General features: G+C 38.3%; 1 protein-coding gene across 1 annotated transcript; it reads right to left on the bottom strand.

The window, feature by feature from the left end:
* Window positions 1-28,938: 28,938 nt before the first annotated feature.
* LOC149801943 (uncharacterized) lies at window positions 28,939-50,690 on the bottom strand. Its single transcript, XM_089956335.1, has 2 exons — window positions 50,428-50,690; window positions 28,939-33,507 (listed from the first exon to the last, which is right to left on the bottom strand). Exon 2 carries the CDS (start codon window positions 33,399-33,401, stop codon window positions 29,565-29,567), a length of 3,837 nt encoding a protein of 1,278 aa, XP_089812461.1. The 5' UTR covers window positions 33,402-33,507; window positions 50,428-50,690; the 3' UTR covers window positions 28,939-29,564.
* Between the last annotated feature and the right edge of the window lie 21,399 nt (window positions 50,691-72,089).

The following is a 72,089-nucleotide window of genomic DNA, read 5'->3' as shown; positions in this document are numbered from 1 at the left end:
CCGGTACTCATTGGGTATCATACGCGATTGATCCGCGTGGAATTGTTTATTTTGACTCGTACGGGTTAGCTCCACCTGTTGAATTTATCAAGTATGTCGCACCACTCCACGCAACAACTAGCGGTTATAAAGTTTGGTATTCAACGCTACCCACACAAACAATGACAGATCCGCCAATATGCGGCCGTGAAGTAATTAATGTACTCGACGCAATATCAAAATCATCCAAGCCGCCACATAAAGTCGTGCACGATTATACAAGCAACCGATATGTTGCGCGTAAAGCATTTTAAACAACGGATCTTATTATAATGGTTGACATTTACGGAAGATCTTCTACTGGTAAGAAAATAAAATCCGACGTTGATCTGTCAAAGTATGCGACTAAAGATGACCTCGCTGATATTATGAACCTTGCTGGAGTTGACCCAGATGAAGTTGTTATTTTTCAAGATCGATATGGTAAACTAAAAACCAGCAATATCAGATGGAATGATATAGTCCGGCGAGTACTCGGTGCAGTTACGGATAATATTCCCGTGTTTACTGACGGTGGTAGAATCAGAGATTCAAGTATATCGTTTGCAACAATTAGAGATGAAATTGCAAAAAGTGTTGCTAATCGCGTGAGAAACACCGGTGACACGATGACAGGTGAACTTAGCATGAACGGGAACAAAATAGTAGCTGTAACAGCTCCAAAATCTGACAATGACGTCGCAAACAAACAATACGTCGACGACGTGGATGGAAAACTATCCACGCTACGGGCCGAGTATGACGTTCACACGGGCGCGTTTACAAGGCTTCGAAGAAATTTTCAAAAAACCGATGATGCCATAAATAAGTTCTTTGGAAATCCTTCCGTCATTGACATGAAACTTTCTGATATCAAAAGTAACCTAGACACGATCAAACGAACACAGCTAGACATCGTAGCGGGAATTCCTGAGATTATCAATAAAACCAATCTGATTAAAATTCCAGCTGAAATAACTCCCGGGCATATCACAAACATCGTATGCACGGTATCATCGGGATTTGCAACATGGTCAAAACAAAATAATACCATCAAATATACCGCAACAGTCACTGGCGTGTACAGGCTGTCTGTGTTTAGTGCTGCAAAATTTTACATATTTACAACGTTTCCATGGCGTCATTCCACCGACAGGTTTCCCGGGTTTGTATCTGTTGTATTAAATAGCGGAACCGAAGAAGTATTTATGCTGGAAGCAACTGATAAGGAATTAACCGCAACATCTTACTGGTGGTGTTTGGAATTTGTAGCTGAAACACCTCAATTGTTTACTGCATAAAAATATATATGGACGGTGCACAATACAGATACAATCAAGCGCGTGAATGGCAGGCTGCGCTAAAAGATCAAGTCGATCAATATACAGTAAAAGTAAAAAAATATCGACGACGATTGGTTATCGTTGATGTGATTGTTTATTCAGTATCCGCTGTTGTTGCTGGAACCGGTGTAATATTATCAGCGTTGACAACGATGGCACCAGTAGCTGTAACTGTTTGTATTTCAGCAGCAACAACTATTGCAGGTGTGCTTGGTATCATCACAAAAAAAATATGTACTTGTACGAACGAAAAGTTATCCGATTACAAAATAAAATTACATACAGCGACGGTAGCATACTCGAAATTATCCTCGTTGTTATCAGCGAGTCTCAGTGATGGAATTATATCTGATTTCGAATTTTCAATGATGACCAAAATATACGATGAAGGTATTAAAGATACAAGTATTAATAATGACAGAATTACTCCAGCAGATCGTGACCAACACAACTCCGCCAAAGATAACGATGATCTCGGTAAGTTCAACTAATCCTGAATTTAGTGTTAATTTTCCTACTGCAATTCCAGTAAAGGAAATAGCACTAGCACAATTACGAGTATATTACAGCTGGCCAAATATCAGATCAAAATCGTTTCATGGTACACCAGCAAATAATTCGCTCGTATTTACTAACAAGAACAAATCCGATGGAACACCTGACTGGGTTGTTGTTGGAATACCAACTGGCAGTTATGAGATCGAACAAATCAGTGAGGAATTTGCGCGTAGAATAAAATCAATAACAGGAAAGGAATCAAAAATATCAATTAATGTTCATGAGCCGACGTTGTCCTCGACGATTGAAATAAACTCGCCTGATTATGCCGTTGATATTTATCGATCTTCAATCAGATCAGTGCTAGGATGGCCTGAAATATCACCACCGATAACACCGATACCACCAGAACCGAAAAAGTCTGATTATGTCACGGATAGACAATCATATCATGAAATTAATCAAACATACGGGGAAAAACTACGTGATTTTAAAAATAAATTAATATTTAGCCATTTTATCTTTCATACCCCCATGGAGGCATGGACTTTTCTAAGTCGGGAGGGGGAAACAGGAGATGTTTTGGCTTTTGATCGGAGTGATATTATTATATATTTTCAGGAAATCAATCAAAAATGTAAAAAACAACTAGATCAACTGAATCAATATTTTAACGAACATATGTTTGACATATCAGCGTCATCGCGTGAAAAAATCATCACGCGTGTGGAAATATTAAATCAGCTTATATCAGATATGGAATATTTTAATAACCGAATAGTTCAAGCGATGGTTAGTTTAGGGCCATCATTTAAAAAATTTGAAGCATATAAATGGTTAGAAAAATATAGATTAACAGAAGCCGATGTACCGAATTATAAATTCCCCGGGTATAGTGTAACCGAGTTAAGAAAATCTGTCAGTGATGTCATTGATGAGTTTTTTTCCTAAAATACTCGATGCGTGGAAAAAACTGCCACCACCTTCAACTGTTCTCAGATATGATAATGATCCACACGGCGGCGGAAGACACGTATCTCCGCGGATCGTTAATATAACACCGACGGTCGCGGTCAATCTGGTTTGTGACGTAATCGATGGCAGCTATCAAATAGATCTCGGAAGATCAAATCAAGCTCAACAAGGATACATCCTATACACGTTCACACCACAAGTTCCCCCTGGAAATTTAATCGTGCAAGAACCAACTAATCCCGTGTATTTGCGGTGTCACAATAATATGTTAACACGAATCAATTTTAAACTCACAGACCACCTTAATCGCTTGATTGACATACGTGGAGAAGAACTTGTGATAAATCTGTATGTAAAGTCGTAAAGACTTTATCGTAGATCTTCATGTGGAGGAGGGTTTTACACGCGAGGATTTCTTAACAGTTAGAAGAACATTTGTAACATAGATCAGACTCAAATTCGATCAACTTAAAAAAATTAAAAAAATAATATTTATTAATTTTCCTGATTGTACAAATTACTTGATTTTGACTACCAACTACCCCGTCAGAAACATAAAAATGCACGAACTACTTGATTTTGACTACCAACTACCCCGTCAGAAACATAAAAATGCACGAACTACTTGATTTTGACTACCAACTACCCCGTCAGAAACATAAAAATGCACGAACTACTTGATTTTGACTACCAACTACCCCATCAAAATCAAGAAAGTTCTAACCTTGTCAAATTGTTCCTAACAAATTTTATTTATTATAAATTAATTTTATTTATTTATTTACTGAGATTTTTATTTTTTTTTTTACTAAAATACAACGAAATTGCTCAATTTTCCTGATTTTGACTACCAACTACCCCGTCAGAAATCAAGTAGTTCGTGCATTTTTCTTTGATTTTGACTACCAACTACCCCGTCAGAATCAAGTAATTTGTGCATTTTTCTTGATTTTAGTAAAAAAAAAAAATCCTCAGTAAATAAATAAATAAAATTTATAATAAATAAAATTTATTAGGAACAAATTTGACAAGGTTAGAACTACTTGATTTTGACTACCAATACACGTGGTCAGCGTTGACATGGACCCCAGTTACCAAAACTTTCATTTTCATTATCATCAGTAACGAAGTTACCTTGGATCGTTTCATCAGTAACGAAGTTACCTTGGATCGTTTCATCAGTAACGAAGTTACCTTGGATCGTTTCATCAGTAACGAGGTTACTCTGGATCGTTTCACCAGTAACGAGGTTACTCTGGATCGTTTCATCAGTAACGAAGTTACCTTGGATCGTTTCACCAGTAACGAGGTTACTCTGGATCGTTTCACGATCTAACATAATTTTTCTTAATAGTCTTATACGGGTACTAATCGTTTTCTTTGCCTCATACTCGTGGGATAATAACGACTTAATTCTTTCTACGGCGGTAGAAAGAGGAACGAACTCCTTCACATGATCATCTTCTACGGTAGCTAGTGACTGAAACATTGCCGATTGAATCCGTTTCATGAGACTGTATTCAGATGATAGTGTGTGTGTCCCCATGGTTTTACGTTCTTGTAAAATCTCAAAGTCAGAAACTATTTTTTCAGGATTAAGTTCATCAGATATATTAATTCCATCTTTTTTTAATTTTTTAATAGCGACAATTACATCATTGATATTTTCATGGTTCATTATATAATATATAAATCTTTAAAATAAAAAAAATATCCCTAGAACACCTATCGAGTGTATTAGCGAGTTCGTCGGGATGTTTCAGGGACAGCACAACCAAGAACTTGTAGCTTGCCACCGCAATCTACCAAGTTCATTAGGCAAATATTCCCTCTACGAGAGCCCCTAACCCGCCAAACAACGGTCTAGAGGCCCAAGAGGGAGGACAGCACAATCCTCATTAAACTCGTAGCTTGCCACCGCAATCTACAAAGTTTAGAGGTGTACACATAACATATAACTAACTAAGGACAGCACAGTCCTCATTAAACTTGTAGCTTGCCACCGCAATCTACCAAGTTTATCGGACATACATATAACATATATACAATGAATGAAGAGCCCCTATCGAGTGTATTAGCGAGCTCAGATTATGAATACGGCACTAACTAAGGACAGCACAGTCCTCATTAAACTCGTAGCTTGCCACCGCAATCTACCAAGTTTATCGGACATACATACAATGAAATGGTTATATACAATGAAATGGTTATATACAATGAATGAAAAGCCCCTATCGAGTGTATTAGCGAGCTCAGATTATGAATGAAGTACAAACATATAACTTAACTAAGGACAATACAAACATATACGCTCAGCAAAATCACACCCACAATAATTAATCCAGTGGGTGATACGAAAATATGTATCAACCACAAGTCAATATTGTGGTTGTGAATTTGCTGAGCGGAGGGGTTCTTGCGGTTCCCCCCACTATTATAAAAATCGCAATTATGCGCACCACCGACAAATTGTCAGCCATGGGGATTCGATCCTGGACCGCGAGCGCCACAGTCCAATACCATACTGATCGAGCTATCAAACATTGTTACGAACATATGCTTCGGAAGTTAATATATAGCTAAGGAACCAATATTTACACTAAACAGCGGTTTCTGAATAATAACAGTTTCTGTATTTGTAGCGGTTTCTGTATTTAACAGTTTCTGTATTTATAACAGTTTCTGTATTTGTAGCGGTTTCTGAATAATAACAGTTTCTGTATTTATAACAGTTTCTGAATAATAGTTTCTGTATTTATAACAGTTTCTGTATTTATAACAGTTTCTGTATTTATAACAGTTTCTGAATAATAGTTTCTGTATTTGTAGCAGACCGAAAATCAATAATAACAGTAGCATTAATGCACCAGTCAAAGAACTTTCCAGAATGTAAGTTCAGTGAACACACAACTGCAGGTCAATTACAATAAGTAACGGTTTCTGTTTACACACAGCTTCCTACGGATCATGTGTTGTATGATGGGAAAATATTTAAAAAACATAAATAATACTTCTACGAGTAATTAGTTACGATGTAATTAGTTACGATGTAATTAGTTAAACTGACTAATTACGATCATAAAAAACCAACCATCTACGAAGAAAACTATATATTACAAAGTAATCTCCCCTTAAATCAAAAATTCAGTAGTGTATGGAGGACCTACTGTGACATAAATTAAAAAAATTAATTCAATGTGGTGATGATAGTTAATAATGTGGTGATGATAGTTAATAATGTGGTGATGATAGTTAATAATGTGGTGATGATAGTTATTGATACTGAAATGTAATTTTCTGTTTATATTTTTTCGAGAAAGTAGATCTGGTTATATTATCTGCGACGTATTTTACCACACGCGAGTCAATATCAAAATATGTCGCAGCAGCGTTCATAGACTGAAACATAATTTCTTCACCGGTTTCTATGTTTGTAGAAATTACCGCCCTCTTTCCGATTGTCTTACATCTTCCTGTATTACCACATGCAGAGTTCACGCTTCGAGTGACAACACGAAGGTTGGATAAATTATTGTTTTGAGTGTCTCCGTCAATATGATCAATAACAAGACCGTCTTTGATCAAACCCTTGTGACACTCGTATGTGAAACGATGACAATGATAATTTTTCTTTCCAACTACAAATCTAAGATAGCCAGTATTAGAAACATAACCAACTGGTTTTTTTAACTTGCAGTGTCTGATGACACCATTAATATTTGATTCACAGTTTGTTATGACAGGATGTGGGACAAATATATTTTGCTCCATTATAATAATATTATATGTTTAAATCATTGTTTGTCTGAAATCTTGATATATAATCCTTCACGGATTTTATAGCGTTTTCACCGCTATTATTTTTTTTGTCATAATATCTTTTGAGCTCTCTGAACCGTTTCCCGCCGCACTTTCCACATAATTCTGTCTTTCCACGTACTCCAATACCACACCGTAGACATGGTATTGGTCCTAGACTTCCTCGTCGTATGTTTTGTGAGTGCATCCAACAAAATTCCTTTCTACAGGATTTGTTGCATCGATTTACTGAGCCGATCATCAACCATCTACATTGGGACATTGTATATATAATTTTCTTTATTTAAATATTTGTTTTAATTATATGAACGAGTTTGAGAGATTATCCCAAACTAGGCCTGTTAAGTATAAATTCAACCTTGACAGATTATCTTCTGACTTGCCAGTACGAGATCTGGTTGATCCGAAAAATAAAAGTTTGATCTCGAAAATTCATGACGCTAAGAAAGAATTTTACACGGATGGTGCATCTCATACATGGTCAACGTTCAAGATTATACGCCTTGACTCTGTCAAGGACTCCGTCAAGGACGCCACAATGAACGACAAGCGAGCGGCAACTATCATTAACTACATCGCTGAATACGAGGGCAATCAAAAATATTTCTTCAGAGTAAAATTTATTGTATTAACAGAAACAGGTAGTTGGATTATCCGTGACAAATATGATCCTGTCCTTGGTAATAATAAAACTATCATATTAAGTAAAAATTCCAGACCGGGTCTATTGACTGGTATTGATAAACCGTATTATGAGCGAGCGTATCCTGTAACAGCAGTTATTTATGGAATTTATGAGATAAATAAAAAACCCAACGTTGATAAACTAGCGCCGATGAAATTATCATCCTTGACCTTGTCAAGGCTAAATTGTGTAGCTGAACGAGTAATAGAACACTTTACAAACGCGATGCGTGGAAATGGATTAACTGATTTAAGGCGTGAAAAAATAAAGTCGTGGGCTGATTCAGTTAAGGATAAAGGTGCTACAATAAAAGATGTTGCTGAGTTAGGAAAAATATTAAAATTTCCAATAACCGTAGCAACAATAACAGGAGAAGTACTGTACCAGTCGAAATATAAATCGAAGGGAGCTACAATAAATATTATCGATCATAACGCGCACGCATGGACTAACGCAGTAACAATATTTCCACGTGATCGAACTGTTAGATTTTACCCCACAGAATTATCTGTGGCAGATAGTATGTTTGATTTTATCAACGAAATAAGTAAAACCGATCCTGTATCGGTATGGTTATTCAAAAGTAATGAGGAGGGTGAATTTGATCAGTTTGTCAAACCGAACGGTGAAATATATCGCACAGAATCCCTCCATGACGAGATGAAAAATCTTGCGACGTTTTTACAGTGCAAGCACGCGGAAAATACTGACAAATTACTAACTAATTGTTTTACCGTTCCATCTGTTGCGGCTCATTTCGCCAGAGAACGAAATTCATGGAAACCAACACGATTTGATTTACTCGAGGACGTACGTGCAAGTTGCGTCGAATATGGACATGGCGGATTATGGAATACCAAATACAATTACAATGATGTTATTTCGGTTGATATGGTTGCATGTTATCCAGGAAGTTTTCTGGGATACGGAGATTGTTCTACGTACTTTGAAAGATTTGGTCACCCTACAAACGAGATGACGCGAGTGGCAATTAATGGACCATTACCTGATTTTGATCTGACTGGATTCGCCTGTATTGAGTCGTTCGAGTTTAACGAAAATCTTCACAAGATTTGTTATGTTTGGTTTGGTAGACATTTTTGTGAAAAACGTTGGGCACCTATAGTTTTGTTGCGATATATGCTAGATTGTATGATACTGACATCGTTGGTGGTCAGTGAGGCAATTATATCATATCATGCACAGACCAAAGTTTGGTTGCCCATGTCAGATTCTGAAGTTATTAGCGAGTTTAAGGATGATATTCCTAATAAACTCAAAACCGCAAAAGATCTCGGTAGAAAAATTATAGGTAAATTTACTCAAGGTGGTGCATATGATTATAAAAGACATCACGCACGATTAATTCTAGATGATGCCGAGTACGATTTTATAATCGCTGATACAACGGCGAAAAATACATTTGTAAATCGAGAGAGTGTTTATTTATCCGACGGAACAAAATTAGGTACGATCGTTAGTTACATAAATGACGTATCCCCGCAATATACTCATCTAAGATCTTCCATGTTGGCTTATGTTTCTATAAATTTATTATCGATGATTAATAGATTTCCTGAGACCGCAGTCAGAGTCGCAACAGATTCGTTTTATATTTCAAGCAAATATTTAGAACCTGTTATGAAATTTACAAGTAATGATGAACGATGGGGTTCGTGGAGAATAAAAAAGGAACTATTACACAATTACACAGAATCAGCAGATGTTCCAGTGAGAGATGTTTATCGTGAGGGTAATAAAATATCAGAAATGTCGAAGGCACCATCGTTGAGTGATCCAATAACCAGATATAAGACAGTATATCTCAATGGACCTGGTGGATGCGGCAAAACAACTCGAACGATTAATGTTTTTAGAAATTCAGATATAATCGTGCTGACACCCACACATAGACTTGCACGTGAGATGAAACAGCGGCAAGTACAATCGTGCACGTATCATAGTTTCTTTCGGTGGCGCGGGGATACATGGACTCCTCAACGGATGGGGGAAAAATATATACCTAAAATAATTATTTGGGATGAGATATGCACGGTGTCATTAGATACATTAAAAATGTTTCTTGATTGGTTGTTGACGAAAAATACCGCTATAATAATGTGTGGCGATCATGGTCAACCGCCGCCCTTTGTTGGACCATCTCCACATGATTGGTTAAAAAATTTCGTTGATTATTACGAAGAAATAGATGATGATCATAGAGCTCTTGATGCAAATTTGAAAGAGTTTAAAAAATTAATCAGATTACAATCAAACAAAATTCAGTGCGAAATATTACGTGGAGTGATCTCAGAGACATCAATGAGTGATTTTTTGAACTCATGGAGACCCACCGATTTGATCGTAGCAAGTAGAAAAATAATCAGAGACGCTTTACAACAGCAGTTATTTCAACTACATAAAGAACAATATTCAGAACTACCCGTACCGTTGTGTTATAGACCATCAGATACACGAAAACAGAATATTAATGTTGATATTCCAGGACAGACAGAGTCAAGGAAACAAAATCTCGTATTAAATGATATTGTCGCCGTCGATATCAGTGTGGTCGAAGATGCATTACACGCTGACAAATCTCCATGGGTGTTGGGATACGCTATGACGATCCACTCGTCACAGGGATTAACTATTTCTGATACACGAGTCTGGATTGTAGACGATCACATCGAGTGGTCAAATTTAGTTTATTTAGCGGTATCGAGGGTCAGAAATATATCTCAATTACGTAGAATCATAATTCCTGAAATCGTTGATAAATTTAACATCATCGATGATGATATAATAAGAAAAAAATTAATCGGATACAAACAATCTGACAAAAAAAACTTTGACTTTGATCTTCATGTTGAATTTATTATTGAGTTAAAACAGCAGCAGAACAATCATTGCGCAAGTTGTAATTGTATAATGTTATGGCGGTATTCGAGTAATGATTCAAGACAATTTACCGTAGATAGAAAAGATAATAGTCGCGGTCATACACGAGACAATACCATGTTAACCTGTCTTGAGTGTAATCGACGTAGAGGCGCTAGTTAAGTGATCGAAATCACCGGAGTGATCGCGGTGGTAGTTGTGTATCCTCGGGAATTATTTGTAGTTGTTCACGTGTAAATCCACGTTGAGGAGCAGCAGAATCTAATCTGTAGATTGCAGGTCTGGAAACGCCTACATTTCTTCCAGTGGATCTTGTCACGGTAGATATTTTGTGTGTGGTAACACTCCAAATAGGATCAGTTGCTCTCGCGCTACCACCTTCAAGTTCACCAGGCTCATATAAATATCTGACTGTAACATCACCTAATATTTTTTGTTTTCCAGCATCTTTTCGTTGTGTTGGTATATTTTTTTTTGTGACCGCGCTAATGGGTTTCATGTTGGTTGTTCGTGTGATCTCATTATTTAATGCAGCTATCACGATTGGTAATCTTGCAACCCATTCGCGAGATCTTTTATCCTGAATAAATTCCCTCGCGTATTGATATCCAAATAACCGTTCAGCAAGTGTTCGATTAAATCGCTCAACAATTGCTTGATCACGGTGAATTGCAGTATGACCTCGTCGTATTTTGGTATTATGTTGTTTCATCAACGATGATACTGGACCAAGAAATTCCTTACCAGGATCAACCTGTAGTAGCTGTGGCCATCGCAGACCACCTTGTGGTCCAAGTCCTCGTTGATAAATTCGTTCAAACGAATCAGCTACTTCAGATGATGTTTTCGCCGATAGCGGCTCTGCTTCTTTATATCTACTTGCAACATCAACTACGGTTAGCGCGTACTTGTACGTTTTTCCACGTACAGTATCATGCGGTAAAAACAGAATATCAGCTTGATGAACTTCATTAGGAACACTGACATCGAAATACGAGTAATGAATTTGTTTAGGACGTGGTAGATAAATTTGCCATATTGCTTGTTTGGATAACCACGTTTTAGCAGTAGAATGTTTAACCGATGCTGCATCAGCGAGTTTACCAATTGCTGCTTTGCCTCTCCAGTATCCTCTCGGTGAATAATAAATTGATTCCATTATTAATTACCAGCCCCAATCGCTAATTTACCTTTCATCGAGGATCTTACTAACCAATTAGCTAATGATTCTCTAATATTTTTATTTTTTATAGAATTTAATGAATGAATTAATTTTACATCTGCAATATGCCTATCTTGTAGATTTTGACTTTTATAAGCTACATCATGAGCATGACAAGCTCGATCAATAGCATTTATTGGTTCCTCGCCTGGTTTTGGTTGATCTTGATTATCGAGCCTGATATCAAGTCTGGTACCAGGACCGCAATAATTATATCCTGGTAGATGTTTTTCTCCGCTGTATTTAGCCCATGGAGCACCTGGAAACTTTGACATCAAATTAGCAATATCACCACCGCGCTTATTAGGTAAAAACGAAAATTTCTTTCTACAGCATACAGAACATTTTCCACCGTACGCTATTTTTTATTTTTTGTTGTAACCGTAGCTAAATCAATAGTTGGAGTTTTAACTTTACAGCGTAAACAATATAAATTCATGTTATAATATATATGGATATAATTGATTTCTCAGCGACAAGAAAACGAGAACCTGTTAAGCATCATCCTGCGCTACCGAATTCCATCAGAATGATTATCATAGGACCATCTGGATCGGGTAAGACGCAATTATTACTTAATCTGATAATGAGATGGTTGAAATGGGATAAGTTGTATTTAGTAGCACCATCCGTTGATGATCAACGATGTTATGATGTACTTAAAGATTTCAATGAAAACGCGCGATTACTGGATGAGGATAATGATGTTATAGAGTTTATAACCGATATTGATGAAGCACCATCCGTAGATTCCATAGACGGATTTATTAATAATTTAGTTGTATACGACGATGTGATGCTAGATAAACAATCAAATCCAGCCAGAATATTTTCCCGAGGTAGACATAAAAATACAGACGTGATCTATGTTACTCAACGATATACACAAATTCCGAAGGTGATCAGAGACAACTGCAACATTTTAGTTGTGTTTAATGGCGTAGACACACACACGTTGCGAAATATTCATCAAACCTGGTGTGGTGGTGACATGGATATAATTAAATTCAAAAATTTCTTCTCACGAGCGCAAGCTACCCCGCATGGATTTATAACAATAAATTTACATGATCCAAGAACAAGATATCGTGTGGGTATTGATAAAATATTTGGGTAACAGGGGGAGCAGCAGAGAGGGTACCTACCAACGTTGGTCGTCAAAAAAATAAACAAGAAATAAATAAACACGTAGAGTACTTTATTTTTTCAGCTTCTATTTCGAACTGAGGTTTTATTAGCACAATCGGTCATTGCAAAAATAAACATCTCAAGGAAAGTTCATTTGTAAAATCTGGACCTTTCTACGAGATGATTTATTTGTTTGTTTTATTTGTTTTGTCGGAATTCTATGGTCTGTTCACCCTCTCTGCTGCTCTCTCTCTCTCTCTATCTCTCTCTCTCTCTCTCTCTCTCTCTCTCTCTCTCTCTCTCTCATACACACACACACATAAACACACGCATTTCACGCATTTATTCAGCAAAATTGTTGAAAATTAAAACAACCGCAACAGCTGTCTTCTTAAACTTTACGAAAGGGAATATTTAAAACAAGGTAAGTAAATTTGATATTTTTGCGACTCTATGGTCTTGGTGTGTGTGTGTGAGCGTGTGTGTGTGTGATTTGGATTTTTAACGTAGCTTTAACACTTTTTCAGTCATATGTCTACGATGTCTGCATTGCGGCAGCTTAAAGTAATGTCTAGCACTGGGGCATCATGCCGCATACATGTAGCATGATGTTTCACCCAGTCACATTATCCTGACACCAGGCCGACCAGTCCTAACACTAACCTCTAATGCTGAGCGCCAAGCGAGGTAGCTGTTAGTACCATTTTGGTAAGTCTTTAGCATGACTCAACCGGGGATCGAACCCACGACCTTCCGCATCCGAGACGGATGCTCTAACCACAAGGCCACTGGAGCGGTCTATGGTCTTGGTAAAATTAAAAAATAATCTATTTTCATTGAACATAATATAAAAATTTAAAAGGAGCTTGCAGCATTACAGATTATATCCAAAATAATCGTACAAGTAATATTACAAGTTCAAATGTATAGAGCGTTCTAAATGAAGTCCAGTGGTGTTCCGAATTAATTCCATTCTGGAAATGTGCTGATGTACCAATATTTTTGATGTATTACAGTAGAAAAATCCTGAACGTTTTTGAGTAAATTGTCAATTATCCCAGAGTAATTTTTAGTTCAAAATGTTAATGGGCATTTTGTAATTCCAATGAATACTTTAAAGAAACAATTCCTCAAATTGAAGCGGAACACAACTAAAAGCGATTCTACAAAGACGGGCATGAAATTGGGAAGTACAACATTGTCTACTTGGTTTTCTTTCTTTGATTTACTTAAATTTTAGTAAACAACCCGATACAAAATAAGGCAGACCATGGTGGTTTTTCAAGTGAAAAGCCAATGTCATGAATTCAAATCAAAAGTAAGCACATTGTTTGCTAATGATCATTATCTTAAAGTATAATCTCTATGTCTCTATCTCTTTCTTTGTCTCTGTCACTCCATCCATCCAAGCAAATCGTCTTTGACACGTAGCTCCTGTATGAGTTCGAACGTAATAAACTTCTCACCTCTTAGATAAGCGCGAAATTGATTAAGAATTGTGTTATAGGTCGCTAGTACTATTTTAAAAGAAGTAATTTGTTTTTTTGTATTTTGGCTCCATCTTTATTATTTATTGCTGATAATACAACACCTGCCCCATACAATATAAGGAGCAATGGATTTGATGTTTCACCCGTTGACACAACTCCAGTTATAGTTAGTATGACTGGAATGCAATTCAGTACGCCTATTATTTTAATATAATATTTTCTGGCCGGTCTGAAGCAGTAACGTTATTTTAATGATAATATATTTAGTATTTGATCGTCCCTGCCGTTGTCTGAGAGACCTGTTGAAATATGAATGAAGTCAATAATTTCTTGTTTGTCGTTATGAAACCGTTTCAGTAATTGTTTGAATTTACTAGTTATTGCATGAAAATTGTATATGATGTTGCTGAACTTAAAAGACAACGAATATCTGCTTGTGCTATATTTATGTCATTGACGGGTATTCTTAGGTATCCGCCAATCAACTCTTTGATATTGTTATAATTTATTTCTTTTAGGAACTTTCCAGCTTCTTTGTTATAGTTTTTAACGCAATTTGTTTAGAACTTTGATGCGCACCATAATCTTCATCATTACTAGGTTCTACAGTTGTAATATTGTCAAGTTCCTGATAAAATATGTCTCTTTCAATATCATCATATGACTCAATCATATGCTCAATTTCTGATACTGCGTTTAGTGTATCATTAATGTGATATACGTCATACTTTTTTATCACTGGTGAGAGAGTCTATTAGAACAAGATATGATGTTGTTAGCAGGTTAACGTTAGCATTATTATCTAGCCATTTCCAACAAAGTCTTTTTGTCATAGTAGTCCATGCCTAGCACACGAAATTGTTGTTGTTGAGTTTAATTATAGTGGCGTGCGCACAATTGTGCATGTGCCACTTGTTGCTGACTGCACCGCAGCCTGCTAGTTGTTCCTGGTGAAGGGGATGGTGCCACCTCCCCCAGGCTTTTATGGATTCAAGGAACCCTGATAGTTTGGCCTCAATCTGTGGGTCCATAAAGGTCCCTACAGTTGAATGGTTGGCTGTCATTAGTGAGAAGGAGAGCTCGTGAACGGTCCTGCTTGCTTTACATCGCTGGTTTCTTGTTGCATTTGCCTGGTGTTTCTTGCGAGTGTTTTTTTTGTTATTTTTTTTTTTGTTATTTTTTTCCCTTCAAAATGTTCTAAAAGGAGGGGGGATGTTCTATGCTGTTTATAGAGGTTCTTAGTAGAAATCATGTATGAAGAGAGATTTTCAAGGTTATTTGGAATTACTAGTCGAGGTATTTAGGGTGTGCTTCCTACGTTATGTTATTTATAAGTTTTTAGATATTACCTCTTTAAGTTATTTATTAATTAATGTTTTTAGAGATTGGATGTTATTTATACTTTATTTAGCAAGAGACCGGAGTCCTAGCCGATTACACGGTTCGTTAAGGACATCTAGGACATCCGATTTTGCGGTTTCCTTAGTTTTTTTTATAGGTGCTTCGTAAGTGAATTATTTATTAATACTTTTATAAAATTGAATGATATGTTATGGGTTTTTATGTGGTGGCTTCTAAATTTATTTAGCTAGTTACTGGGTCTTTTAGTTTTGTGGGGATAGTAATTATATTTTGTTCCTAAGTCCTGCTGAGTGTATGAATTGATTTATATTTTTATATGCTGATTGTTTATTTTTTTATTAAAGTCCATAAGTAACTCTTGGTATGTGTGTGGTGATCCAATCTCTTTTTGGTTTTTGATAAATATTTTCCGAGCGGGTTGATATTTTGGGCATATATTGAATACGTGGTGTAGATCTTCGGTGGTGTGGCAGTTAAAGCAGTTAATGGTTGATAGTTTGGGTCCTATAAACCTTCCAAAACTGCTTGCTAGTTTAGTTTTTCCAGTTATTATCCTGTTTATGGTTTTCTGTTCTAAATAGGTACCCTTAGGTAGCTGTATGTTCCTATCTACGTTTTTTGGGGGGGGTGGGTGGGTTCATGGTGCTTTTTACCTTTTGTGGAGGAGTTCCAAACATCTTGCCATGTTTGGTCTATATATGTTTGTGCGAAGCTTATTGCTTCTGTAGAGCTATAGTTAAGCTTGATAGAGTTTTGACCTCCTAGTTTGGTTTGTGCAACTTTGCCTGCTGTTTCGTTGCCAGAGATTCCAATGTGCGATGGTATCCACATGAGCTCGACTAATTGATGTGCTGTGGTGATATCGTCGATTAATTGGCATGCTCTGTCGAGGAATTGTTCCCTACAGTGTGTATTGTGATTTTGGATCGATTTGATAACGCTTAGGGAATCGCTTATAATGACTGCTTTAGGTATTTGGTTGTCTTTGATCCATTGTAGTGATTCAAGTATAGCCCAGAATTCAGTGGTGTAAATGGAGCAGTAGTCAGGTAACCTGGATCCCGTTTGTATATTGAATTCAGGGATGACTATTGCTGCTGCTGTTCTTGGTGGGTTGTTTGTTTTTGATCCATCGATATATATTTTAACATAGTCCGGGTATTTTTGGTTGATTTCGTTTACCAGTACAGATTTTAGTAAGTTTTCTTGTCCTTCTTTATTACCTAATTTGGTAGCTTCAATGTTAATCCTTGGTGGTTTTTGTAACCATGGTGATTTGTTCTGGTCTGTATTGTTTGTTACCTGCTTTTTTAGTAGAGGTATCTTTTCTCTTAGTTCAAGGATTACTTTGACACCTGGTGTGATGGGTATGATTTTGGGTTTGAAGACAACTTTGCACTTATTTATAGCTATTTTGGTGGGATGGTTGTCTGGGTGGGTATTTAATCGAATGGAGTATCGGAGGAGCAGTTCTTGCCTACGTAATTTTAAGGGTAGTTCTCCTGTTAGTGTTTGTAGTCCTTCTAATGATCTTGAGGGGAGTGTTCCTGTGCATAATAGTAAGGCTTTTCTCTGGATAGTGTCAATTTTTTGTAGTACAGGCTGCTTAGCCGAGTTATATGCTTAGCAACCGTAATCCAGTTTTGATCTAATTAGGGTTTTATATATCGTGAGGAGGGTTTCCTGGTTGGATCCCCAGTCAGTCCCTGTGATGTTCCTGAATAAATTGAGATCTTTGTTACAATTCTGGGTGAGTTGTTCAATGTGCTGTTTCCATGTTAGGTGGTTGTCAAAGAACATTCCTAGGAATTTTATTACTGTTACGTATTTGATTAATTGATTTTGTATATAAAAGTTTGGATAGACTATGTTGTTATTTCGTTTGGGGGTGAATATGATTGCCACAGTTTTTTCATGAGATATTTTGAAATCCCATTTGTCCGCCCATCTCCCTATGTAGTCTAGGCTCTGCTGGATTTCTTTAACTACTGTGTTATTGGCAGGATTTCCATTCCTCCATATGCCACTATCATCTGCAAATTGTGACAAGTTTATTTTTGTGGAGGCTGCATTGAGGTCAAGGTCGTTTTGGAGGCTGCATTGAGGTCAAGGTCGTTTACCATTAGGTCAAATAGTAAGGGACTTATTACACTGCCTTGCGGTGTTCTATTTTCAAGTGAAAATTCTTCCGAATGGGTGTTGCCTATTCTTGTGGTAATTTTCCGGCCTATGAGGAAATCGCCAATCCACTTGAACAAGCGTCCAGTTATTCCAAACTGGTTTAATTTGGCCATTAGTCTATTGGTCCATACTAGGTCGAACGCTTTTTCTAGGTCTAAAAAAACCGCTATGAGGTTGCGATCAGTTTTCCTATGTGCGTTAAATGCGAGTTTGATGTCTGTTTCCAATCTGAGAAGTTGGTCAGTGGTGGACCGTTTGTTCCGAAAGCCACATTGATTTATGGAGAGTAGGTTATTGGTTTCTAGGTGGTGTTTTAACCTATTTGCGATTATTGTCTCCATTATTTTGCAAATATGGTTTGTTAGAGAGATGGGTCGGTACGAATTTATGTTGTTGGGATCTTTACCTAGTTTGGGGATTGGTATTACTATGGCCTGTTTCCATTTGGTGGGTAGTTGGCTTTTATCCCATATCCTATTAAAGAGTTTGATTATGGCTATTGTTATATTGATAGGTAGTTTTTTGTAGATAATGTAACCTAACTGATCCTTACCAGGAGATGTTTCGTTTTTGGATCGTAGGGCTATGTTCCATTCATGTACTGTGATGTCGCTATTTAGGTGAGATTCTTTTGTTCCTTGGTCTTGAAACATTTGAGGTTGGGTTCCCTCCATTAGTTGTTTTGTGTTCTTGAAAGTTTCTGGTGTGATTATTGTTGCTGCTCATGTTCGACAAATGCTTCGCTAGGAGGTCTGCCTTATCTTTATTTGTTATGGTATTTTTAATTTTCGGGGCTGAGTTAGTTGCTTTCCCTTTGATGGCTTTTATCTTGTACCATATTTGTTTTGAGTTTGATTTTAGACTCAGTTTAGAGCAAAAGGTTTGCCATAGATTAATTTTAGCAGTTTTTATAGTTTGTTTTAGTGCTTTTTCTTTATCTTTGTATTGCTAGAAGTAGATAGAATTTTGGTGCGTTTATATTTATTTAAGGCCCTTTTTTTTCTTTATGTGCTATAGTACACTGTTTAGTCCACCATGGTACAGTGTTTTTATTTTGGATATTAGTTGTCTTTGATATGCATCGGTTAGCTGCTTCTATAATTGTGTCTGTTATGTTATCATAATACATGTCAATCCTTGGGCTTTCTAAGTTATCTGGATTTACTCTAGCTAGTAATAATTGGAATTGGTCCCAGTCTGCCTGTTGGTACCTCCATTTAGGTGGGGTTTCGTTTGGAATGTGTTGAGTTTTTGTTTGAATATTGATTGTTATGGGAAAATGGTCACTACCTAACGTATCTTCCTGGTCCACCCACCAATTTGTGATTTGAGCCAATTTTGGGGTAGTGATGGTTAGGTCTATGGCTGAGAGAGTGCCATCCTCAGGGTTTAATCTAGTGTTCGACCCGTCATTTAAGATGACCAGATTATTCTCAGTTATCCATTTTTCAACCATTTTCCCTCTTTGATCTTTCTTTTTACCTCCCCATAATTCACTGTGTGCGTTGAAGTTGCCACAGATCATTAGATTGTTGTTGTTGCTATTAGTGATTGCCTTTAGTGAGATTAAGTTGGTAGGGCAGAAGGTACCCCTGGATCGTATGCATTTATTATTTGAATGTTTGTGGTTCATATATTTATCATTATTGACATTATTTCGATGCTCTTATTGATGTTTAGGTTAGGGGGTACTTCTATTACTTCATAGTAGATTAGTGTATCTACTAAAAAAATTGCTAGTCCACTCCCTTTCTGCCCCATGGGTCTGTTTTTAAAGATTCCCTGGGTATAGCCTTGTAATTTGGGCAGGCATTTGTGTTCTTGTGTTATGAGGGTTTCCTGTAGGCAGATTACGTCTGGTTTTACGGCCGTATTATTCAGTTTGTTCTGCAGTTCTGATAGGTCTTTAAAGATTCCTCTGCAGTTCCATTGCCACTTTGTAAAAATTCGTTTAACCTTGTTTCAGCAAGTTTGTCAAAACCATCATGAATTTTTTTAGTCGCTATTGCTCTGGTCGCTTACCACCATGACATTTTGTTTTTACAAGGTTAGATTTTTCGATCGTCAAATTTTTCTTTGTTTAGCTCAATCAACGTTATTATCAACAACGTTTCAACCTTTAATCTCCGTTCCTCAAATTCACTTACAATCACATTAAATCGTCAAATGTATATATCTGAAACAACGTCAAACCTGGGTAAGGAACTTCTGCGCCGTTGACATATATTTGAAAATACGAGTACTTGTTTGTGGTTGATCTAGGGTCGAGTATAAATTGCTGAGAAGTAGTAATATAAAAAATGATGCCGTATACATTCTAGTCTATACTATATCATCGTCAGATCCTTCTATTTGCAATAATAATTTCGTCCGACATTAGCATTTAGTCGACCTCGTAGCTGAAAGTTCCATGTTGCTACGGCCTCTGGACACTGTATTTTTAGCCAAAGCCACTTATTTCTCCGTGTGTGGTCTAATCTAACCGCCATATATAGGGCTGTTAAATGCAAACGCATCATTTGGCATATTCTCCGAATAATAAATTGACGCACTTACAACATAACCCGAACGATTATTAATATCATCAGCGAGATGTGGAATATCACCGACACTATTTTTAACTTGTTTTGTACTACCAACAATCACAAGCGATTGGGCAACACTGTTCAAGTACTGCTTATTCACAAGATCTGATTTAGAAACAAGCATATACTTAGAAGTTATCTTGTTGGCATCCATATCGATCGCACCTGTAATTGCGCCTCATGGTTTGTTTAACATAGGCGGCATCTGCAGCAGTAATTCTACTTGCTGATGCTGCACTTATTTCAGATTCAACATAAGATTTATTTGTTAGATCAAATGGGACGACTTGATTATAAGTTGTTGTTTTTGTTAGCGCCCATGTTTAACGTACCTGTCATCGTATCACAGGATTTTATCACAAAATTATCTTTGACAAGCTTTACATTAGTTACAAAATCGTTGCTGGTCAATGTTGTATTATCGAGTTGAGTATTAAATATATTAAGTTACTGCCGATATCTATAGTTCTAGCCATTGTTCCACCAGTTATTGACAACTTGTTATTATCGACCGCGCTAAGTTAACTTACTGCCTGTGTGTTATTTATCATAGCAGGAGGATATACAGTTTCCAGATTTACTATATTTTTCCTGTCATATTGATATTTCTATGTCTCTACGATAACTTACTATTTTCGATCGTGGTTAGATTGGCAAAATGTATAGCTTGTGTGTTATCCACATTGACAAGAGGATACGTTGTTTCAAGGTCTAGCACTCGTTGACCTGACACACTTAAATTACATGTCATTGTATCTCCAGATGTTTTGAGATAATTTGTTATGTTTGTGGCAGTTGTAGTTGTTGTTATTTCTTCTGGTGAGCTTCCAATGAGATTACCAAATTTTGTGTAATAGCTTATTCTTATAATTACTGCGCGATAAAATTTAATTTTGACCGCCTGATAAAATTTTGTGAATACCCTGGAATTAAACGATCATAATTAACTTTGACACGGAGTGATTAATAAAACATCAACACAACCACACCTTTCCAGATCGCCATTATCTGATAGTAGGACGAACTGGATCAGGCACAACAAACCTGCTGATGAATCTATTACTTAACGACATCTTCAGCTACGATAGAGTTGATATCTGCACTATAAATCCAGAGCAGGATAAATATAAGCCAATTTGTACGTATAACGAAAAACTAAGAAATGAACTACGCGTTGATGATGATAAATTTACCATAAAACAACCCCAAGATCTAATTTCAGTTGTCGAGCTAGATTCAGACGAGCATAACATAATTGTCTTTGATGACATAAAGCTTAGTAACGCCGAGATGAATAAGATAAAAAATCTTATTTTTCACTGTCGCATAACAGAAAATATAATGCAGTTTAACTCGCACATAGTTACTATAATGTCGATCGATTTATCGATTTATCAGGCGAAATACAGGTTGCTTTACACTATTTGCTGGACTCGACAACAATGAAGTACAAAATATAGCACGATAGTAGTACGGAGTTGTATTAAAAAATAAATTTGCTGAACTTTGTCACAAGCTACTGGTAGGACGCCAGCGTCGAAGCAGCCTGTTACTCAATGAACTAACAATTTCTTTTTCTTTGATAAGCTAGCACGTTTTGATGTGGAATAGAGAAATTTCTGGAATGTGAGAATTTATCGCACAGATACATATAAAAATGGACGCCAAACGATTAGAGGTTCTAAAGAAATTTGTTGCAACGAGAGGTGCTTTTAAAAATAAAGTTGAACAGGAACGTCGGGTTCTACAGCACACAGCAGAAGAAACTACTAGACGTTTTAGACCAGTGACTGAAGCTGTATTTGGCAAACAGCCAGATATTTCTGCAGTATCACCAGAGGATATTGAAAAGCTTAAAGAAAAAGGTTTAAAAGGCTTTCTCGAGGAGGGACAAAAGAACGTTGCCGAAGATATTATTGAAAAAACTTCACCTAAACATATAAAAGTTATAAAATAAAACAGCACAAAACTAGTTGATGGAGCGAGCTAGCTGACCACGAAGAAATTATTAGAAAATTAGTAATTAAAACACGACCTCGAACTGCGGAGCTGTTAGCTGATATTGCGGTTGTTTAGTGAACAATTACAAATAAAAAATGTCTATCAAAAATTACCTTGACGTGACTGAGGAAATAACTGCAGATGACTCAACAACATAATTTGAGTATGTTGTGTATCTCGACGAAAATTCAAACGCACTTAACAAAATGGGCAGAGGAACCTTTCACAAACGCGATGAAGATGCGTTTCTGCTGCTGCATAAGGCTGTACATGAAATTCGAGGTAGAATCCGAGCAGCTCCACCTGGTGGAGCATCACCTGGTAATATTACTACTGGCACACACATAAATCTCGTGAATAAAGGTTTGAGCTTGTTTAAAAGCGCAAAGATATCAACTAGCTAATCAAACAGTAGAATATATTTCTATGCATTTGCCAGTAGCAAGTACAATTATTATCATCGATGACTATTCACGATCTGTTGCAACAAATATGCTGTGGTTAAAAGATACTGAAACTGGAGCAGCTGTTTCAAGCAAGTTTCCGTATTTTAATGCATTAGGTCCTGGAGCTGATGCTGCTGAGAAAGTAAATATAGTAAGAGATTTTCCTATTGGAATTAGTATTGATGCATCAGTTGCAGCTGAAAACGAAGATGCAGTAAGGGATTCGCTCATAGCAGCTTGTAATTTTCTTAAAATTACTGTACCAGCTGCTGATGCTGATGGAACTGCAATGTTAGCAGTAGCAAATCGTATTATAAATAATACCGTTATTAGAAATCGATCATATATAGCTCGGGTCACAAAACAATGATGCTACCATGGATTTGATTTATACGCTGTTCTGTGAGGAGATTCCAGCGGGGAAGAGAGTTCATCGTGCGAATGATCAGGTAGCTAATAATAATATCGCCAACTTATCATAGCAAGACGAGATATATTAAAAAAGAAAAGTTATTGGAAGTATCATTAATAGTGGATATTTACTGGTAATAGTACGAGGTACACAAACTAAACAAATTATGTATCTCTCACATCGTCTTGTTTATGAAGTATTTCATGGGCCTATCAAAGTGGTTTAGCCATCGATCACAGTAACATAATTAAGATTGATAATAGACTCGAGAACATTGATCTTGTCCATTGGAAAGAAAACAGCAGGCGAGGTAATTCTGGAAATGATGGCAGCTTTACAAATCTTAGACCTGTTATAGCAACTAACTCTATTACAGGTGAAGAAATATAGTTTTCATCAATCTCAGCAGCAGCGAAACGTTTTGACATTTGTTCAGCATCAGTAAAATATGTTGCTGGTGGTATTATAAAATCTTCTCTATCAAAAACAAGCGGAACTAGACTCTTCTTTTGTTACGAACCACCTGCTGTTTATAATATTTGCTACCTCGATATTGTCTTCGCTTTGTTGTTGGTGGGGAGATTCTTTCCTTATGAGTATCTCGATGATTGGAGCAGATGTGACGAAACAAGTTTACCTGACAAAGATAAGTTTTATTCTCAGTTGAATCTTGAAAGTGTTAGTGATGATGATACTGCTTATGTTAAATCGATATGGGATTCGATCGGCTGTAAAGAACGTCGGTGATTATCATGACTTGTATCTGATCTTAGATGTGCTGTTGCTCGCAGCTATATTCGAAAATTTCAGAGAAGTCAGCGCTGACATCTACGGGTTTGACCCAGGTTGGTACTATACTGCACCGGGACAAAGCTGGGATGCATTACTGAAACATAACAAATTAAAACTAGAACTGTAGCAGACCAATCTATGTTCTGTTACATCGAGCGGGGAATCCGAAGCGGAATAAGTGTCATAGCAAATGAATATGCAAAGGCAAATAATAGATATCTGCCCGACTATGATAACACGGCGCCATCAAGTTGTATAATCTATCTCGATGCCAACAATCTTTATGAGTATGCGATGTCCGATTCTATGCCGTGTGGTGGTTTCAGATGAGTCAGTGAAAAACAGTGTTTTGATGAAACAGATAAAATCATCACAGCCGAATGCGAGCATCCTGACATTAGTTATTTAGCTGAAGTTGATCTTGAATATCCTGTTGAGCTTCATGATGCACATGATGATTATCCATTTCGTCCAGAATCAATGCTGATCGACTATAGTTTGTTTTATCTGATGAACAAAGAAATTATTCGCACGGTAAATCTATCTCAAACAATTATGTTGTTCGAAAACTAGTTCCTAATCTGCTTGACAAACGTAGATACATTTTACATTATAAAAATCTGAGACAGGCACTTGATTATGGTCTTATACTAAATAAAAGTTTATCGAGTTCTAAAATTTAATCAATCATGTTGGATGAAAGATTATATCAACGTTAATACTAGCCGACGAGCCGACGAGCAGTTGTTGCATAAACGGAATAAGAAACAAAAAGTTTTTAAAAATAATGAACAACGGCGTCTTTGGTAAGACCATGGAAAATATCAGAAAGCGAGTCGATATAGAGATTGTCAATAAAATGGAACGTCGTAATAAACTTAATGCATCTGATGATTTTGTTAGTATGAAACTATTTAATGACAATCTGGTAGTCGTTCATAAAAGAAAGACAAAGTTGAAGTTGAAGAAACCAGTTTATATTGGTGTGGCAGTGCTTGAGATATCAAAGACGTTAATGCACTGGATCCACTACGATTCTGTTACGGTTAAATAGTCTGGTGCTGAGCTGTTATTTACAGACACTGACTCGCTAATGTACAAGATAGAATCTGGTGATATTTATCAAGAATTTTACGATAGCCGAGAACTATTTGATTTTTCAGATGATCAACAAAACAAACCCAGCGGATTTCACAGTGACAGGTTTGTCGGATTACAGAGTAAAATGTATTATTTTAAATTAGCTGATAATAAAGTTAAAAAACGAACAAAGTCATCAAAAGAAATGTAAGAGATAAGGTGATAGGATTCGATATTTATAAGGCTGGGCTAGACTGATTTTCTGATTATGTTGAAAAGATGGCAATATGACCAGGTCATCATAAAATTGAGACTGACGTAATCATAAAATCTGGTCTGCGTAATTTGGATGACAAAATATACTGCTCTGATTTAATAATTACATTTGTGTTAGGGTAAAAAACGTCTGATGTTGACTATAGCAAGGTGGAGTTCTTTTAGATTATTTATTACAGAAAATTTTCTGTGAATGTCAAAAATAGGGATAGTAAAATTTTGTGTAAATAGTAAAAACAATTGCTTGCGATTTCATGTAAAAACCGCAAGAGACTTAATTAAGGGGGTTGTTTCTGAGCCGACCCAATTCTATTCGACGACGATGATTTCCAGTTTTTGTATTTGCTTAAACATTATGCTGACGTCCTAATACAAAATAAAGTTTGGCTCAGAAACCCCATTTACGAAGACTACTTAGCAACGTATTCCAGTTTTATCAGTGCACATATTTGACAGCAAACCTCTGCCAGCGTATAATTATCTCTTTCTTTTTACTTGTTTCCAACAATGTCTTGTAGTGTTGGATTAGTATCTTCTGGTAATAGTTTGGATATTATGGAAGGATGTACATTCGCCAGTGCTATATATTCCTTTGAACCTTGGGATAATTCTATTGCGATGGTACTGGAACACATGAAATACTTTGCTGCCTACAACCGAAGAAAGTGTATTGTGAAAGTAATGAGTTTTCAAAAGCATATTCTTCCCAGGCAGGAAATATTTTCGAATCAATATGAATGACATGGAGCAAACGTTTGTAGATATTTTAACAGTACATTCTATCGTGGTCAGCGCGACGCGTAACCATTAAGATTGGCTAAGCGCGCCATAAATTTGCAGCTTTCGATGGTTAACCTCTATTGCTTGGAAGCGTGATTGGATTTCAATTATGACCCGCTAGGACAACTGTCCAGCATATATGTTAACGTAGGGTCAAGTAGAGTAAATGACAAAATGGAGACAAGCCAGAGATAAATTTTGGGAAATCTTGGGCAATTTGAAAGAGGTGGCGTGAAATGATATTTTACAGAATAGTTACTAATAAAGGTGGACGAGAGAAAATTAGTCTAACTTCGATTGGAGTGTTAACAGTTTGGCGGTTGGAACAAAGTCAATCCTGGTTAGATAATCTAATCGAGGGGGAGAGAGTGTTGCCTAGATGAAGCTGGCTTCTAGATCAGAAGAAAGTACTTTGCTCGCTAAAATTGTCCAAATAACATTGAGGGACACGGATATGATATTCGGCTTCATGAAAAAGGAGCGAGTCTCGAGAAAGCACAATAAAGAATAGCTCCATACCTGTGGATCACGAAGTAGGAAACGATAGCAGACAGCCAAGTTACAGCTGAGGACTTGAAGAGGCAGAGAGAGAGAGAGAGAGAGAGAGAGAGAGAGAGAAAGAGAGAGAAGGAAAAGAGAGGGAAAGAGAAGGAAAAGAAATATGGAAACACTGAACTTTCACAGCAATATGGAAAGGACCGGCTGCAACCAGGTTATGCTGACATGCTGACAATTTGGGTTCGATCTGTCACTCCTTTCTATGATGAAATTTGTTTTAACTGTATAACAGAACGGCTAATTGCATTTCGCACAATTTTTTCATTATATTTCTAAAAGAAAGTGTATTATTCAAACGTCACGTTCAATTTCATTTTGTTAAGTAATTGATTAAAGTGTTATATGTTACATATGTTTTATATATTTGCCCAGATCTCTGTCATTCCAGCCATTAATTTCATATATTATTTTATTGTTGCTCGATACAGGATATACACATAACCAGCGCACCATGGGTATGAGGGATCATGTCACATATAATTCACATCCTACCAAATACCCCGTGATATATTTGATATTAAAGGTTAAATTAATTACCTATATATTCACCTCTTTATTATATACAGTAACGCGTGTAATATGCACCAGGCAACGAACTTTCCAAATTGAATAACCGAAGTAGCTCAGGATTGATAGCCTCGATAATCTTACTTAATGGAGCTTCCGAGCAGAAAAAGATCCGCCTACTTAATTATGTACATATCATTGCATAGACCAGTTTAAGTCTTTAACATGGCTAACAGTTCCATTGAAAGAAAAAACATTCTCAGTATATACAGACACAAGGACGAAAATGGGAAGTTATGACTATTTTAATGTGATATAATGACAGTAATGAAGGTGTCAGAGCTACTTCAACAAAACAGGATGTATGCCTGCCCCAGGCAGTTAGATAAACACACACACACACACACACACACACACACACCATCGCGCAGCGGTCAATAGTTAGTAGCAATCTGTTAAAGGGACTGTTTATGAACATTACGAATTTTGACAGTACTTTCGATGCAAAACACGTTAGCTTTAAATAGGAATGTTGTTTTAATTATACAATTATACCGTGCATCATGACAAAGCTGCGTTGAAATTTATTACAACATTTACTTATTCCTAACCAAAAAGGTAACCTATATTTGTTTCCACGAATATAATATAGATAAATGCCTCTTGCTCCAGGGGGACTCAGAAAAAAAAAATGAAGATGACCAATAAGCAGCCTTTGCAACCCTGAGAAAAACTGGGTTAAGCACTTACCTTTATAGTCGAGAAGTATGTTGCCTGGACTTCAAGTTAGAGAAATGTACATGATGATTATGTTTTGTATACCTGTGGCACAATACTAACAAAAATTTCTCTCTGTAGGTAACTGTTCCTGTGTCTCATTATAGATAAATGTTAACAGAGTTTGTTTTCACGGATACACGAGCTGGGCAACAAACGCACACTAAGATGTAAATTCGGCATTCGGAACAAATATAGTAGAGAATGTGCGTATCATCTAAGTATTAGAACATCGCTACATTGCGGTTTACACGTTTGTAATTAGCACAAAGATCATAACTTTATACGGTACACGTAATGATAGATCCATTTCAATCTAGTTTTCAATAAAGAAATTCAATAGCATAAGTAACGTTTGACCGACGTACGGACTCGTCGATCTATCAATAACATACGTAACGTTTGACTGAGGTACGGACTAGTCGATCCATTAATAACATATGTAAGGTTTGAGTGAGGTACGGACTAGATCCATCAATAGCATAAGTAACGATTGACTGAGGTACAGACTAGTCGATCTATCAATAACATACGTAAAGTTTGACTGAGGTACGGACTAGTCGATCCATTAATAACATATGTAAAGTTTGAGTGAGGTACGGACTAGATCCATCAATAGCATAAGTAACGATTGACTGAGGTACGGACTCGTCGATCTATCAATAACATACGTAAAGTTTGACTGAGGTACGGACTAGTGGATCCATTAATAACATGTGTAAGGTTTGACTGAGGTACGGACTAGATCCATCAATAGCATAAGTAACGATTGACTGAGGTACGGACTCGTCGATCTATCAATAACATACGTAAAGTTTGACTGAGGTACGGACTAGTGGATCCATTAATAACATGTGTAAGGTTTGACTGAGGTACGGACTAGATCCATCAATAGCATAAGTAACGATTGACTGAGGTACGGACTCGTCGATCTATCAATAACATGCGTAACGTTTTGCTGAGGTACAGACTAGTCGATCTATCAATAACGAATAAGAAAGAGGAGGGCTCTTAGGTGAGGGCTTAGGCAAAGAATTGCATAACGGTGCAATATATAGGTCACTTTGTAGGATCTAGTCCAACACACGTGACTAAAATGTCGGAAATACATAGTAATTTATTTGAAACTTTTGACAATACAATTACATTGATACTGGAAAACACAGAAACCAATATGTTATAAGTTTGGAAAGTTAATACCATTATAAACACAAAAAATGATTTACAATTGGTGCACTGAAATTGAATAATAAAAGATAATTAGAAAAATTCAACTCAGTTGTTTCATTAGAGTAACAGAGGTAATTACAAGGAGGATAGAATATATTGTATTCACACCAATTCTGAAAATCTACATACATCATAATGAAGATATGTCCTACTTCAAACGAGCTAAGAAAAAGAATGAATCCATCATCAATCTACTTTTCTACCAACCTATCTGTCTATCCGATGTGCAATCTACCCCATCACACAGAAATGCTTTGTAGCCATCCTATACAAGCGGGACACAAGCGGGACAAAATATGAATCTTATCCCTTCGACCTATCAATGTTAGGATGGCTTTCAATCTATGTTGCCTGAATATTCTTAAGGGCAAGGACTGATACAAGACTTAAGCTAAGTGAATCATTTCATATTGCGCCTTCCCCCGCTTTAGTGTTTGTCTAACTTACCATGTCAATTGCTGGCAAGTATGACGAACAGCTAAATGTTTATAGTTATTTTTAGTTTTTCAATTCTATTTCAATCTTGCACAATTTTCCATCCGTAGCATTCAGCTTGACAATGTCACCAGTCTTGAACAGTTTTGTTGCATAGGACATGCACACAACGCATGGAAGTCCATATTCACGAGCAACCACTGCACCATGAGATAGAAGTCCGCCGATCTCAGTAACAAGACCCGACAGAAGAGGAAAGTATGGAGTCCAACCTACATCCGTGAACAAACAGATAAGGATGTCTCCTTTTTGTATTAGTCCCACCTCACTGATATCCTTTATCACGCATGCTCTTCCGGTCACGATCCCTCTGCTTACAGGCATGCCTTGTCCTTCGACTGTCGGAGATCCAGATATTTCTACATCTATAGGCAGAGGAACTGGTGCGCCATAATTGACTTTCTTGAAGCTATATAATAGCAGAGTTTGAGATATGTTCCTTCTTTTTCTGCTCTTTCTAACCAGCTCTGGTGACCTTGTCTCAATCAAGGTCTTGATTTCTCTGTGTGTCAAATAGAAAAGCAAATCCTGCTCAGGCAATCGACTTTCCTGCACCATCAAATCTGCTAGTTTCCAGTAGGCTTGCTTTAGGACATCTCCCATTTTGATTGCAAGAGATTTTCCCCACTCACGCTTTGCTACACCTTGTCTGGCACGAGAAACCAGAAAGCTTCTTAATAATAACTTCTGAAAGGAAGTAAGAGGACTGCGCAAGTTTTCTACTATTTCTTTCATGTGTTGTGGTTCTGTTCGGATATTGACTAGACCACGGGAGATGAGAGCCTTGAGACACTGAATAAGTTTTGTCGGATCCATGGCCCAAGACAATTCCGAAAAATCGGCTTCACGCACACATCGGTGACCGTGTCGGTCCAGGAATGATCGATATTTTTCTCCAAATATCTCTGATGAAATCAAAAAAGCATGACTTTCTTCATCAGGAAGATCAATAAAATAGTCCTTCTGATTTGACTCATCGATTATCTTTGCAAGATCTGCAAGCGCCGTTGGAACATCAGCGCTGTATACATTCTTGCAATTGGACAGGAGACTGGCAAGATCGGCACTCACATCCGCAGTTATTTTATTTACCTTTCCACACAGAAGAGACATTAAAATCGCAGATGCCATAGCCGACTGGGCATTATGGTACATGGCAGCACCCCAAACTTTAAAATAATGTTCATGATTCGACTCTATTTCTTCCATTAGGTCGTTCAGATCGGTTGAGTGATGAATCATCGTGGATTCTTGTAGCATTTTGTCGTAAGATCGTAGTATCTTTTCAGCTCTCCATGTTTCAAACCGTACTTTTAAAAACCCAGTCAATCGAGAAAGAAGTGACGGTTTCCTCCCACGAAAGGATACTAAGTTTTGCATGGAATTTTCCGGTAGAGTTTCTCCCATGACAAACATCTCCACTTTGCTCTTGTCCGATACCAGACTGCTAATAGACCCTGAGCAAATAAACGAAAGATTAATAAACATTCGGTAGTAAAATGTGCATACAAGCATGGATGCATATGTAGAGTATCCAAGGGCAAAATTACATCCATCCATTATTTTCGCAGCTAGGTCCACTGCGCGTCCAAATAAATCAATTGTAAGAGGCGTTGCAATACCTGGCAACATTTCTCCAATATTACCAGTTGTTAAGCATTCTTTCCAGTCAGTAACTGGAGTATCAAACTCGTGCATTAATTCCTTGTCTGTTTCTCCAAAAACACTGACAATAGGCCTGGCTTGGAGGATATGGACGCATCCCTCGGCAACAGCCCATTCTATATCCACATGACCACCGAACTGAACTTCAATCAATATAGCTGCATGACAGATCTTTAACGCCATTTCGTCCGGCAGGCATATATCCTGCTGAGATGTACATTTCTCACTATCTTGTTTCTTTTCGGCCGAAATACGTTGTCTGATATCCAGGTGTAGACCTAGGGTTCGCGTTATGAATATTGTATCAACATTTGATTTCCCTGATACTACGACTTCTCCAAGACCAGGAAAAGCATTTATAACTATAGTGCTCCCTTTGTTAGTCAAAGGATCTGCTGTGAAAAGAACACCGGACACCTCTGATTTAATCATCTTCTGTACCACAACGGCCATAGGTTCCATCAGCCTCTGTCCATACTGTCGTCTATACTCCACAATATTGAAACTCAAAGATGATGCCCAGCATTTTAGAATGGCTTCAATTATAGAGTCATAACCTTTCACATTCAGAATGGTTTCCATTTGTCCAGCGCTAGATGACTCGTGTCCATCTTCTCCGACGGCAGACGATCGGACGGCCAGACATTCATTTTCATACTCACTGCCGAAGTGGGCGTGTAATTGTCCAATCAAGACCGCTCGGGTAACATCAGACATTCTTGTTCGCTCCATGGTCAGTGTGGCATTCTCGCAGCATTTAAGTAGTTGATCTATTTGTTTGTTTTTAACACAATAATGTATACTTTCAATACTGCATGCTAATTCCTTGTTTTCTCGTATGTGTTCTAAATATGCTTTAGTGGTAACACAGAACCCCGTCGGAATGATAACACCTAAGTCATCTTCCATATCCAGCAGTTTAGACAAAGAGGCTCCTTTTCCTCCGACAAGATCACTACGTTTACTCAAGGAGTCTTTCAAAGATATCGCTAGTGGAAAGTTACAAACCTCGTCGTCATAAACATATTTATGTATTGGCGAGGTTTCTATGTTCATTTTGAATACGGTGTGCTTGGTTTCTTCAGTCACTTGACAACCAAAGGCAGCTTCATCGTTTACATGGTATCTTTTAAATGTTTCACCAGCAAATATTTTCTCATCATATTTAGCATCTAGCTGACTCGATATCTTTAGAGCTTTGCAGTCTCCGTCTTGGGTAAATGCCGTTTCTTCCAGGAAAGATTCATAAACTGTTGTGTCTGAAGCGGCATCTTTCCATGTCAAGGGCCATATCTCACCGTTCGGATAGGCTATATATCCAGATAGAGTTTTGAAGTCATATAAACAGTCCTTCATTAGCATCAACATCCAGCACTTGTCCTTCATCTTAATGTAGTGTATTGTTCGAGTTGTTCCGTCTCTTTCACTGAACCTTGAGAAAGATCTGCTCCTCGGAGAAGTTAACTGAAAAAAGTTTTCTCCTGACTGGTTAATATCCAGAGTTCCACAAAGTCCTCCCCATTGATCAAAGCGGAAAGTCTCTCCATTAATTATTTTCTTCAGCTCGTTGTAAGCCATAAGGCGTTCTGCAGAGAATTTCGCAAAAGACCACAATGTGCTATTTTGCACACATTCATATGGATCCGAGGAACACTGCCAGAGAAGAGAAATGTTGGCATAAATTGACTTTTCTCTTCCACTGACTGATTTCAGAAAGCCCTGGAAACTAATTCTCCATTTCCTCAAGGGTTCCAATACTGTAAGATTCATATTTCCTGTAAACACCTTATTGATAGTTTTTTGTTCAATTACGTCGTCCTCCCACACGAAGACCTCTTCACTGGAATTCTGAAAGGTGAGTCTGTTTTTCTTAAAGTTGGCTACCTTCAGCTGAGAAAACGTAATCATAGTCCCATCCTCGTGAAACCCGCAGAAGCCAATTCTGTCCATTAACGTTTTATCTAGGTTGTCGACGAGATCGATTTCTTCTGGCACGGTGCAAAATCCTCTTGTGGTTGAATGTGGTTTGCCTTTAAGGAGAAACTTGATGAAATTGTTCCGCCATTTTGATCTATGCATCCATATTAATATAAAGTAAACATATCTAGTCAGCCATGATGGATACATAAGAAAGATAATGCAAATACTAATAACTGCCAGCAGTATTTGGATCATTTTTGATGAAAAGTCACTGAACTAGTTTCAAAGATGAGTACTCCCTCTTCCTTGCCAGTATTTGAGCTCAAATTCTTCTCATTTTCAGATCTTGCTGGGAGTACTTCTGCAGTGAGAAAAGACTTAAGATAATATATTATAAAGAACAAAATGTCAATCAGTCAATATATTTGTTTCACATCCGTCAATCCGCTCAAAATTTAGTTCATTTTATGAACATATCATGTGATTAAACATTCGTTTTACTATTTACTGGTGTCTTTTCATGCAAAATTGTCTGAAGTATTAATGTTTGCTACCAAGCACTTGTCACTGAAATAAAATACTTATTATTAATTAGGTTTAATGGTATCTGTGCCCTATTTCGTTACGGTACAATACTAATACCTACATGTTAAACCTCTTTTGTTCATTACTAACTAATGTTTTGTGCATACTGTTTTAAATCTGCACGCCTGATGATGAAGATATCAAACATTAACTTAAAACTCTAGTTTCAAAATTCGGAAAAAAATACTAAGTGTTTGCAGAATCTTTGTCTAGAAAGACGTAAATTTCATAATTCGCTGTTGTTGATGTTATAACTGCATTGATGGTGATGATGACAACGACGACGATGGTGATGTTGCTGCTGATCTTTAATTGCATTATGATAGTTTCAATCTGATTCCTTCTTCTTATTATTATCATTATTATTGTTGTTTTTGTTGTGGTAGTTTGATGGTGTCGTTGTTTTTTTATCTTTACTGTTGGTTTGAAGGACATGGTGATAAAGTATACCCTTTGTCTTTTTATCATTGCTATTGCTGTAGTTGTGGTTGTTTTGCTGGTGGTAGTGGTTGTCGTGATGTTATTGGTGTTATACCTTTAATAATTTTTATTTTGTCTTTATTTTAACTTTGCAAAACAGCTGACAAATTAAATTAATGTTGTCTCTTATTTTGTAAGCTATTAAGTGATAATAAACTAAAATTTCATAATCAATAGACAAGTCTCATTTTAGATTTCAAAACATAATTCAGTTTTAATGCTGAATTATCACACACCCCAAAGGGAAAAATATACATATCGAAACATGTTCTTCCTTCCTTAAATTAGGTCTGCTACTAGCTAAAATTGTCCAATTTGTTTTATACGTGTATTATAAACTTGTCCCAAGTCCACTTGTAATACAAACGCACAAAAAGACGAGGTTTTTAATAACTGATTGTAACTGGTGTTAATTTTCAATTATGATAATACTCCAATTATGGGACAATGAAAATTCAGGGTACTTTTGTACCTGGTTCAAGGTCACAATCGTAAGTGCAAACGGCATTGATAATTCTAGGTGATTATTGAGTCCATAGGTATATATATATATATATATATATATATATATATATATATATATATATATATATATATATATATACGTGCATGTTTATCTGGTTAGACGTTGGTTTCAAACTATACATGCATGTGTTCAGTGGGAGAATAAGCGAAGAAATAATAATATTAATAACTTATCATTGTATATTGTCAACACCAATATTAACGTATATGGGGCTCATTAAGTGTTTGAGCAGTATTTCAAATACAAAATAAATGCAAATTAGAATATCATTTTCTCTACATCATAGAGGCCTAAAAGTTGGAGTATGTCATAAATTCAAAACTGCATTCGTGTTGTGTACTGAGTCGGAGAAAATAACTCTTTTGATATACAAATACCTACCAAACTAAGAAACATATGTCCGCGCATTCGGTACAAAAACATGTATGTAGCTTTGTGCATATATCTGTATAGATTACGTCACAGTCACCATACATGCCAGGTTATTAAGAACGCTTGTTCACTGCTATCTCTCTCTCTCTCTGTATGTGCTCTGCCTGCCAACAAGGTGTCACACAGCCGTATATGTGCAAATGTGAACCAATTAAGGCATCGGAGATAGAACTGACTGGCCACATTTGCACAAATTTGTATGCATGTGCACACATTCTAGAACATTTCGTCTTGCTCTTCGTATATTATGATTATTTCCCTTATATATGAAGCATCCCTAATAACACACGTATTGCTTTAAAACTCTGCACCTCTGATTTCCCAGACTTTGTAAAGAGTTTTAGTCTCTTTCAATGTTCGATCAAGAGAGATTTGGCTCTCGGTTGTGTCAAGCAGTTTCAAATTCGGCTACAGTAAAATAAAAATTAGCTCTTCCAACGCGAAAATACTTAATTTGGAATATATATATATATATATATATATATATATATATATATATATATATATATATATATATATATATATATATATATGCCAATGTTGAGCCAATGGACACAGCGTTTATGTCTGTAATTCTTAAATTATCATCCCCAAGCCTCATTTGATTTCAAAATATTATACATTTATACTAATGTAAGAGCAAACTATATTATGTTATTATTTGTTTTGTTTATGGCAGTATTCAAATGGTTAGTGTAGATTATTGGGTGATTGTAATTTCTGATATACAATTTATTTACCGTGATAAAATTCGTGGTAATGGTCCTTTTATTTTGTATCTGTATGTCCTTTTATTTTATGTTCTTATTTTTTAAACTGGTATTATTCGTTGTAGAAAAATAAAAGGCACCATGTCGAACGGAGAGCCTATACAAATATACAAAGGATGAGGAAAATACGAAAGAGGCGTATCAAAACTTGTAGCAACATACGGGAAAGCGAACCTAAGTACAAATAGGAAAATATGAGGACCTACATAAAACAAGAGTCCCTCAAAGGGACTGACGTTCTAGTGGCTGAAATGATTTTCCAGGCATTGAAGACAAGGCCGTTTCTTCATTTCAACTGCTGAGTGTTGAAGCCATGTTTCATCCATTCAGGGGTAGTGTCTATAACAAGATTTTCAATATGACACCTGTGACAGCAAAATTCACAGTCAGATCGACACCACTTTCATTTAAGAACAAATTAGACGTCGTAGTAAAACCTTTGACGAAAACCCCACGTCAGTACTACTTTCCGTTAAGGAGGAGCAGCGATAAAACTGGCATCACGGGAAGCTATACTGGGCCTCTATTTTCATTTTGAACCAGATTGACATGATAGGTAGTCTATTGATGAAACTCCACGTTGATATTACCATATGATTAGTCATGATAACAAACCTGTGCTAACGGACGGACGGACGGACGACAGACAAAATACATATATATGTTGCATGTGCGATTGTTCTAAATACGGCTTGACTACATATTGGTCGAATCAATCAAATTATTGGCCAGTCAGAACACTTCAAACAAACAAAGCTTTTATTGATTGGGTAGCAGTGTTTAAGCGAGCAGGTAATATTGTGTTTACTCAAACCAGATCCTCAAAAGCGGATCGACTACTAATTTCAATCAAGCGAGTGTGCGTGTATGTGTGTCTGTGTGTGTGTGCTTTGGATTTGTAACGTAGTTTAACATTTTTTCAGTCATATCGCTACGATGTCTGCAGTGTGACAGTTTATAATGATGTCTAGCACTGGGGCACGATGCCACAGACATGTAGCATGATGTCCCACCCAGTCACATTATCCTGACATCAGGCCGACCAGTCATAAAACTAACCTCTCAATGCTGATCGCCAAGTGAGGCAGTTGTTAGTACCATTTTTGTAAGTCTTTGATATGACTCGGCCGGGGATCGAACCCACGATCTCCCACATCAGAGGCGGACGCTCTAACACTAGGCCACCGGAGCGGTCACAATCAAGCGAGACAATACAATTAAATTATTGAAAAGCAATGTATCGACAGTAGTTTCAGATTCTTTTATGAATCTGTTAAATGTCAGTAATGATTAAATTTGTAACTGAATAACTTATTGCATTTGAAGCGAAACAATTACGCTAATTAGGGATCTGTCTGTATTTATATTTAAACGACCAAATGTATGTTATGATCACTTTTCAGGTAGTTATCAAGAGAGTTGATCCATACTGGTGTATGCGGATAAAATGAGTTTACCAAATTATTTTCACAAGGAAGGTAATAAGGAAGATTTGGAGAGAAAAAAGTCACATAAATGTAGAGGGATAGAACGTAAGGCTGCCACTGAGTCTGACGTAATCATTTCTCCAAAAAGACATAAGGCAGACTCTGTGGCAGTAAAAACTGTCAGATATAACAAAACCGTGAAATATTTATACACATGGCTTGAATTCAGTTTCTCTGAAGGAAAGATGTTTTGTAGTTATTGCAGATAATATCCCTGATACTACTAAGAACTACTGTCTTTGTGCTGGTCCAGGTCGCTGACATGTACATGGCCAGCGAGATATATAATAACAACCTATGTTTTTGTGTTTGTTTTAAAGAAACGTAAAACCTTAGAAGAAATACATGTGATTCATGTTCTTTTCTGTGATCCCTTCAATAAACTAAAGTTCATACATCTAAACTAAAATAGGCAAGGGATTGAAATGTTGAAACAAGTGAGAAAGTGCGTGGGACAAATTAATTTTTTGAACCTATATTTGTCCTGGACGGTAAACTGCACAGAAGTTCACCAATATACGCAGATTCTGCTAATAATACAAATCAATGAATATATCAATGATGTAAGCCTATTTGCTAAGTTTGACAAAACGTATCAGAAATCGTTACTAAACTATTGATAGTCCTAGTCAATCGCATACGTGTGTTATGTATACCTATATTTATCACATTCTCATTCACAATGTGTGTTATATATACCTATATTTATCACATTCTCATTCACAATGTGTGTTATATATACCTATATTTATCACATTCTCATTCACAATGTGTGTTATATATACCTATATTTATCATATTCTCATTCATAATTATAATTCCTAAGGGTTATTTAGTTATACTATTTTAAATTTATACTATTTTAAATACTAAATTCCTTATCTACAGTAAGTTCACACGTTAAAGATGAGTCATGTGTAGTTCGTAAATTGTTTCATTGATTGGTTCCTACTATTAGTACAAGTTTACAACACGTGTTATGACAATGGCATTAGTTCTAATGTGAGACGCCAAACTGGCCTAATTCCTTATCGGTATGTGGTAGAACGGCTTATCTGTTTACTGATAGAGTATTTCGAAATGACAAGATGATTCATTCAAGCTTCGTATTTCATTTCTCTTTGTTGGCGTTAGCATTCTATAAAAAAATTAAAACTTAGAATGTGTCAGTCTTAGCAGTATTGTCAGCTTTAGCAGTTAAATTCAGAGGATTGATTACTTTATTTACTTATCATTCGTTGGACTGATAGTGCTCTAACATTCATTCAAAAACATTTTGATTTATAGCTGTATTCGAATTACAGTGAATTCATCTAAAGATATTTTGGAATTATATCATGGTGATTTCTTATTTTTAATTCTTTCCCTTTGTTTTTTAGTGAAATAAATTAATTTATTATATACCTAAGTGTGAAATATGGAGACCTTTTGGCGAAATTATTGTCATATTATGTGTATTCCGATATCCTTATATTTCACATGTGACTATATAAAATTTCCCATCATGCCATGCGAGGATTGATTGTGTGTGCCTACAAATGTTGTACCTGCAACAACAAAAAAGAGTACCTTGTGAACTAGAACAAATAAATAAAAACTGCCTTACATTTCAGACACGGAAATTAATCTTTGATAATGAAATTTGACCAGATTCCATTAGCGCACTGTTGAAGTTATATCCCCTTACTTCCTTGATAACAGCCACAAAAACCCGTTGTGATGCATTGCTGAATCGGACTTACATATAGGATCAAATAGTTTATCAAATGGAAAAAATTTAATTTACTGTGACAGATTATGTCAACCCAATCATACCGCTTACTTAAGTCACGTATATTTATTTATATGACGAGGCTATGGAATTTACGAAAAATGGGTTCAGGTGCGTGTCGTGCCTAGTAAGAGTGGGTTGATTTTGTTATATTAAAATTGCAAAAAGGAGAATATATTAATAAATAAAATCAAAGTACAAGGTGCAGTAAATGTACCCAACCTAACAACTAAAGAAATAAGCGTTTTAGTTGAATAAATTGAAAAATATGGCAGTTTAAAAGAACTATCCATGGATGGCAATATGCAGTAAATGGGATTAAGACACCATAAAGAATATAACTAAAATGTACGTTATGAATATATATATATATATATATATATATATATATATATATATATATATATATATATATATATATATATATATATATATATATATATAATAATAATAATAATACTTGAATAACCCACAAAGCAAACAGGCTGCATTTATTAATAAGGTTCAGGAAACAATATAGATCATGGAAGATAATAAAAGGAATTCGGTTCATATTGTTAAGAGGAAAATATAAGAGTAAAGATAAAATAGCACTTTAAAATGTAACTTTAAATTGAAATGATGTATGGAAAGTATGTGATAAACAAATCATGCCATCAAATAGGTTATAATATTCACTTATTTTCAGAATATTTGATTGACAAGCAATTTAACAATTTAGGGTATCAGAGGCATGATGGAAATGTGTTATACAGCACACAATTTTACTCCCCAAAACATGCTATGACCCAATGTATCAAACAGAGCGGGTAACAAACCAGACGTACATATGATAAACACGGAATTATGATCAAAATTATATACTATATACAAAGACAAGGAGTAAAATAACTATGCACACTGCGAGTGAATTGGCTATGTAAAGGTGTTTTCTAGCTCTCCTTTTAGACAAAGAGGAAAATCAAGCACAGCCAATGTTAGATCATCATGAACCGCACATGCTATAAAAACCCAAAACAATAAAATAAACCCCAACAACTCCACTCTCGATAATAGGCATCCCGGGTTTTAAAAAAAAAGAAACTAATCTGTTATATATAAAAATCTGATAAAGTTTACTTAGACAACTAGATACTACAAAAAGCCTTCTTTCCACCTTCTTTATCTTTTACTTTTGCGTTTCTTTTATTTTTCTACGCTTTAAGATATTGCCTATAAAAAATATTCAGGTTTATGAACAATAATGGTAATATTAAGAATTTTTTTTAACATTTTAATTCCAGCTCGTAATGGAGCACATGCCATACACAAAAATTGCATCTCTTTTTGGCTGAATTTAAAAGGTATAATTAAACCAGAGGAATGACTAAGCCTTATTTATTTAAGAAATGTATTATTAAAAATAATATTGTCTATTCTTGAAAATTGCTCAGACTATATAATGTAACCACTGAATTTTCTAAGATTTTTAATTGAACACAATTTTATTGTTATAACTCAATTTTGCATAAATTTAATAAAGATTGTGACTGCTGGTTAAGTACCACAATAATTCTAACATTGTATAACCACACTGCAAAGATTTCTCCTATATTCTAATTTAGCGAATTCAGTATCATTATCCGGTACAGATATGAAGACAGTTGCTGTTTCAGCGAGATTGTCTATATGCACTTGTCAAGCAAACAATAGATATTGGAAAGGTTGTGGATTCTGAAGCTAATCGTAAGAGCTCTGGCCCAAAAAACAATTGAGGCCATTGATGAAAAAAATGTATGTGTTATAGAAACTAGTTTAGAATGTTACGTAAATTTCTGGAAAACATATCTAGTCATTTTACTTAACTCTAAAACACAAGGGGGAGTCCATGGCCTAAACCTGTGGCCATTTATGGAGCGATGTTGTATTCTTCGCGGTCTGAAATCATATAAGCGTTGGGCAAACGCTCGACTTAGACTTCAAATTACAGAGTTCCACCTTCTTCTTGCAAACATGGTCAAATACGTTACTACATTTTAAAGATTTTCTTTTGGGACAGCTGTGCAATAAATTATATGTTTGTAAACATTATAATATTGGCTTATTTTAAAAACGATTTGATCCAATTCTCTCTCGAAAAATTTGAAGAATTTTTATTGATTTTTATTATATAATATTAATCACGAAATATATTGTGTCATGGATTATTAAACTGGATAAGAATTTGTATGCATCTGTAATCGAATTATTGATTTGTTTGTAAAGACGATTTCGCTACCAATCTCACTGTCAGTAATAATTTAGAAATAAAATACCTTTGAAATTACAGAACATGATATTTTGGTATTTAAGGTTAGATATTTACTGCAAACAATTTTGGTATTAGTTTGAAATATCGAATTCTTAAACATTTTGGCTAGCGTTAACTAATTCGATATTTTATTATTTTCATCAAATTCTAAAATATATAAATTCTAGAATTGTATGAAGTTGGTAAGCTGGAAGTAATATTGTAATTTCTGTGTAATTTTCTATATTTAAAACGTGTCACTTCATGCTGATGTATTTCTATATCCAAAATTTATAACTTCAAGTGTAATATTTTATTATTATATCGACTCTTGTGTGATTTTAATAAAAATGCTCGACTTAAATATCACATTATAGAGTTCAGCCTTCTTCTTATCACAGCTCAAGGCCAACACCACTCCGCACACAACGATGTAACCGTCGACATCGCACGGAGTGATACTTCCATAAAACAGGCCAGAACTCTTATTGCTCTCTCTTTCGATCTGCGAGTTATCCCGCCAATAAAGTGGGAGTGATGCTGAAAGAGTTGTCTCTAGAATAAAGTGGGAGTGATGCTGAAAAGAACATTACATAAAAAATTAGTACATAATGAAACGATCGACCGTGGGACAAATATCTTTCCATAATAATGTGATTAACCTGCTAGGCAAATTGTCTACTACTTACAAACACATAATCCCACTGCTATAATGACTTGTTTGTTTCAATTTCTCAGACTGGACTTGTAACCTGTAGTGTTCTAGAAGCAGTGCTATGCAGTAATATAGACTTTCCCACTGCTGAATCAGCATGTTAGAGATTGGAGATAAGGCTGACATATTCGGTGCTAGATGTAGGTCAGACAAGCAAGTCAGATATAATCTGTATGCTATGGAATAAACATATGTTTGTAGAAACAGGTCTTTTCCTCTCTCATTACAAAAACCCAATCATTACATAACCGAACGCTTTTCTCTCATGACTACCTATGTTTGATGTGCAAATACGCACATTTATTTCTCTGGTTGTTAATGTGATTTTTGCAACATATATTTTTCCTCGACTGTTGCTCTGGAGTGTTCGGATTGGGATTGAGAACAAGTTAAAACGAAAAGAACTAAAAATTCACATCATTTTAAACAAATATAAATTTAACAATTTAGTGTTGTCTTATGCTTTCTGATTTGTCTTTTTACCGTGTCAGAATATGCTAGAAATTGTACATAATAGGGACTGATGACAATCCTTCCCTTCATGCCCAGATAACACACGGCTAGGCAAATGCGCCTTCTACATTTATTATATTTATAATATATACAGAAGTAGATAATTAAAGTTACTTTTGTGCCAGTCATCCTCAATATAATCATCAATGTCAGCATCGCCATCATGACCATTTCTCTAATTTACGACGATACTACAGGTCATTGCTATATATTTTTACTTAATATTTGGTCACCATAATATCTATAAATACGGTATAACTCCTATCACAGAACCGCAGTTGAATTCATTTGTTGTAATATGATACTAACAGTCTGTTGCAAGGCATGATCTGATAGTTACAGTTCACGTAAGGTAAGCTCCAGTTTCCAAACTCAGTTTTAACTCTCGATATTTTATGATAGCGTTAGCGTGAGAACTAGAGTGTGTTTTCTCTGGTTTACTATGAGGCGCCGTAGCGGACAAAAGCTGGTCCAATTAGAAAGCTGCAGTTGAAATTTTGATGTATGTTGAGAAATCCAATATCACGTGTTGGATGAAACTGCATGTCCCTAAAGTTCCATTTTCTAGGTCGAGACTTTAGATTTTATATGTTGAATTATACAGTGGTGGTGTAAAGTTCTATTTCCTATGTCGACGTTTTACAGTGTATATTTTGAATTACAAAGCGGTGGTTGAAATTTCAATATCATATGTCGAGAATCCCTAATTCACACGTTGTGTGTAAACTGTTTGTGATAAAAGTTCCATTTTATATGGTGAGTATTAAGATTTCATCTGCTGAATTTCACAGAAACGAAAAGCAGCCTCCTTGTTTAAAAATAACGCGGTTCGATTACTAGAGCGACCTCTAGCGAAGAAATTTATAGTAATTCTCGACCTGTGAATGTTAACTTTCAAACTGTAAATGCATGAAACGTAATGGCGCCTCATAACTGAATACACGAATGATGTATCTTAATACTCGATATTATTTTGAATTGTTAAGTGGACATTGTGTAATGTTACTTTTAACACCAACACATCATTTCACCATATAAAAATAAAAATGCTGACAAGCACAATAAATGTCCAACCACCACTGTGTAATTCAACCAATACAATCTAAAAACTCAACATACGAAATGGAACTTTCAGCACAATCAAGGTGATTCAACATGTTAAATTGAAACTCTCGACATATGACGTTAAAATTTCAACAACCACCGTGTAATTCAGAAGATACAGTCTAAAAACTCGATGTTGTACAACGAATTTTCAACTAGCGTTGTGTATTTCAACAGATGAAATCTAAATACTCAACATCTAAAATGGAACTATCAATATAAACACTTTGAACCAATACGTAAATAAGAAATTCTCAACGTATGACATTGAAATTTCAACCACAGCCTGCACATTCAAACGACACAATCTAAAACTTCGACATAGAAAATATAACTCTCAGCCATTACTGTTAATTCAACAGATGCAATCTAAAATCTCGACCTAGAAAATGGAACTTTATGGACAATAATTTTTTTTTATACCATACGTGAAATTGAAATTCTAAACACATGCCATTAACCAGCTTTTGTCCGCTACGGCGCCTCATAGTTTGCTTTGATGTTATACAGCCATTAAAGTAGTTCGATGAAAATTTTGAGCTGTCTTATCCTGCAATGTATAACATTATTCATTACGGATAATAGTCCCATTCCGCAATAATTATATTTGCACACATAGAAAAGCCTTATTGACAACTAATTACTTCTGGGGCGTTCAAAACGGTCAACGCTTTCTTGCCCTGAACTTGCCGATGTTTTATAGCGGAAATGTATTATATAAGTTTGATCTCTAAACACAGGCATGCTAAACAGAAGCTGCAGTGCATTAATGATAAGGACAGTCATTAGACTGAGTGACTAATGTAAATTACTATACACTACATAAAAAATGAAGCATCTAACCAGTCCTTGATGAACTATGTCACAGTTAGACTAAAGAGCATAAATATGAGCCTTAGTTTACTAGCAACTGTCATATGTGAACCATTTTGTCATTGGTACTTTCTGCTCTGAACATAGTTTTTACTACGGATAAAAGCTGCCTTCGCAATTGTATAAATACTTCAGTATCGGTGTGACGGAAACACTGCGTGCGGCCTTTTTTAAGTGTTCTGACAGCACACCTTTAATCACTTAACTGTTAAGGGATTTTATCTAGGAAACGTCCTGTCTTTTTCACTTTAAGTTTGGGGATGGGTTGGTGGTTGAATGGCGCAAATCTCGGCCACTTCCGCCCTGTCAGCTGCTGTGCATGATTTGAGTCACAAAAAAAACTAGTTTCGGATGGACGAAGACACTATAAGCAGACCTCAAATATTAAAATGGACATTGAAAGAACATTATTATGTAACAGGAACAGATCAACGCCATACACCATATGTTGGAGGAAATCTAAGTTTTAAAAATTAAATATGAAATCTGATCGTTTGATACAACAAAGCCACAAACTATATACCTTTGGAATGGAATATGCATGATTCAATTTCATATTTTTACTGATATGAAAAGAGAGATAAATATCATGTCATTTTTTATATAATATTACATCATTTGTGTACAAAGATATGACAGTTGTACGTGTCTTATAAAATCTAGTCTGACCTTGGTAATTTCGACATAAAATAGTCAATATAAGTAAATGCTTTTCGGGATTGTTTCCTGTAAAGCAGGGAATGGCGATTCACTGTAAACAAGCAAGGTGTTATCCAATCTAAGTACCAAGACGTCGACAGTCGACAGTTCACCGATATCCTTTCCCTAAGTGTAGGCTCGATACAATCCAATTTAGACAATAAATATTATCGACTACTTTAATGTCTGCCTTTCATGTCGAGTTATGACATGGAAACGGACAAGATTTTGTCTTTACAGCTCTCTTTTCCACTCTTCTGAATCTACAGGTATACGGATTAAAAGTGGCGTTTGCATATTACATGAACATTACAGACGATAGTGTTTGAGACGTGGTTACGACTGTTAGTCGCTTGCCAATATTATGAAGTAAAGTTTGAGTTAAAAACTGCAGTAAATAGAAGTCTCGGGTCAACCCATTTTAGTACACAGGACTTCATGGGTTGCAAATGCTTGTGCAAGTATGTTTCAAATTGGTAAGAGTGAATGGCCTGTATGATCATATCAGTTCTGGAGTCAAATGTATTGTCGGTTAGGTGTGTGTGTGTGTGTGTGTGTGTTGTGTGTGTGTGTGTGTAGCTGGGTGGGTGACTTGGAATTTTAACGTAGCTATAACAATGTTTCAGCCATATCGCTACGATGTCTGCACTGTGACAGTTTATAGTGATGTCTAGCACTGGGGCATCATGCCGCAGACATGTAGCATGATGCCCCACCCAGTCACATTATCCTGACACCAGGCCGACCAGTCCTAATACTAACCTCTTAATGCTGAGCGGCAAGTGAGGGAGCTGTTAGTACCATTTTGTAAGTCTTTGGTATGACTCGACCGGGGATCGAACCCACGACCTCCCGCATCCGAGGCGGACGCTCTAACCACTAGGCCACCGGAGCGGTCTTTGTCGGTTGGGACAAATGATGATAGTCTGCAATGTTTGCGCATGTGTGAACACTTACATATCAAACTGGAAAGGGTAAGGGCGATCAGTGACCGATTCTCCAGCAACTACACTAGTTAAACGATTCATAAGAGCGAGGAACAATTTGGATAGGGTTAATATATAAAAAACTAAGTGGTTGGTTGACCGTTTGACCGGTAAAATACATCTGAGCTGTTTGATAGGCTAACTACTTAGTATATGAAGAATTACCAAGTATTTGTTCGGCTAGTATGGCATTGTTCTCCGGCCAGTATTACATTGTTGTCCAGCCAGTATTTTATTATTGTCCGGCCAGTATTACATTGTTGTCGGGTCAGTCTTACTTTGTTGAACTGTTACTCTTACTTTGTAGATCGACTAATCTTACTTTGTAATCTGCCCATTCTAAATTTGTACCAAGAAAGACAAAGCTCTGAAAATAGTTATTTCAAAAAAGTTATTATAATATCGGTAGTTGCACGCCACAAGAAAACAATTATTTGGAACATACTATTCGACATAGTAATGAAAATCAAAACATTGTACGCAATGGTTAATAGTGACCTATTGCAAAGTGGGTTACGTGTGCATCGATGGTTTATTGCAGAGGTCTGGTTTTGCGCAAATAGAACGAGTTTAAAAAGCAGGTCACTTCCATCATGGACATTCACATCAGTGAACTCTGCGCATTTTATACCTATCAGTTTTCATGGGCATTACACAGGATATTAAGCTATCCTACGTGTCTTTTAGTTCTTTCTACTAGGTGATCGACTCGTCATTTATCTATGCCGCTCCTTTTAGTTTATATGTAAATTGTAATGATAATCTATAATCAAGATATTAGATAATGTAGCGGTTTGCTACTGGTGGTGTGGTATTATGAGGTTCTACTTTCTTACAAGGTGTCCGCTTTATTTGGCTATCGTTATCAAGAGGGTGATCGCCCTTGGTAATATTGCCCAGATCGAGTAAATTTTAAAATAAAGTGTGAAATTATAGATGGAATAAATAGAGATCTGAGCAGATATATAGAACAGAATGACACGAACCCCCGTGGAAAAACAAACATTTAATCAATTACATAAACAACTGGGATAATCCATTACATTAGGAAGATACACTTCTTTTTGGAATAAATCGTCCACTGAATTTCTAACACAAATATATTCATATAAATAGCTGATCTGTTTTAAATAATAGAATTAGTTCATGATATAATCGAGTGAACGATCGAAGTCATTGCCTTGTACAGCTTCATAACCTGCTTGTTCCGGTCCTCTTTGATCTCACTATGCTGATTTCTCCAGGTCCTTTCGCTTTTTCCTGTTCCGACCTCCCTACTGTCTCGCCTCTTTTCAAACTATGTGTGAGTAGGTGTATACGTAAGTTCGTAGATACTTGGATAAGTAGGTACGTGGATACGTCAGTTGATACATCCGTGGGCTATTTCTTCTTCCAAAATAAACAGAGAAGCGACCTAAATCTTCTGTCAGTTGTCCTACTGGGAACATATCATTACTCGGGTCCCTTTGACCAATGTTTTAACGATGGAATTTCTTCCACATGCACTATCGGAGTCCCTTATATTTTCACTCTTGCAGGAAAAACGCATACTGACTATACTTTTCGATGAGGACAATTTGACTCCAAGAATTTTCGTGTGGGTACCCCGCCCCTTATTTAGCGTAACCAATCAGGATTAAATATATTTACCGCCTTTTATAGCTAGGCAGCAAAATTGCGGTCAGCATGACTTATAGAATTCCAAACAGCAGACCTGGAAAATTTCAAATCTGGCAGTTCCGATATAAAATCGAAGGCAAGCTTCCCTTTTCTTGTCGTCTAACGATTACGTAAACGAAGGTTTAATGAAGAATCACTTCCTTTCCCGACACAGCTATTATAAATCATTGCAGTTTAGCGATTTAACAAGCACATGTCCCCATAAATCTAATTAATTGTTCTCTGGCCCTAAGTTAATGTGTACTTCATAGATTGACAGAAATTTGCATCCTTAAATATAACTAAATTTTGCATATGGGTATAACATTGTATTTTAGATAACAAGTGTAGATTGCGTATGATCTATAAATAAGTGTTTACTAAGGTGTTTACGATCCTAAAGAGTAATATTTTTAATAAAACCTGTTTACAAGTTTGGGGTTGTTTCCCATTAGATAGATCTCTCAGGTGGGTTCTTAGAAGAATTAATCTATTTCCCATTGGATGGGTTAGATCAGGTAGCTTCTTTTACGATTGTGGAATATTAGCAAAATGTAACGTACCGAACAGGCGCAAAATGAGTTTTCACCCCTAAAGCCTGCATATAAGTGGATAGGGCTGGACAATTATTTCATTCTTATTTCCTTCGTTCTTGTTGTACATGAGTCTACAAATGCATTTAATGTTGTGTTTAGATATTATTTAAGAGGAAACATTTGTTTAGATTATTCATTGGAAAAACAACGTGCTCATTGGTCTATAATATTATTCTGGGATTATTGTGAAATATTCAAATGATTTCTGGACAATACCATTTCGATACAGCAGGACTATTGGTAGCCTAATATATTCGAGGATTCGAAAGTCATTCTGAACATTCGATTCTTTAAGACTTGAGTAGAATTTGTTAGGATTATTTTGGAATCAATTCATTATAATTTAAGTTGCTCTTCAATTTTCACATTTTACATTTGATAATTAAATTGTTTGTTACGTTTCTCAAGTTGTTGTTTTTTGTGTGCTTCTTTCTGTTACTCATTTTAGGACCATAGAGTTGTAACACCAAGCATATGTGTAACTATTAGGGGCTAATGGTAAAGCTACATTTAGTACGGGTTGAGTGGGTATGGTACTTTGATTGTGAAGAAATGGTTAAAACGTATGGCAATAGTTTTGTCCCATTTCTTTCAGTAAAGTTTCATGCACCAATTAGCAGAGAGTGCGTGAAAGAATATCTTCTAATAAAAGAAATCCATTCATTCTTGTCCACATACTTTGATGGAGTGTACAGTATTGTGGATCGGTATGAGGCGAAAATGAAATGCCACTTACACTTAGGAATAATTCATTTAGTGGCAAGGAGAAGTGGATTTTGTATGTAGTTTGGAGAAATTGAACATCTGCTGTTTCTCTGGATATGCTTTTGGGGAAAAAAATGGATTCTAGTCAGTCCTGAACAACCTTGATAGTAGTTCCTAAAAACGCTACCAAGGCCTGTATTGGTTATAAGCAGCATTTTATGATGAAGACAAAAACACAGTTATGTATACATTTTGGTAATAATAATAATCGCACAGTTCTATTCCCAAACATCATCGCGATCAGCAGTATGAAGAGTATGAACTATTCATATTTTCTGTTCACGTGTCTCTCTGTGCATGCTGAATTACCTATTATACCACAATTGGTAATTCAGTTTTCTAAACTTTATTAATTAATGAATCTTGAGTTTAACTCTCTATCATTTTCTTGGTATTTTAATAATGGATTCAAGGCACAATTTACCAAATCTAAGAATTTGGTGTAATATTTCCCTACATCGTCCATCTGGAATTTAATTTTACAAAGCATGGATAGTTTGTTAAGTTTTGCATATTCTGTGTATGAATATACGTGAAACAATGCAACATATTAAGATACAGCTGTCCGCATGTTGTGTCGAAATGAAGAAAAACTGTCGTGAACTACCTTATTGATTATAGTAAACTGCATTGTTCGCTACAGATCACTACCTTGTTGATTATAGCAAACTACGTTAATCACTACCTTATTGGTTATGGTAAACTACGTTGTTCACTACCTTATTGATTATAGTAGACTACGCTGTTCATTATAGTTCAATACATTGTTGATTTTAGTAAACTAAATTGTACACTACCTTGTTGATTATAGTAAACTACGTTAATCACTATATTGTTGATTACAGTAAACTACGTTAATCACTACCGTTCATTACCTTGTTCACTATAAAGCACTGCCTCGTTCGCTATAGTGCACCACCTGTACTACGTGCTGTACAATAAGCTGATTTCTTGTTGACTACTTGCGAGCCATATTATAAGTTTTCGTTTGGATAGATATATATATAGATAGATAGATAGACAGATAGATAGATAGATAAAATCTACATACCTGTTGAAATCACTACTATCTGTTAATCAACAGCTGTAGCTGGTTTTTGTGCATGTACTTTAACATGTCGTCGTCTACATCGTTTAGCTGAGAACGTCTGCTCATAATTTCAACATGAAAGAGTGAAGCGACATAATAAATGAATATTTAAACCAAGATTGCTCTTCTAACACTTTGTCATCCTAAGACCTGACGCACGCTGAGTTACTCTATCTTCCCCGGGGCTGGCTTATGAATAATAGTGAAACAGTGTTGTCAGTTTGACCTTAAAAATGGAAGCATGCGAAACGGTTGGTGGATTGGATTGATAATGAAGAAGTTATAACTTCTCGACTAGGTTCCATTGAAATTAACCAGACCATAGCTAAACATGTATCAGGGCTCAGAATAACTGTAATATATATGTAATAGTTTTGCCTTATTATAGTGGCATCACGGGGGCGGGGCGGGGGGGGGGGCTGGAAGGGCACGCCAATTTCGGCCCCTCTCTCACCAATCCGTTCCTTGGTAGCTTATCATAACACAAGAGTGACGGATGGATCAATACACTATGTACCATACATAAATTGAACATAAAAGCTCATTGTCATGTGACAAGCAAAGGTTCATGCACTCCTCCAAATGTGTGCGGAAATCCTCAGATTCTAAACAATGAACTCTGAAATCTAATCGTTTGATACCATACAAGCAGTTGAATGACACACTATATTACAGTGGAACGGTATATGTGCGATATTGAATTTACTAAATTTCTTATGCCACCTGACACTGGCTGTTTCTACAGAAAAGAGCAGTATAAGTAAATGCCTTTTGGGGTTGTTTTCCGCTGTTTACAGGAAATGGCGATTTACAGTAAGCAAACAAGGTACTGTTCCGACTTTAATGTCTGCTGTTGATATTCACTGATTAAATGGAAACGAATACTACTCTCATTTCCACTCTTCTAATGCAACTGGAATGTAGACTAAAAGTGCTCATTTATATATCGGCAATTAATTGCGAGAAAATTAAAGACTGTAGAAGTTGTGCGACGTGGATTCGACCGTCAGTCACTACCAACGTTGTGATATTAAGTTTACGTCAAAACTGCAGTAAATAACAATGTCAGGTCAACCCACTATAGTACAGCGGAGTTCAGGGCTTGCAACTGAGCAATGTTTTCATTTTATCAAGTTGGTTTGAAGCCATCTTCTTTTTATTCTCTGTAGAATGGTTTGAACGACGAATACTGCTGGTGTATGTATTTTTCATTCTGGCAAGATTAATGACCTTTACGGCCATGTTAGATCCGGAGTTGTGTGTAGTTAATGGGGATACTTTAGCGACAATGGGACTTTAATGTTAAAATAGGGGGGTTGTACCCTGGCGACAATGGAAAATTTAACATTAGAGAAAAAAGTTTGTACTCTGGCGACAAGGGAAATTAACATGGGGAATAAATCGTGGGACTGTTGAGCGCCAAGGGGAATTGAACATGGGGAATAGAGTTTGGGACTGTTGAGTGACAAGGGAAAATGGAACAGGGTCGGGACCCTATTTTAAAAAAATAAAAAAAAATAAAAAGGGGTAGGCAATTGAAAGCCTATCTCTTTTCGAGAGATTGGAGTGGCCCTGAAAAGGGCCTTTGGTTTTCTTCTTCTTCTTCTAATTTCTTCTATTTCTCCACCAGCTTCTTATTTTCTGTCCTACACTTTTTCTCTTCTTTTCTTTCTTTTCTTCCTCCTTTTTCTTCTTTTTCTCTTCTTTCTGTTTCTCCTCCTCTTCTTTCTTCCTCTTCTCATTTTCTTCTTCTTTTTCATTTTTTTCGTTCCATTCTCTCATCCTTATCCTTTCCTCTTCATCCTCCTTCTCCTCCTTTATTTCTTTCATCAGAGCACTGATCATGTCCTTTACTTTTCTTAAATTGTTGATCTCCATCTTCACTCGATGGGGACAATAAGAACAGTGATCCTCATTTAGCCTAACTAACATTTGCTCCATCATACCCAAATTGTTCAGGACGTCTTGCAATGTTTTCATTTTATCAAGTTGGTTTGAAGCCATCTTCTTTTTTATTCTCTGTAGAATGGTTTGAACGACGAATACTGTGGGGTCTTATACGAAAAGCGCGGACGTGATGGAAAACATCCCCCTAAAGCCCAAAAGTTATATTACCTAGATCATCACTTAAAACGTGCGAACGTGAAGGAAAACATCCCCTACTTTTCTCATTTCATATGATCTACTATCCACATACCTGAAGCAACAATAAACAAACCCAAAATCTACTATCCACACACACAAAGCATTAAAATCAAACCCCAAATTTACTATCCGCACAAACATACGTGATCACTTACAAAGCCCAATAATCTACTATCCACACAAACGTACGTCAGCTCTTACAAACACATACACTCACACCACATAAGAGTCAGTGTTTATATTCACACTACTCTTCATACACACATTGGCAAATGGATTACTATTTCTTTTCTAGAGATTGGGGTAGCCCTGAAAAGGGCTGTTTGTTTTTGAACTCCAGTGACACCTGGTTAATGATGGCACCTTCCAGGCCTGGCACCACACACACATCTTCTTCCCCAGTCACCTTTAACTTTTTTTTCTTGAGAGCACAGAGGGAGGATGATTGGCTTCAGCACCCCAATCCTCTGTCTCTGGTATCTTGTAAGCCATCCTCTCTCCTATTTTCTTTTCCTCCCCTTCCCTCTGTCTTCTCTCCTCCTCTTCCTTCTTTATTCTTTCCTCTTCTACTATGGCCTCCGCTGCCAGTTCATTTAACAGGCGCCTGACATATTCCAGATGTATCTGGAGTTCAAGAAGTTTGCTTATTCTGGTATTCATTGTCTTGTTAACGAATGAACAGGGTAGCTAGACTGCCAAGCGGGTTTCAATTTATACTAAAAGCGCGGACGTGACGGAAAACATCCTCCTAAAACAAAATTGATCTTACCTAGATCATGACCAAACAACGCGCGGACCTAAAAGAAACACTCACTCACTTTTTTATACTACCCATTACTATTCTAAAAAGTTTATTAAACCAATAATATAATATCCACATACGCAAAGCAATCAAATCAAACCCCAAATCTACTCTCCCCACACGTCAAACAGCAAAAAAGCAAAAAAAAACAAACATGATCTTAATCTACTATCCACACAAACGTACGTGAGCACTTACAAACACACAATCATATACACAAACACATACACTCACACTATAAAAAAGAGTCAGTGTTTATATTCACACTACTCTACATACACACATTGGCAAATGGATTACTATGTCTTTTCTAGAGTATTGGGTAGCCCTGAAAAGGGCTGTTTTTTTGTTTGCTATGGCAATCTTTTAGCTTCTAAGAATGCGACGTCCTCTGACGATAGACTTTCTGACGATAGGTCTGCTTCTTCGGAAAGAGAAGAACTCTTTGGTGTCGATACGACAGTCGACAAAGCCTCTGTCAGGTTCAGGTTTCTGTTGCTGCTGTTGTTGCTGCTGTTGCTGCTCTCTCTGCTGTTTCTGAAGTCTGTACTTCTCTGTCCATTCTTCTTTCTCCCTGTTCACTTCTTCTCTGAAGAGCTCTTCTATCAGGTCTTCAGTGACTTTTAACATTCTCACATTCTCTGTCTCTTTAGGCTTCGGTATCAGACTGTGTCTGACCCTATGCAAATTCACGTAGGCTTCGTTTAGCTTAGCTAGTTTGGAGCACATCTTCGTAGGAGGATGAGTCGGCAATGGATGGTTAGACTGGAAACTACCCCGGTTTTTAAAGTCAAAGCGCGGACGTGAAGGAAAACATCCCTTCACGGTTTTCGAGTCGGAACGTTCAATGAGTGTCATGAGAAGGATAGTAAGAAGTCAAAGAGCATGAATCAAGATTTCTATAGTCAAACAAACCACAAAGGCATTTTTTCTTCAAAACACAACATTTTTTATTCAAAATCACTTAACACTAACAAATAACTATAACATTTTTAACAATATAACATCAAACATTTTTTCAAATCACAAACTTTTTTTCCAACTAACACATTATTTTGGACAGGGCGGACAACGTTGTGAATGAAATTGTGATTTCCACTGCTGGAAGTCATTAGGCCATTGATGGACACTACGTTTCCTAGCTTGAGACAAAAGATAAGCATAATGGTCACAAAACCATTGATCTACTTTCACATCGTTTCTAGAAGAAGAACGAGGATCAAAATGAGTCACTAAATGTTCTAAAGAATAGCCCAGGCTGCGATGATGCAGAAAATGCACACAATATTGTCCACACACCAAGGAATCTGTGCCTTGTAATTTCACATTATTGAATCGGGTGGTCTGAGCATTTCTTCTCATAAAGTCAATGATATCGTCTTCCAAAGGAGGCAATCCATACGAATCGAAGTATTCCACACATCCTTCTTGAGGAAAGTAGACGGCTACCCAGTGGGTTCCTGGGAGATGACTCTCGTCCGTGTTGATCACATAAGCTTGATGGTCTTGAGGTTTACGATGAGGGAGTTCATCTTTAGCACAGACGACAGGATTCCAAGAAGCCGTGTACGAGCTGTGGTTCAAAAGGTAATAAAGTTCCCAGGTATCCATTGATTTGTGTGGTTTTCTTCTTCACAGGTAATGATAAGTGATCAATTCGATCCTGACTTTTTGCTTGAAAATGTCTGACAAGTAAAAACCGTTTAGATCCGACTTCTTACTCTGGTCCAAGAGAGATTCGATGCGACGGCACTCCAGAGACGTTAATGGAGGAGAAGAATCTTTATCCAAGCCTTTTTACCACTCGTTCAACACGAATTCTATCTCGATGTGATCCCAAGCTTTGTCCAGATATTCGTCCAATTTTTCTTCTTGACTTAACATCAGACATTTGTCGTGTTGAATTTGACTGAGATGATGGTTGTGACATCCATAGCACTCTTCCTTGATCAATTCTTTCATTATATCTGCCAGGACTGTAGCAAAACAGGAGACTAAATGGGCTTCTTGTTCTGGCCATCTTGACTTCATCATGATAACTTCTTCGTCTTGGGATTCTTCTTCTTCTTCTTCTTCCACGGTCTCCTCACATTCCATCTTCAAAGTTTCTCCACTAGGTAAAGAGGGATAAAAGTCTTCCATGGCTTCTAATAATCTAGCATGACTTCTCTCCAACTGTTGATTTCTATGGTATTGTCAAATTCTGCATACAGGAGGACGTTCACTGTGTGATCTGGAGGTGGATTTGCAAACTGAAGTTCCACACGAATCTGACACGATTTTATAGGGTGGAAATGTCCCTCGTCGCTGCCTTGGTCTGGAGTGAAATCAAAACCCCACAAAGCATAGCCTCCTGCATAATCGTCGTACGAAATACCGTGACTGGTGTTGGTTCCTAACTGTCCCGTGGCTTCGTACAGGGACAAGTACGATCTCAAATAATTCTTCGCGACACCAAAGTTAGGCTCAAAGGGTCGGGTACATAAGGTCTTGCCGTCGCGACTGACTTTGATCTTGGACACATTGTAATGTTGAAACTCAAAAGGATTTTGATCGTGGGTTCCGTTGAAGGCTGAATTCCTGACGATACCAACAATCAAACGCTTGGGTAACTGTCCTTGGAACAGATGATCTTCGATCATAGATAGCTGTCCAGCGGGAATGGTGAACGTTTTCACTTCTACGCGTCGTATCGGATACTTGGGGGTCGTTCTGCTCAACGTCTGACTGACGTCGTTTCCCACTTTAGGTAACACTTCCACACGACGCACGTAAAGTCGGGCTTCTTGAATGATAGTTTTGTATTCATTGGCATGGGCCATCAAATGGAAAGCGGCACTGCTACGATTCAGTCTCAGACGGATATCTACCCCGTTGAGCAAATACTTTTCTTGTAACCACATGTCCAAATGCGAACGAGCCATCAGTTCTAAACTTCGCCCTTGCAGAATTTTCTTACGACGGTCGTTAAATCCCACATTGTGAGGATTGTCATCTTCTGTCAGGACTGTGTCGCTAAACGTGGCTACACCTGCCGTGTCAGGTTTCCATACCACGCAAGCATCCAGATGAGTATTCTTGGATTCTTTTCCGTACGTCAAGAGATTTTCCAGGTAGGCACGATATGGGTAAGTATCCATGCTGCTGCTGACCAGTTTGTAATTCAAGTACAAGTCCACTTCGCTGAATAAGGAATGCATGAAATTGTTGACAGGAGCTACTCTAGCATCGCCTCCTGCATTGGTGTTGTCCGTTTTGATCACTTTCACTTTCAAGTACAGGTAACTGCTATTCAGATCGATGTAATCTTCGGGCTGTCCTTTGATTTCAAACTCGATGGGAGCGGAATCCGTCAAAGAGGAGACGGGATGAAATTCCACCCACTGGGATTCTTGCATCGTCATCATGGTGGGGGGCATGGCAAACAGATCCAGTTCCGACTTGGAACAAGCGAAAGACTCTCGGTGCATCATTTTTCTCTGTGTCTCAATAATCGAAAACGTCTAAGTCTCGGACGGTTCTTCTTTTCTTTGCCTTTCTAGCTTTAGAAGTGTGAAGTCTGGTGAAAGGGTGTTTTCTTCGTTGTCTCCTTCTGCCTTGTCCTTGCTGAATGCCTGACTCGGTAGCGTGCAGGGCATTTATAGGTTTTTCTCGTCGACCCAAAAGGTCTTGCCCGTTTGCAGCAAGACATTTTTGCCTTCCCTCATGAAGGCTTCTTTAGGGTTTTGTTTGTCGATGATGACATTTTGGAGAAATTCTTTGCCTTGCGTCAGTGCCGCATCTTTCAAGGTGTGCAATCCCCGTGTCACCATCGGTTTCAACATCGGGCCACCGAACGAAAGGCCGATTTCAGCATATCTCCTAAACCGTGTCCTCGCTGTCGAGCAACCCCTCGGTACACTGGATACATGACTTACGAGTCGTGAGAGAACCGTTTTCGAAAATGGAGTTTCACCGTGACTTTTCCTTTGGTGAATGAAATATTTTGTCCCAGATCTCCTTTTATAGCAATGTTGACCGTGTCCAAATACGACTTACTGACAGGTAAATAGTGAGGATGTACAAATTCGCGGTGAACGTGGTAAGTGTTTCCACCTTCCTCGTCAGCGGTCGTGGCAGAATCCACTTTGAAAGGAATGCCACGCAGTAACGGCACAGAGGTGTGTCCCACCACTTTATACTCCACCACATCGGAGTACACAAACATCAAATTCAGTCCTTGGTTCAGTTCTACCGGGGCACGAAATAAAAGACTCGTTGTCGTAAATGATTGGTAATTCCTTTTTCTTGATCATGGCCATTCTCATGTCCATGTCTCCGCCCAACATGTCAAACAATTCAGGACAAAATAAAATGGACACGATTTTACTCCCGTAAAATTTCATCAAGAAGCGACGAGCTGCTTTGTGGTATTCCATGGTGACACTTTTTTTGACACTTTCCAAGGCTTTCATAAACACGACATTAAACCTGGATCATATGATGCTCACCAAATGTTGACCACTAAAATAATAGCCTGGGGGAACGAAGAAGTGATAGGTGGTGTACTTTTGATTTTTTGTGCCAGGGGTTTTTATGTTATATTTGCCATGGGTATTCAAGTACTGTTGCAATTGTTCGTCATGAACTTCCACATCAAAAAAATTTTGATTGGGATGGACATTGAGGACTTGGGTCGGGTGAATGATTTCTACTAAAGCCACTTCCCAATGGGCTTCGTGATCTAATGGGATGCTCTGAGGTAATTTGGCCGTGTAACAGCACAACGTGTTGTTGGGAAACACCTCCATAGAACTGTCACTGGGTAAGGTTAAGTAAAATTGGTTTTGGTGACTCATAATTCCAGAGTTCTGTGGCTGTCCGAGGGGTTACTGGACGTCAGAGGAGTGTCTCCGCCCAAAATGGGGTTGTTATTGTTGTTGCAGTGGTGACTGACACTGGCACTGGACACAAGGTTCCCGTTGTTCCCGTTCGAGGTGAATTTCAGGGAGGGATTAGGAAGCAGGTAACCGATGCAACTGCTCAATAAAATGGTCCACAATTGTTTGTCTCCTTGTTGCAAACTCAAATTGGCAATGGCTGCCCCGATGACACAATACACCACGAAGATTTGGCAGAAAAAGACGATTTGCGTTTTAGGCACACGTTCTCCACACCACACCCACAAGGGTTGTTTCTGTAAATCTTGCAGAGAAGAACTGGGTGAAGAAGTGGTCGATGTTGCTGCGTCTGTGTGAAAGGGCATGATGGTCACTTCTTTTTATAGTCGATGACTTGCGAAGCGTCGATCCAAGAATCAAATCTGGGTGGATATCCTTTCCAACGTACTTTGACTTCTTTGACACGTCGTTTACCCACTTTACGGGTTCTGCGTTCGAGAATGCTTTGGATGTCGTACACGTCGTCTTCTTTTTTGGTGACAGGTTGTAACTCGGGTAAGTAAAACGTTCCTTTGAGCACTTCTCCGTTCATGTCTTCCAATTTATAGACGGCAGGATGACGGCCATGCACTCGTCCAGTGACACGAAACAATTCGGTCGTCCAGTTAGGTAAGTAACCTTTGTTAAAAGTGCGTTTGGTTTTGCCAATGCGTACCCAATCTCCTACGGTCAACACTCCACTTTTTTTGGGGACAGCCCTCGTCGGGGACGTACCAAACAGGCGCTCAAACACCAGCACTTCGTTCTCGGGAGTCACTTCTTGCGGGGCACGTCCGATGCTTCGATGGTAAGATTGGTTGTACGCTTGCGCCAGGTGTGGTAAGATGTCGATGTACTTCAGAGTGTGGTGATGCGTAAAGCGTAAAATATTTCCACATGCGTTCTTTCACAGTGCGTTGAAAACGTTCCACGATGCTGGCTTTGGTTTCGGGATTCTCGGTGGTAAAAAAATGAATGTCACGTTTCTTTAATTCTTTTTGAAAAGTTTGGTTCAGAAGTTCGGTGCTTTTGTCCGTTTGCCATCGAAGAGGGTGACGACCGCTTTGTTTCAACACTCGTTGCAGGGTTCGCACTAACTCGCTGCTCGATTTGGAAGTCAAGGGCACGACCCAGGCAAATTTGGAAAAGACGTCGATCACACAAAACAAATATTTGTAGCCACGATTGTAGCTGGCCAAATGAGAGACATCGGCTAAATCAGCTTGCCATTGATGATCGATGCCTTCCACTTGGGTGCGACTTCTGCAAAACTTGCGTCGAATGGGTTTGTATAAAGTGTAGGTAGCTTGTTCTTGTAACCATCGTTGCACTTGAGGTAAACGGAGACTTTTCAGTCGCATTTTGGCAGCACGATACAATTTTTGAACTCCTGCGTAACCTGCAGGATCCGAGGGATCGTAGGAAATGCTGGCTAACACTTTTTCCATTTTATGTTTCTGTGTTAATAAGGCACCCACTCTTGGAAGATGCTACTCTTTTTCTCTTGGGGTACTTTCTTGGATTGCAATGCTTTGCGTGTGCGACCAGCAATAGGTGTCGCAGAGGAGGATGTCGGAACAGGGGATATCGGTTCTTGTTTCACTTCTGTCTTCACTTCTGTCTTGACTTTCTTTTTCTCTTGTGATGACGAAGGGGTGGTCATCATCTTTTTAATCCATCCAATTCTGGAGGTAGGTGGTGTTGTGAACTTGAGTCCTTTTTCTGGTGGAGTTTGAAACCCTTCTTCTTCTTTTTCTGTCTTGGTCACTGGTAGTAGTGGTGGTGGTACTGGTGATGGTGCTGGACTTTTCATCAAGGTCTTAAAATCTTTCAGAGTGGGTAGAACTGTTTCGTCTAAAGCTTTCTGGTGAAAGAGTTGCAGACGTTGCAAGAGTTGACCGTACTTTTGCGATTTTTCTGTTTCGGACAAATCTTGCCGATCCATCAAGGACTGCAATTCGTGTTGTAACTGGGACATTTCGCTCAAATGGGGATTAGGAGGTAAATGCGGGGTGCGTTATTCTTGCCAACGATGGCATTCCATCCATCGTTTGTAAGGCTCTAAAGCTAGTTTTCGTCCTTCCTTGGGGTTGTCAAGGGTCGATTCTGAGATCTTGGGACTTCAGAGGGCCTTTTAATCTTGCTCCCATCAGTCCTCCCAACATGGTTCCCAAGACTCCTTTCAGCAATGGGCCTAACAAGAGGGGTAAAATGCCTCCACGTTGGACCAACATCTTCTTCTTTTGACGATGGGGGATTTTCTTTTGAACCATTTGGCGAAGAACGTGACGATGTTTGCCTAAGCATTGTTTCTGGTGTTTGGGCAAAGGGATCGTACCTTTCAAAACCTTCAAACAACATTCGCACACGGTATCGATGACCTCTTTGGAAGCTGATTGAATGAGTTTTTTTCGTAGGGGTGGAGAAGCTTTGGACAGGACAGATAACATGTCCCCATGTTTGACTAAACGTGGTGGCAGTCCTTTCCTTTTCTTTCCTTGGGGTTGTTTAGAAGAGGGATGTTTTCTGGAGAGTGACATCTTCAGGAGCACCAAAACACTGATACCCTACTTGGGTACGACTTTTTTATACTGGAACGCGTCGCCACTGATTGTCTTTACGTCGTATCAACTTGAGGACAGGCATGACACGTCGTGCAAGGGTACGTAACGGACTAAATCGAGCCAGTTCTTGCTTGGACAAATCCAGTAAACTTTGTGACATGCCCGATCTTTCTTGGACTTTGATTTTGGGAGAAGGTACTTTGTGAGCAGCGGCCACTGCCACTAAATTGGAAGATCCTGCCACTGGGGAAGTTCTTGGGGTCATCAACGGAGAAGTTCTTGGTGTGATCAACGTCTCCAAGTACTCTTCAGTTCTTGGTGTCATCAACGGAGAAGTGGATGAACTTGAGGCTGCCGGAGACGCAGTCACCGCCGTGGCAGGTCGTGGTTTGCGAGTGTAAGGTTGCGTCCTGGCCGAAGTGCCTCTCTTGAGACTAGTTTTCTGTGGACTTTTCTTTTTCTGGGGGCTTCTTTTCTTTTTCCGGGGTGGTGTCTGGTCAGAGGAGGGTCCTGCCACGGGAGAAGTTCTCCTTGGGGACCTGGTCTTTTTCTTCTTGGGGCTTCGTTGGACTTTTGTCTTGGGGATAACTTTGGGGGCATTAGGATCCCATCTTAAGAGTGAGCGAATGATGACCCCTCCTAGAGTACCGCTCCCTCCAGGTTTCAAAATGATTTGTTTTTTGGTTTGAGTGTCGATGCTGAGATCGGCCAGTTGGACCAAAGCGACTTTGTTTCGATCGAAAAAGCGTTTGGTTTGATGAGGAATCTGAATGATTCCTTGGAGTAATTGACGTGCCGTCACCGTGAACCATCGTAAGACTTCTTTGAGACTAGCTTCTAAGACACGAGCTCGTGTTTGTGGATTTTCTTGACTGATGCCATACAAGGCACGAATCAATTTGACGGGAAGATGCGACTGAAGGGACGTCATGTTGACGTTGTGTGAGACAGACGAAAAGTGTCTGAGGTTTTTATAGATTTTTTTTTGTGGAATGAAGTTAAGTCGAGGACGGAGACGTGTACAGGACAGGCCCTCCGTCTTGGCACCAGTGGTGAAACAAGTGGGTACGAAATCGCAAATTATTGGGGGTCGTAGGTTTCAAATCGACGAGTAAATAGGCGTGTGGAGTTTGAGTGGCATCGTCGTACGCCTGAGTCAGCCAAGGCGTTCCTAACTGTTTGGTTAAGACTTGCACTTGCGATTTATCTCGAGGGCTTTTGAACAAGACCACGGAATGCGCATTGAAACTGATGGTGCGATGGACTTTACTTTGTTGAAACAAATTTTGAGTGATGTAAACAACACTGGCATTACGATGATGCCCTTTGCGCGTGAACCACAGTTTAATTTCTTCTTCGTCTTCTCCTAACATGTCGTCGAAAATGACCAGATGGGTTTAACCGGAGTCAGAGACGATGCCGTCGTCTTCTTTAGGAATGCCTTCCACAAACACGATGGAATCGTCTTGACTTTCTCGCACTAGGCTGTACGCCGATTTTCACTCTTTGTAACACCACACGATGCGCTGAGGTGGTCGATCGATCAAATGATGTTTATGTTCGATCAAGCGTTTGACGAATTCGGTTTTGCCTGAACCGCTAGATCCAGCAATGAGCATGTTAAAGGGATGGCGAAGATACAAAGCCTCCCAACTGGCACGATCTAAGTGTTCGTCGATGACTTTGACAGTAGAGGAAGAGGGAGCAGAGACAGCAGAGGTAGCCATAGTGTTAGGAATGTCACTTGTGACACGAAAACAGACAAGACAAGAGTTTATATACTTTTTTCAGGACACGTTTATTGAATGTTTTAAACATGAACACGAAAGACAAAAATACATAAAAGCCAAAAGCTTAAGTACAACGATAAAAGGCACATGATAACCATGAACGTGGAATAAACACAAGTGTCTGTACAACTTGTTTTGGGTAATGTTCTGACCAGTTCTATAGGGGGTAAGGTCACACAAGTGTCCTCCCGAAAGGGTCTTTCAGGCATGTCCACGACAGTCCTGTCCTGGGTGACGGGTTCTTCTGGCACTGTCACTAATACAGGTTGAAAAGTAACTTTTTTCCTTGAACAACTCTCGTACATACTGGGCCACTTCTTGGGTCCAAGCCTCAAAACCCCCTTTTTTCCAGTCACGGACATCTGTCCAATGGGGGTGTAACTCACAAGCTACACACACATCGTCATACACGTCTTCGGTAGCTAAAAGTTGACGAATCCTTTTTTCCTGTTGAGGTCGAGAAGTATCCAGATGAAAAGGCTTTGAGCAAAAGGAGTCTTTCGTGACCATTTATGGCCATTGAGGTGGTAAGTACTGTTCGTAAAGAGTCCACAAGGAATCGGCTGGTAAACGAAATCCCAGAAATCAAGTCACTAAGACACACACCACTTGTCGACCCAAATTGAATGGATACAGTTCTTGTAATAATCGATGGTAATGATCCACGGTTTGAATATGGTCATTGAGTTCCTTCCACGGAATCTGTTCAATTAGATGTGACATAAGCCGTGGCATGGATTCCTGATTTTATAGTCTCTTTGTTTCGGAAGCAATAATGGTACTTTCTAACTAGACTTCTTCGTTCGCCAGTAGGGAATCTAAATCTTGCATACTGTAACCGAAACGTCAGAGTTTGTCTAGATGTTTCGTTTCCGCTAAGCAGATTCCACGTAAAATATGTTGGTAATCCTTTAACTCGTCTTCCTCAATACGTTGCACTAGGTGAATCTCGAAGTAACCAAAATTACGAACGTTTAGTTCATTCACTAACTGAAAGTGTTCAATAAGGTCTGACCACTGACGAATCAGTCCTCTTATACCATTCAGGTACCAGTGGTTAAAGATCTGGTGACGTAACGGATGCAACTGTTCTTTACGTTTCACTTGTATTTTGACCAGCTCTCGTTAAATGTGTTTTCTCAACTCCACAGGCAAAGCACGAATGTTCTCTTGTAAAGTATCCATGAATAGGTCAGTCCGTACAATTCACAATCTTCTCCTAGAGCAAAAGTAATCCACATAGTGAGTAATTTCTGACCACTGCCATTCAGGGTAACGTCCAAGAATGTCACTGAACTCTTTTGATGTAAACGGTCTAGAGTAATACAATAGACGAATGCACACTTGACCCAAAGAAATCTAACACACTGGTTGACTTTTTTCACTTTCCTCTTGTGAATTTCTCGGCACAAAAGTTCTATAGTCACCCATTGAGATTTCACTCTGGCAAACCCCTGCCAAACTTCCTTGTAAATCTTCTCTTGCAGTTCTTTAGGTAATGATTCAATATCGTTTTTGAAATGAAGTTTAAATACCGGTCTCGGTGATGTCCAACATTTGATTCCTAGCCAATCTGGTTTCTTCTTCGTCAACGACATGGTAAGTTACTTCAATATCTCGGTCCCACTAAGGGTAAGTAATGACAATTCGGTGACCAACGAGCATGTTCTAGGTAGGCCGAATCTTGCGGTTCCCAGTGGTGAAGTGACACACCGCAACTGAAGCACTTACTTTATCTCCTTCGCCCAAGTAGAAAAATCCGGCTCTGGCTAATTCTTCGGGGGTCGGGCCTCCCAGATACTTAGGCCATTTTCCTTTGAACGATTGAAGACGATTTTCAAAGTCGCAGTATTCCGACAAACGCACAGGAAACGAATATTCGTCTTTCACAGGTTCGTTTCGATGAGGGTTGGGTGACATGGACAGGAGTTTGCTCAGGGCTGGATGACATCCGTAGGGGGGTAGACGTGAAAGTGAACATCCACCTTTAAAACGAAACCCAGTAAAGTGTCCAAGAGGACGAGCGGCTTCGCTTTCGCATCCCTCAGGTTTGACACGCACAGCATCACGTTCCATGATAGGGGTAGTGAGAACAAAGTTCCCATGATGCTTTACGGCATCGCTAAGGTCACAGCGTACAGCATCGTTCCCATCGCAAGGCTCACAATCGCATTCCACTTCAGAAGCCCCACACTTGAATTGTGCCTTTCTAAACTTGTTTTGTGTTTCTCTGAAAGTATTCATCTTGTTCGCTTGGTCTTGGTAGTCACAATGAACTATCGATCTTGCCTAGGGTTCCTTTTTATATACCGACCAATAACGACGTGTCCATACGGTAAGGGGAAATGATTGGGAATTCGCACTCTCTTCTGGTACACGATTTGATAGACTTTTTCCAAGTGTCGACTGACGATGTGGTGAGTGGGTAAACGTACAATCTTGTTGGGTTGATAGGTGGTCACTTTAAAGTGTTCATCCTCTCCAGATTGCAAGGCTTCTTTCAATACCCCAAAGTTGACCACACGACTGGTACGATAATTCAGAGTCAATCCTTTCACTTTACACTTCGTGTGCACTTCTCTTTGTGGGTCCCGGTATTCGTAACGGTAAGTTTTTGGACCGCCACTGACGAAACTTAGAATCTTGTCGTCGGGATGCTCGTCTGTCCAGGCTCCTAGACGGTCTCCTTCGATGTCAGGGTGCTGTTGACTCGGGTGATGGATGTAAATGCAACTGTCCGTGTCAAAGTACAGGACGCGTTCCCCTAACAGTTCTAAAGCTTTGTACAATTTTAAGCGAGCATGAGCTGTCACGTAAGCCGCAATGATGACATTTCCAAAAGGGTCGTCTTGTACAAAGTCCAGATCTTCTTCGTAATTGACCAAGATCAAATCCTCGCGAAAGATGTCCACGTGATTCATAAATTTGGTTTTGGCGTGAATCATCTGAAAGTAGTTGGAAGGTTCTGTCAAATACTCCGTCTTGGGTAAACACGGACGTTGTGCCATTTCACCCCACAAGCAATTTAACATCACTTTGGCAAACGATCGCCTGCCTTCTTTTTTCTCGATGTGATCTAAAGTAATGCCTTCTTGTGCCCAGTATTTCTCTTTTAATGTCTTTTGGTCTTCGGGAGTGTGACACCAGGAAGGATAGCCACTTGCTTCTTGTTTCAGTTTCAAAAAGGCATCCACGTAGTCGGCGAAAATGCCTTGAGGTCACCCTTGTGGTATTGTTGTGTCTTGGGAAAGTGACAAATTTCGTACACTTCTAACAGTTGATATCCCATGTCCAGAGCTTTGAACAATTCTACGCTGACCCAGGTTCCCGTCAAGGCCCGTTCTTCCTGGGTGTGCTGACAAGGCTGATCTTGGTTGCACGTTTCGGCACAAGTACGGCACAAAGGAAACATCAGTTTGCCTTGGCAATGGTGAGGTAAGACGGGATGGTACAAGTCCTTGGGAGGCAAAACTTTGCGCTTGATCAAGCCCTCGTATTGTCGAATGTTTTTCAGGTCGATGTGTTCCGTGAACAATTGCGGGTGCCCTACAGGAAAGCGACAATATTTGCACACGTAGGGATACAGCAAACACACGTCCAAGTATTTGATTTCTTCTCCTTTCTCTTCGTCGGCTTGGTATAGCAAACAGGTGGCATTGGTCCTCCCTCCGTACAAACTATCCCTCGGGTTCAGGGGGTCCATGAACTGGTAACTTTCCACGAGGCGTTTAAATTCGGGATCGGTTTTCAAACGGTGATCGTATTCGTGTTCCCACATTTCCACCACTTGGTATCCTTCCTGTTCTAACTTTAGGCGTCGCTGACAAGTGGCCTGGTACAAGTCTTCCATGGTTCGTTGTAAAAACTGATTTTTAGTGCCACGGTCAGGGTAACAGACGGGACATCCGTGACATAAGCAACCGTTAAACTCGTACACGATCTTGGGGTTTTCTAAGTCCCAGCCATCGACCGAATGCGTTCCAATGGTCTTTTCGCCCCCTCCGTTGCGGGCATGCTGAATCCATTTGTCTTCCTTTTCACACAAGTAATGTAACCAGCGTAGGGCTTTGACCGAGTATTGACGTTTGACATAGTTGGTCGTTTGAGGACTGATGACAACCACGGTGTTTTCAGGCATGAATCGTTGTCGGTACACTAAGGAACACGCTTTGGTAATGGTGCAAGCTTCTTTCAAAGGATCGACCCCTCCGTGTTCCACGAACAGTTCTCGAAATTTTGCACAACAACACCGTAAAATGTCCACGTCGGAACGACAATACTTTAGCATTTCTTCCTGAAAGTCAAAAGGGTTCGAGGCATGGGTCTGGTACCAAAGTCACTTTAGGACATTCGGTGCCATGTTCCGTATAGTATCTCAAAAGAAACTGTCCATCGTATCCGGAAAGATTGTGAGCCATCACCGTGGCATGACGATGACAATCTCGGTAACGTTCGATGTCCTCTTGGCTCCACGTCTTGTCGATGGGGTCTAAGACCCATCGGGCGAAATCGGCTAGCGTGTTCGGTCCCCGAAAGATTTTTTCACGCCCTCCAGGAATCTTGCTGCAGTAAGGGTAATGACTCACGATAGGTTCTTGAATGCACTTTTCGCACGCTCGATGAGCCACGCAGAAATTAGGAATGTGAATACCGGTCTCTTGCATGCATTCGAAATCGAAAAAGATAAAATTGTCTTTCTTCTTGTGTCCATCCTCTTTCTCTGGTTGGGGTTGGTATTTTTGCACGTAGCATTGATGTTCCAAGTCCACGATGTGGTGACAAATGTGACATTTTTTTCTTTCCTGAACATACGTGTGCCTTGGCACTATTGGCACGTATGCCTTGTCCACACGCGGGACACAATCTCAACAGTTGACAAGCGCATTTCTTCTGTGAACCTTGCGCCTTCAAATGTTGTTGGTAACAGGCAGGGCTGACAAACGTGCGCTGACAAGTTGAACAATGCACTGGTTCTTGCCCTTCGCTCAGACAGGGTGGAGAGGCCAAACATCTTGAGCATTTCGAGCCACAATGCTTGTGTTGCTCTCGATTGTTATAGCCATAGTCACATTTCTTACAGTAATAACCGTATCCCAGGAATCCGGTGATACTGGTAATGGTATCGAAATGATCATCGTGATGATAGACATGTATGTATTTTCCGTCATTAAAGTCTTTCCCTCGAAACAACAGAGGCCCACGCATTTCTTGAGGGTGCACTTTCAAGGTGTAGCGTGGAGCTAAAATATCTTGCAATGTTTGCATCTGAGGAATGCCACAGGGTGTGTCTGTGGACAGGCCGGCTTGTTGCAACAGGAGTTCTGCTTCACTTCGCTGTTTGGCTCGGTCGGATCGTTGAATAGTTTTCCAGGTTCTTTTCCATTCTACCGTGTCGTTCTTGTTGGCATAGGTTCGTCCCACCACGATGGCACGGGCTAAACACATCTGGTCTTGAGGGTTGTGAATTCGGACGAGACTCTTTTTGGTGCTGCGAAGGTCGTTCACCAATAAGACTTTTTTGCGGCCAGTCCCTTGAGGAGGAGAGACGTGGGTCATGTCCAGTGTGGCTTTTCCATCGGTGATGTCAAACTGGTCATTGGATTGTTGTACGTGTTGAATCTTGTCCATGACTTTGGAAGCAGTCAATTCTGCAGGGTTGCTAAACTCGATCCAAATACGGGATTTCAAACCGTCGTGTTGTATGGAAAGTCTCAAGCGATCGTCTTCTTTGGGTTGACATTGTCGCTTGAGTGTGGTGAGCAAAGAATCCCACACCCCGGTGATGAACCCTTCTGCTTTCTCTAACGGTACTTCAGCCTTGAAATCTTTCAACTTCACCGTGTATTTGTAAGCCGTGGTTCTAAATTTTCTAGAGGAGCGCTTTTCCGTCTCTCGAACGGAATAGTACTTTTCAGGGTTGACTAAGGGTGGTGAACTTTGTTTAGAGGGTTTGGATTCTGGTTCACTCATGTCCTCTTCAAAATCACTGGCATGAATTTGTGCCAAGACTTCAGCCCTGGTACGAGGCGATAGATCACGATTCTGCCTCTTACTTTCTTCTTCTTTCTTCTCAAATGAATTGGATCGTTTCATCTTGAGTGCAAAACGTCAAATGACTAAAGTTTAAACACCATAGACTAATTTATAGTCATGGCAGACCAGCGTATATAAAAGGGTGTGTGTCTTGTCCTTTCACTATTCATTTCACTCTCAAACAGAGCACAACGATGGAAGAGACTACACAAGTCGAACATTTCATCAGAGCTTTGCGAGGGGTCATTAGAAAATTCTCTTCAGACCAGCCGAGGGACTACTCTCCTTCCTTGCGAAATAAAAGTCAAGATACTTGCTATATCTGTCAGAAGAAAGGGCATTGGTCTTCAGAGTGTCCAGACCGTCAAAAAAGAAAAAAAGGGGATAGAAAAGACAAAAGTCAAGACACCTGTTATTATTGTCAAGAAAAAGGACATTGGTCTCCAGATTGCCCAAAAAAGAAACAAGAGGAGTCAGAAGAAAAGAGGGATTCTTCAGAAGAAGAGAGGGATTCTTCAGAGGAAGAAAGCAGCCAGGTAAAGAAAAAGAAACAGGAGAAGAAAAGAAGAAGGGAGGAAAGTGAGGAGGAAGAGGAGGAAAAGACTGTGACGGTGAAGAAATTTAAAAAACAGAGAGACTAAACAATGAGACAGAAGAAGTGTATGAACTTTTTAAAGTGCTCTGTTGTGAATTGTGAATTGGATTGTAAATATTTATAAAAGAATAAATTAGGTATAAAAGGTAAGTGTCTTTGGGTTTTGATTTTAAAATAAGAACGTACACTCACGCACTCATACACAGACACGTACTATCGGGGTAAAATGTTTTTTATTTTTTTTGAGTTATGGCAATTGAAAGTCTATCTCTTCGAGAAATGAGGGTGGCTCTGAAAAGGGCCTTTTTTGGTGTAGGGGTGAGTTTAAGCAATCAACTTTAACTGCCTTAAGCCTTTGTCACAACCAAGGCCTACTTCTGGACTGCGTACTGTTGATGATGATGATGATGATTTGGTTGAAATCACTAAGGGTGGCACGGTAGGCTTAGTCACAGGGTTGGCGTGTTTAGCTCGGGAAGGTCGTATTCTCCTCGGTCGTAATAAAGAAGTCTGATACATTTGTTTCAGACTTCTTAACTCCGCTAAAATGTCTAACAATACCGTGACCGTTTGATTTTCACACCCTTGTTTCTTTGCTGCTTCTTCTTGTTGTTGTTTTTTTCTTACCTCTTCTTCTTGCTGTTGTTGCTGTCGGAGAAAAGCTTCTTCCGCTTCCTTTTGCTGTTGCATAAATTTCTCCAATTCTTCTTTCTGTCTCTGTCTAAAATTCTCTACGTGAGGTAATGAAGAAGGAGACGAAGGTTCCAGAACAAATTCTTGCGAGGTAAGAAAATCCACAAAATCCCAATTCACCTCTTCTGAAAGTAAGTCCGGGTTCCCTTGGGCGGTCTCAACTGCTGGTGCACCCCAATTGATCGTTTTCTGAGTTTCCGTCATGTTGAATAACTGTCGCATAGATTGACTGCACACAGGCGCTAGCGAATCTATATAGACCACGTGACGTCACAGACTGCTCTCTTCGGATTGGATGCGGGCTGACTGAATTTTGTAACGCGTGTTTGGATTGGTCAACAAACTCAATCCGTTTCAATCCTACCTCTACCTATAAATAAGCGCAGTTCACTGCATTGATTCACCTGTTCTCGGCGCCTCAACATGTGGACCGACGTACACTCTTCCACCCTTGTGTCAACGATGATGTTCCGGACGGACATACCCACGTATGTCCGATCCAACTGGACAGTTGTCCATAGGACAGACACCAGTCTGTGGATACGTAGGATCTACGTAGAAAGACAAGGATGCCTCAAAAGAGTGCTGATTTACGGTCCTACAGTGAGACGGATTCTAAGGACAAGAAGAAGACCAATGCGGTGCCCCTTATGTTAATGGATACATTAACATAAAACCAAAAGCCCTTTTCAGGGCTACTCCAATCTCTCGAAAAGAGATAGACTTTCAATTGCCTACCCCTTTTTTATTTTTATTTTTTATTTTTTTAAAATAGGGTCCCGACCCTGTTCCATTTTCCCTTGTCACTCAACAGTCCCAAACTCTATTCCCCATGTTCAATTCCCCTTGGCGCTCAACAGTCCCACGATTTATTCCCTATGTTAAATTCCCCTTGTCGCCAGGGTACAAACTTTTTTCTCTAATGTTAAAATTTCCATTGTCGCCAGGGTACAACCCCCCTATTTTAACATTAAAGTCCCATTGTCGCTAAAGTATCCCCATTAACTACTGCTGTGTGTATCCTAGCATTATGAAAAATGATGTTAGTTTGTAATGTTTACGCATGCGTGAACTATGATATCAATCAAGAAAGGATAAGATCGAGCAGATACCATTTCTCCAACAGCCACCTAGTTAAACCATTCAGGAAGAAATTCTACAGACTTAAGAAATAAAAAAAACTATGTGGTTGGTTGACCTTTAAAAGAGATCTGAGCTGTTTCATCTGCTAGCCATCTTGGTTAGTACATGAGGAGCTACTAAGTATTTGTCTGGCCAGGAATGCATAGTAGTCCGGTTAGTCTTACCTCTGTAGTCCAGTCAGTCTTATTTTGATGCAAGAATGAAAATCAGATTTGCTGCAAAGTCGTTGGTCACTATGTTTCATTCTTAATTTTCACATGGGGGGGGGGAGGAGGTAGGTAGAGACAGATTCGGCCACATACGTTTGTGTTTGTTTTATGTAAGCAAATAATTTAAAAGAAACGCTGAGTGAGATCTTCTTTGAAGTATGTATGTATGTATGTATGTATGTATGTATGTATGTATGTACCACGAGATGTATACATTTTTCATCGAAAGGAAGCGAGGCTTGCCGAGTTCCTTTCAGGGAAAAATTTATACAAAGAGTGGTATATCATTAATACAGCGTACATACTATACATATAGTTTATTTAGATCACATACAAATACATATATTTGCCATTTGAACGGAATTAGATTGACGAGAGGCAACTGTGTATTGACTGAGTGAATGAACTCACATTCCTGCCGAGTGAGTCCGCTACAAAATGTAGTTCTGTCTTTTTGTGCCTCTTCACAATCACCTTTTCATATTGATAAGTTGATTGTTTTCAATTTTTAGTTTCTATTTTGATTCACATTGATTAAATCAACATAAGTTAAACTTATGATTTATACATGAAAGGTGGTTTTAATGAAGAAAGTAGAGCACTAGGACTACAGACATATTCTTGAATACTGAACTCTCATCAATGCATTGATGTACAGGCGCAAGGGAATTGTGTTGGCTATAACCTGAGCGAAACGACGAACTCACAAGAGGTAATTAAAATATTTTAA

This window comes from Sinohyriopsis cumingii, chromosome 4 (assembly GCF_028554795.1).
Source record: "Sinohyriopsis cumingii isolate HCF-2022 chromosome 4, ASM2855479v2, whole genome shotgun sequence".
Lineage (NCBI taxonomy): Eukaryota > Metazoa > Mollusca > Bivalvia > Unionida > Unionidae > Sinohyriopsis > Sinohyriopsis cumingii.
The sequence above is the reverse complement of the archived record's forward strand: the minus strand, read 5'-3'. Positions and strand labels throughout refer to the sequence as shown.

What these genes read in the sequence shown, in the direction of transcription:
- LOC149801943 (XM_089956335.1), bottom strand. Translation starts at nt 33,401, where the DNA reads ATGATCCAAATACTGCTGGCAGTTATTAGTATTTGCATTATCTTTCTT.